Consider the following 72089-nt stretch of genomic DNA (forward strand, 5'->3'; position numbering starts at 1 on the left):
TGAGTGGCTCTAAAAGTGTGGATTTATGTGTGCAGCGGGTACACTGTGTGACTCTGACACCACCATATGCCAAAACGTTGGTTGTGCTGAAGTGGAACATTTGGAAATGTGGGTTATTATTAATTTAGGTTCATTATTTGTCAGGAAAGAAATATATATATACACACACATCTTTTTGCAAGTCACGCTCTTTTTATTCATAGTCTATGGTCATGCTGTGTAAAGAGAAAGCCAGCCCACTGAGAGCTGTTACTGACAAAGTTCAGTCCATAACTTAGCCAAGAACACAAAGATGAATGAAGTGCATTTAAAAAAACAGATTTACCGCATTAAATTAACTTTCTAACTTGAACGGTACTTGAACATTAACAATATAACTTTAATGTTTATATGAAAACATTAAGGAACCAGTGTGTAGGATTTAGTGGCATCTAGTGGTGCAGTCGCAGTCCCTTGTTTCACTCTTTCCTTCCTAACCTTAAGGAGAAACTATGGTGGCTGTGAAATGCTCAAGAAACACAAAAGGCCCTACCAGTGTTTGTCTGTTCTGGTCTACTGTAAAAACACAACACTTCAACATGAAAGATATACAGAGGACCATAAATATTGGGACATCGACACAATTCTAATCTTTTTGGCTCTATACACCACCACAATAGATTTGAAATAAAACGTACAAGATGCTTTAACTGCAGACTTTCATTTGAGGGTATTTACATCCAAATCAGGTGAACGGTGTAGGAATTACAACAGTTTGTATATGAGCCTCCCACTTTTTAAGGGACCAAAAGTAATGGGACAATAGGCTGCTCAGCTGTTTCATGGCCAGGTGTGTGTTATTCTCTCATTATCCTATCTACAAAAAGCAGATAAAAGGTCTAGAGTTCATTTCGAGTGTGCTACTTGCATTTGGAATCTGTTGCTGTCAACTCTCAATATGAGATCTAAAGAGCTGTCACTATCAGTTAAGCAAGCCATCATTAGGCTAAAAAATCAAAACAAACCCATCAGAGAGATAGCAAAAACATTAAGGTGTAGCCAAATCAACTGTTTGGAACATTCTTCAAAAGAGAGAATGCACCGGTGAGCTCAGCAACACCAAAAGACCAGGAAGACCACAGGAAACAACTGTGGTGGATGGCCGAAGAATTCTTTCCCTGGTGAAGAAAACACCCTTCACAACTGTTGGCCAGATCAAGAACACTCTCCAGGAGGTAGGTGTATGTGTGTTAAAGCCAACAATCAAGAGAAGACTTCACCAGTGAATAGAGGGTTCTCCACAAGATGTAAACCGTTGGTGAGCCTCAAAAACAGGAAGGCCAGATAAGAGTTTGCCAAACAATATCTAAAAAAGCCTTCACAGTTCTGGAACAACATCCTATGGACAGATGAGACAAAGATCAACTTGTACTAGAGTAATGAGAAGAGAAGAGTATAGAGAAGGAAAGGCCGCTCATGATCCAAAGCATACCACCTCATCAATGAAGCATGGTGGTGGTAGTGTCATGGCGTGGGCATGTATGGCTGCCAATGGAACTGGTTCTCTTGTATTTATTGATGATGTGACTGCTGACAAAAGCAGCAGGATGAATTCTGAAGTGTTTCAGGCGATATTATCTGCTCATATTCAGCCAAATGCTTCAGAACTCATTGGACGGCACTTCACAGTGCAGATGGACAATGACCCGAAGCATACTACAAAAGCAACCAAAGAGTTTTTTGAGGCAAAGAAGTGGAATGTTATGCAATGGCCAAGTCAATCACCTGACCTGAATCCGATTGAGCATGCATTTCACTTGCTAAAGACAAAACTGAAGGGAAAATGCCCCAAGAACAAGCAGGAACTGAAGACAGTTGTAGTAGAGGCCTGGCAGAGCATCACCAGGGATGAAACCCGGTGTCTGGTGATGTCTATGCGTTCCAGACTTCAGGCTGTAATTGACTGCAAAGGATTTGCAACCAAGTATTAAAAAGTAAAAGTTTGATTTATGATTGTTAATTTGTCCCATTACTTTTGGTCCCTTAAAAAGTGGGAGGCTCATACACAAACTGTTGTAATTCCTACACCCTTCACCTGATTTGAATGTAAATACCCTCAAATAAAAGCTGAAAGTCTGCAGTTAAAGCACATCTTGTTCGTTTTATTTCAAATCTATTGTGGTGGGGTATAGAGCCAAAAAGATTAGAATTGTGTCGATGTCCCAATATTTATGGACCTGACTGTATCTGTAGATATAAAAGGCTCATTCTTATGTAAGAAGAGACAGAGCAGGGCCCCGTAATATATACTGTATGTTGTATAGAACACAGTTTATATACAACATACATATTAAATTGGGGCTACAATAGCATGCAGAGTGCAGAACTAGGGTTTACAGGCAACTTACCCTCAAATTCTTCTTAACTGCTTATCCTCATCAGTGTCATGGTGGAGCTGGAGCATATCCCAGCTGACTTTGGGTGAGAGGACACCCAGGACAAGTTGCCAGTTCATCACAGGGCACATAGAGACAAACAACGATTCATACTCACACAGGGAGACATGCAAACTCCACCCAGAAAGGCCCCAGGAACCTTCTTGCTGTGAGGCAAGGCAGACACATTATTATATACTATACATATATATTTAGAATAATAATAATAATCAAACAAACAACAGTAACTGTGAGGACCTACTATGGGGTCACAGACCCCCTGTTGAAAACTCTGGTTTTAAGGTATACAAAACTTGCAAAAACATAAAAATGGATCAAGCTTTAGGTCTGCATTGTTTGCAGCCATGTTAGAATGTTTAATTTATTTAATATTACTAGCTTAGCATTTTCAGTTTTTATGTAAGGTGCAAAACTGTCATATGCAGTACATAAAGCATCTTATCTTCGTAGGATGATGTTCAGATCGGAAAAGTTTCACGAGTTAGCAGTCATTCTTTCCAGCTACTCAACAGAGGACACATTGTTGACAATGTTGACAACATGCCACACAAAATTTCTTCAAGCTACTAACCAATCAGGTATAATTGTTAAAAGATCACTTTGACATTTTGAGAAATACTCTTGTTAGAGTAATTACCTTTCTTGCCAACAGTTGAATGAGAAGATTGATACCACTTTTGTGTTTGTAAGTGCTGAGCTCGAGCCAGGTGGCGAATAGCCTAGCATAGCATAAAGGTCTACTACTAACTATTAGCTCTACAGATGATGGAAGCATTGTCTCATATTTTTGAGACTCTTTATGCTAAGCTAAGCTAATTACTCCCTACTTAAGGCACAGGCATGAGTATAGTATCCATCTTCTGTGGCTTTAAAAGAAGACAATAAAAGGGTGGGCAGATTCATGGAGAGGTGTAAAACCCTAAAGTCGTGTCCATAAAATCTTTCTAAGGGCAGCTTAGCATCCTCACTTACTGTAAACAAGACACATAGCTTAGCATAGCATAGCATCATGTAAGATTTGCTCGCTTAAGTTGACTAGTACACATTAAGTAATCATATTGTGAAAGAGAAAGAGCCATAGGTCGGATTCGAACCCTGGGCCGCCGTGGCAAGGATTGAGCCCCCTTGACAACCCCCTTCTTTAGTCTTTTAACTGAAATCGCTGTGTGTGTATAGGCCCTGTTTTCCACTTAGTCTGTAAACATTTATAAAGGATGGAAAGTTGTTTGCTCACAGAGTCACTGTCAGATTAGATTTGAACCAGGTGTCCCACCTCTGCCAACCAAGTCAGATTAGGCTACTGTAACACCTTCCTTATGTTGTTTACCCTGGAAGTCCTCCCTCCCCACAGCTCTCATTCACATCGTGTGCGCAACGCTTAACTGTGCTGCCCACATCCGTTACAAATAATTTAAACCTCAGCCTTGATCTGAAAGCCCTTTATTTGTGCCATCTTCTTTTATGTGCACGTTTGAGGATTGCTGTTAAAGACAAGCTGGTTCTGGCCTGATGGCTGATATCATTGCCTCCCAAGATGATAATACAATCCTGATGCTCTCTCACCACAGACCCTGGTTAGTGATCACCCTTGTTAGATATCTTCCATTTTATTAGTCAGTAAATACGACTTGGAAGACTCGTTCAAGGGGTGATGTCACCAAGTCTGCCCGCATGAAAGGAGAGTGATAGCTGTGGCAGAGGAGAGAGTATGCATGAGAGCTAGAGGGGGTCTGTACTTTTCCACTTGGTGTATGTCATCTCAAAGGCATGATCGGCCTGCTGGTCAAGTTTCAGTGCAGATAAGATTGAGTTTTTCACTCTGGATCATGATCAAAAAAGAAAAGATTTGAAGTTTTTTAAAATGGTTGATATGAAAGGAATAGAAAAATGAAAATACTTACCTGGCATGTTTTATGTCAGGCATGCTTGGCCTGAGCTTCTTAGTAACTAGACAGCATCACCACCAATAGTCAGCATCAAAGAGATCTAACCCCAACACTGGACACTTCTCCTGTTTAAGATTACACACAAGCCAATCAAGTGAGTATAACTAAAACCCATTAGAAACAAGTCTTTTTTATATAGTTCTATTGTTATTGCTAAAACCGTATTGTTCAGTTTTGGATGTCAAGCCATAAACACTACCAAAACGTAATCATTTGTCCCATGGCCCAAACGCCTATTTTTAAGTTTTTACAACTAGGACAAGCGAAGCATAAACACGCAATCTCAAAACAAGTCTTTGGCAAAGTTTTAAAGCAACATGAGCATATTTCTTCCAGTTCAGCTATGTGTTTTGGGTTTTGTGCAAATAGAAACAAACAAATAAACTAAAGATAAAATTAAAGTTGTGAATGACAGTGAAACAAACTACAAAGCAGCGGGAGCGTAGTGCCAATGAAGTCATACATTTGTATTAATGCTTATCTGTTGATCTAAATAGCTTTAAATTCCTTTGTTCTTAGCTCACGAGTCTGAACCCACATCTTGACAATGACCTAGTCTCTCTCAGATGGCTTGCCTGTGGGCTTTTGTACTCCAGCCACTGAGACTAATACACCGCATTAACAATGAAATGATTTGTGTTCAAAAAGAACAACATGACAGCTGCAGTTTATGGACAAATGGAAATATAAACACATTACGAAAGCCACATTTTCAGCCTTTACTGCATGATGTCCACATGCGTTTCTTGAAGTTTCACCCACCACAAATCTGTTCAGCCGGAGTATTGAACGATTTGCAGCACAGTTTATGACATAACTTCAATCCAACCCTCTTAAAAACATAAAAGCTGGAGCCTTGAATCTTGTCAGCTGAAGCACCGATGCCTTTAATTACTAATTCAATCATGAAATAGTAGTGACATCTAGGTTTGACGGTCACCTGAGGCTATATTTGACCTAATGAGACTGCATGCTTATCAGCTGACGTTCCCACACACCTGTGGTGCTTCATTCTGGGAGTCTTATTTCACACGTTTCTCCTGAACATGTCCACTCTTATCACAGCCGTTAAGAGCCCAAGCAAGCTTGAGTGCTGGATGACATCACATGCAATAAAATGCCAACTTAGTCAGTCAGTACTCATTGTTTAGAGAGAGTGAGTGCCAAGTTAGTCATAGCACAGAAAGACACAAACAACGGCAATGAAACTCAAGAGTCAGCCATGATGCATTTAATCTGTTAAACTGTAGCGTCAATGTTTCAAGAAAAACAAACACACCAAAAAAATCTGTTAAATATGTTCCCCATTTCCAAATATCTTGGAATGCTATAGATCAGATTGGTTGTCATGCAGAGTGTGTTACTGAAAGGTAACTGCTGTACTGACATCAATAATACAATGATCTCTGGCATCCTCATGCAGCATTCCTCCATGAAAACATGCAACCCGTAATATTTGTTCTATTCAGCGTCCAACTTTGGCAGGAAAGTGGTATCATGAGTAGAAACAGTGTCTAGCACCCTGTGTCAGTAAGTATGTTAAAATGTAAAGACAGCAGTCAGACCTGCCTTTAAGACAAGTGGGCCTTTGTTTTGACTCTGACTTCCTAAATGGGTTTCCTGACCTACCAAAACAATTGGCCATGACATTAGAAAAATACATCAGGCAGTGTAGTTAGGAAACAGTGATTACGATGTTATGAATGTTAAAGATCAAAAGCGGCTTGGTTCTGGCTCTTGAAAAGGCTGATAATTTAAAGTCAATGTTCAGGTTTGGAGTCAGTGAACAGTTTGGCAATGAATGAAATTTGTAGATGATTAAATGTATCCACTTCATAGTTAGTTTGTGTTTCTACTTCTGGACTGGAGGTCAGTTGATGACAGGTTGGCATTCATGGGATCATTTGTTCTCAACAAGCATAAGGATCTTGGGGAATGGACTGTTTTTTCTTGGCTGTACTAAAAACGTTTAGGACTTTAAAAAATACACTTAACTTTTAGCCATGCTAATGGCACACTTACAGAGATGGCAATGTTGTTCTATCTCTCTCTATCTGTCACTCGGCCCACCATTTTGGTCCAGGCTGAAAAATTTCAAGAACTGCTGGATTGATTGTCATTTTTTACCTTTAGATGAGTCTATTATATCTACAAATGCCCAGAATGCACAAACACTGGCACTCTCCACATCTTTTTCAGAATCATAGTATTTTCCTTTTCCTTTTCTTTTTCGTAGTAGGAGTGGATTAAACAACAGGAGTACTTACTTCAATACTTGCAAACATAATTACTTTTCCATCAGCTTTAACTGTGCTTTGTCTTTGGTGTAATGTTAGCATTGTTATATGCTAAACTAAGTTATTTAAATCTGTAATTAAAAAGCATTATAGAAAGCAGTTTACCATCTCGATGTTGCAGGTTAATATTCCAGTTAACAGGCACACACTATGTCATACAGGCATTTATTGGACTCATCTATGACTGCAGTTCGAAGCCACCCTCAGGTGGCAGTCCAGCTCGCTTGAATGGTCGGGATGAGGTCATTCCATCATGTGACATCATAGGTTCACGCGGCAGCTATGCTCCGGCAGCAGGAAGCAATTTTCCCCATATCAAAGGTTGAATAACAGAAAAAAGCTGTACCTTATTTTTGCCCTCTCCAAAAGTATCAATCACTGTGAGAGGGAGGCTTAACATTTGACCTCTGATGTCATTCCAGCGGCAGGTTGGGTGCCTTTAAGCCTTTATTTGGAAGCTTTGTTGACCTTGCGGTGTGATTAATTAATCACATACAGGAACTTTAATCATGTTATGCAATTTGCCTGGAGTATATTGCTTGCCTGTGTGCTTGACATCTGAATCCTAAATTGTTGCCAAGCGGAGAGGCTTGTTAAACACTCTGAATGCAGACATACAGGGTAGAGAAAGAGAGAACCTACGTATTTACATTCAAACATTTACATGTCAGGACATTTGATGGATCTGCTCTGTAATCATGATGTACTATAAAACAGCAGAGGAGAAAGAGCAGAAGAAAAAGAAAACTGTTTCATCTGAACGCTTCAGGCAAGTGGAAAATATAGTCAAGCCAAAGTACATCTTAAGTCATTTTTGAACACCACTACTGCGTTACAGATTAGTTTAATGTTTTGGTTGAGGTAATCCTTCTCTGTCATTTTTTAATCGGAGGTAAATAAGAAAATACCAGTGAATACACAGACAACTTGGAAAAACTTTCACAGATGTTTTTAACCTTAAAACGTAGAGGGTTCAACACTTGTTTTATCTCACCATAACGACATCATACGCGTCAACCTCAAAGAGTCTGGATTCAATACAGGACAGGCGAATGTGGGTTTTCTTCTGCTATGACACACAAGGTGGCCTCGAGGGCTTTACATAACAAGCTTGGACCTACCTGAAAGTTGTGCGTTATTGTTTGCCTCGCTCATGTCACCTCCTGTTAGTGGAATGGATGAGCTCATTGCTGACACGACTCTGAACTATGCATGGCTTGGTGATGCTTGGTGAGGTTGACACTATAACAAACATCCTAAAACCAGTGGTATACTTTTACAAATAAAACTGATTGACTGAAACATTATTTGTCTCCAGAGTAGAGTGATAATTTGCGACACATAAAAAAGACAAATTGAATCTTAATCAGGCATTACATAATTTTGGAAAGCACCATCAGTACTGGTGACCATGAACATGTGTGGTGCCATCAAAAGACAGAACTTGGAGGCTCATTTTGTGGTCTCATAAAATACTCATTTACATTTTACTTTCAAATAACCTTTACCTCACTGCAGACCTACTAGTGACAAAGCAGAAATTGTTCCCATTTCTGGGTAATGATCCTTACAAAGTCCCATTCACCAACAGAATAACCCAGACAGCTGTCCCTTATGACACAGGCTGTTCTAAATGTCTGTGAAAAGCACATTATTTTTTAGATTTCAAAGAGACGGCATGTAACTAAACAATGCTTTGCACATTCCAGGTTAGAGAGATATTCATGGATGACAAGAAAGACACACAGAGCATCAAACGTTATTCAAGCATTAGGGTACATGCAAGTGACTTCAGATAGGGCGTGGGATAACAATTGGGTTTAGAACAGGTGCTGTGAAATCTACGAAACAACTGTCCCAACTGTGTGGGTGAAGGAGGGGTGGGGTGGGGCTCTCTTGGGGCAAAAATAGAAAGTGAGCCACATAATTAAAGTGGTTCAGATGAAAATACTTCTTGCTGCTAGTTGTGTCTTCTGTTGCAGTCAATCTGAAAGACCCTCTGGAATGGTAATGATTATATCCCACTGTAGATGGTGGTAATAAAGATCAGTAAAACTATAATGCAAACAAAAAGAAGATGTGTCAAGATCACAAAATTCTAAGTAAAACTACGATAATACTCACTCATCTGTTTAAGATTTTAAGCTTTATCCAATAACTGGCCTGTCTGTTTGGCCACATGATTTAGCTTATAAAGTATGGCTTGTTGGTTAATTGGTAATTGGAAACATAGCCTAACCAATAAAAAGCTGCTACAAAGTACTAATTTTACTCCTAATTCAGAACAATTCAAATGAAGCATAAGCGAGAAAATGACCTCAGGCAAATACCAATCGTCTTCTTTAGAAACTCACAGAGAGGAGCTCTGTTCATTTAATAACCCCCAAATTAAAGGAAAATGTATGATTCAATCATCTGGCCACAGAGTTAGATCATGCTCTATGACATCATTCTGGACTGCTTAACACTGTTGACTTAATCCAGCTATAGCGGAAGTCAAATCAGTACATTAACCATCCGGGGAATATTGCTGCATGATGTAGAAATCCACTGACCTTAACTGGAAAATGCTCTTTTCCGTAATAGTATTTGATATTATGACTATTACCATATTTTGAGGCAATTGCCACAACGACACCATGACTCTGCTCTACAGCAACACAGTTTTAACTTACTTTGGGCCTATGAAATCAGAATACCGAGTGTAAACTATGGAAAAACCTCAGGAGGATGTCCATTATATTGTAAAACATGAGCAGGCGGAAATAATCCTGCAAAATTATACTAAACTAAAGTTGTACTTGTTTTTCACGTCAACATCAACAAACATTTCTTTCCCCTTCCTTTCATTTATTGCTTTATTTTGCATGGAGTTGTTTTTACTGTTCTTAATAACAGCCCACTTATGACTTTTATGAACCATGGTAAAGAAAAAGGTTAACCAAATGAGCCATTTCTAAGTAGAGGCTGTGTTTTTCTCTGCCACAAAGCATTGCAAAGCTCTTCCATCATTGGGCCTGCCCAAGAATACCGAACAACAGTTGGTTTTAGCAGTTGTTGTTGACTTGCAAAGCTATGCTGCAGTTGGTCAACTCCTGTTCTCTATGTCAAGGCATAACAACGGACAGGCACCACATGTGATGGCTATAAAGTTTGTGAAACACACCACTAAGCAAATGTGTCAGAGTAAGCTCAGCAGGGTCAGATGGGTGACGCAATCTGTGCAAATGCTGACAGGTGGGATGGCAGGCCTGACTTTTCAGGCTGAACAGACTGGGCGTAGCTGCTGAGAGATTACAGAGACTTTCACTTGGCTGTCCTCAACTCTGTATTGTCTGTGTGATGAGAAATTTACTTTTTAAGCACCTACTTATAAATATCCCCTTTGTAAAGAGAGGTGAGGCAAGAGAAAAATCTTGAAATGTTTATGAGATTATCAACTACTGAAATTACTAGATAATGGCAGTCGTGAGTATACTTTTTCAAGAAAAAGCTGTATGCTCTGCTTCTTTTCTCTCTGTTAGAGAATAGGCAGAATATTTGCAGTAACATAGACTGAGGCCTGGCACAAAGGTGTATGCGTGCTTCAGTATAATATCATGTGTATTATATTGCATATCATTATGCAATATGAGGTCTGCATGTTGTAGTTCAAAAACAAAACAATTACCCCAAATAACATCCTGTGTCCCAGACATGTGATCATTTAAATAAGCGTATCAAAGCCATTACCAAAAATTCCTTGGTCCACTTCCAGACAATAGCATCATCTAACTGCAGTTGTGTAATAGAGTAATAGAGAATAAGACAGGAGTGCTGAGTATGCAGCCACAGTTCAGACTGTCAGAAAAGATTTTTCATCTGCATCAAACAGGTCGACATAAAGAACACAAGACTTCTAAAAAATAGATTTTTATTGAACACTGCAGCTATAGCAATTCTACAAAAGCAACAAATTACAAAGCTCTAGCTTAGCTCACTCTTTGGGCGATGATATTTTTAGAATCTACTGCAACTACAATGTGCTTTAACCTATTTTTCAATGTGTGTCCAACTGTGGTCTGTAATCACCTATCTTAACTCCAAGGGGCAGCCATGGGCAGCTGTCGTTTGGGCAGCCCTAGGCACAATCTCAGCATTGTGCATGACATGCAGCTGGCATGGTGTTGGAATGCCTGCGCACAATGAATCAATCAAAGCCCCTCCTAAGTGGACCAGACCTGGGCAGTGATATGGGCAGATCTATGGCAGCTGTAACATGGCTCCTCAGTGCCATAATCCTTTTACAAGGCTCTACTTTCACTTTAGTCTGGCCATTTGGAACCAAGCTGATCACAATAAACCCAATCCTTTGTAATTTAACGCTTTTAAAAATTAAGTAGCAAAATCAAGCTGCGCCATGTGTCATATTTACAGTCTAGACGTGTGAAATGGGCTGTTTAAGAGGTTCCAGTAAATTTTACTATATGGGACAGGCTTCACATACTACAAATACTACAACACAAAAGTTACACCAGAGTTGTTCACAATCATCCTTGCCCCCCGTCACCTGGACCTTGGTTACAGTAGGATTAGGTCAGTCATGCTCATATGAGCCTCAGATGAAGACTATTTTGTTCTCCAAGCCAGGCAAGCTGCCCAAGAGCACATTCTTATTTATTGACAGCATTGAGCTGGAAGTAGTTCTTGCAAGATGAAGGACTTTTCTTTATATCACACACAAATTCATACCTAGAAACTTCTCAATTCGACCACAATCTTACACTGGAATAAGTTGAGGTTGTGAGGCTTATTTAGTGGTTAAATACATTGGCCTTGCACCAGACACATTGGTTTCCAGTCTGTGTGGGTATACTTCTACCATGCTGAAGTGTTTTTATACAATCCGACACTAAAACACTGAGATTTATACTTGGTAAATGACTGTGCTCTTCATGAATGGCTATCAAGAAGCAAGCAGCCAAGGCAAGCCAAGAGTATCAGTGCCCAAGTGCACCTCAGCCAGACAAACTGGATCATCTGGCCACATTATCTTACCAGTAATACTAGGGTAGGGATCATATTCTTGGAAACGTGTCTTAATGTGTTTGGGTCTGTGATAGCCTGCTGATCTCGTGAGCAATTCAAAATATGTGTAACAGCGCCATCTACTGCTGCAACTGTGTTATTATGTGTGTGATAGTAATAGTCACATGGGCTACTACTGCAACTGTAAACAATGGGGATAGACATTTCATTAACTTGCTCTATCATCTTCCTTTACTGAGTCTGTTAAAACAGTGAAGTATCTATACAGTGGGGTCTCAACGTCTGAGACCACTAATCAAGATACTTTCATTTTACAATAATAATTGCAGATGTAATGCTATTTTCATATAAATATAATCTATTTAAGTGAAAAATTTAATCTTAAATAAAAATATACATGAACTTCAGAATATGTTAGGATTGGTATTCCCCTTTTGCTTCAATGGACTTCATGGCATTGACCCCACAAGTTTGTGTAAAATCTGATGACCCAACAGACTTGACAATACTCCAAAGAGCTTCTTGTGATGTCACAAAACACTTGGCTTTCTCAGTCTTTAAGTGCCCCCATAAATGTTCAGTGGAGTTGATATCAGGTGACTCCTGACTCCTTTGTCGTCTGTGATCTTCAAGTAGTTCTCGCAAAGCTTTGAGGTGTGTTTGTGGTCATTATCCTGCGTAGCATGTCTCTGACAAATGATGACGCTACTTCCACTTGGTCAGCGTTGAGTCAGTTCAGTGCAGGTGTCTAACTCCATAGTTGGAAAAACTCCCCCAGACTTTACTATTCCCACCACTGTGGGTTTGATACACTGTGGTATCATCCCCTCCTGTTTGTCTCCTTACATACAGCCTTCTGTTACTGCAATAAATCTCAAACTTGGATTCATCAGTAAGCAGGACTTTTCCAGTAATCCACTGTGAAGCGCTGGTATTTCCATTAGTCCACCCCAAGCGCTTGGCCCTGTTTCCCCTCCTGAGAAGTGGTTTATGAAACTGCTACTTGTCCTCTGAGACAACTACAAGACAGCCGTCCTTTGACAGGACTTTTTCTGATTGGAGTTGTGTGTTTTTTATTTAGTAAAATCTGTATCTGTGATGAAACTGCTTTTCTATCCCTCAGGGAACAAAGACTGATTTATTGATCTTCTTATGATGTGGTTCATTGTGGTCTGACTGATTGTTCTTTGGATACAACTCATCCAATTCATGCAAAAGGGTTTGAGAGTTTGATGCACCTTCCCCCTATAGTCAAACCATGAATTGACAATGAGATATCCTCTCTTTGCTTAGAAAAACAATGTGGCACTTTCACAAACTTTGTGAATCCTCAAATTGTCTGATTGTTTCCAGGTTTATGTGAAAACCCCTCATCACAGATTAGAGTCTTAATGTGCAGTTTAACCAAACAAGAATTTGTCCAAGAAGACTACTTCATGTGTTAGGGAGGTAAAAAAGTACCTTAACCAAGTTTTTGGTGAGGCCATTTTCTCAGCAGACAAATGCATACAGTAAGAATTGTAGGAAAAAGTACAGGTATTACTAACAATATAAAAATTATTTATTCAAGTGTATAAGTCATGTGTGGGACAGTGAGCCAGCATGAAGGGCCCTGTGCTTTTCTGTTGTCTGGGAAAATGACCTGTAAATTTGTTCAGGAATATGTATCACTAAAACACAATATGCTGCGCTGTGCTGACATGGTGCATATAAAGATGCACAGACTAACAAACAACAAACCAGTTCCTGCTATTTCATCACAGGCTGGTGTGCTGCAACAGGTATACATACCTACACACACACACACACACACAAAGGGAGAGTTGGACGTCAGTAACCAGTCAGTCCGGAAGAATTCATGGAAAGAAATTGTGTACAAACCTGTATCTCAGCTGAGAGTACTGCCAGTGAAGGTGTGACAAACTCACAGGCTTGTGTCAGGGCATGAATAAGGCTTTTCTCCGGCCGGCAGGGGGTGCTGGCGGACGCTTCTCCACCCAACACGTCACGAGGGAGTCGGTAGAGGCTCCCAGTGGACACACTGTCTGTCTGAACACCAGTTAACCACAACCGACTGGACCTGCAGGTAGCTACGCCTTATTTCTGTGCTAATACACCAGTTTGCTAACTAAATAGTTCGCAACTTTGCCAATGCCGGGCATGAACGCCACTGTTTTGTCCCGCTTTGGTTTTTATTCAACCCACGTTAGCTAGCTAACAGCTAAATGAGATAGCTGCCACAGATTAGCTTTAGCCTAGCTGCAGCAGCTCCTGCTGGACAGTTGATATTCAAACCGCTGCAAACGGCTGGTGCCGTTACCGTCACGCGGGGTGTTGTTAAAGTTGATGTGGTGAGACAGGCGACCCCGGTGGTTAGTGTCTGTCCCTCACAGGCGTGTGCTATTCCTGTCTGATAGCTAACACAGGTTAGCCTGTGTGTGTGTGTGTGTGTGTGTGTGTGTGTGTGTGTGTGTGGCGTTGACTGGACTGTAGTTACGGCGTTAAAGCTCAATGTCACCGGCTCCAGATCAGTAGATATGGCCAACAGAGACATGTGCATTAGCGCACATAGTTTTTTCCCCTATATGCTAAACGAGTGCCATTACACCGACTCGTCAGATGTCAGTGCCAGTCATCTGATATCAACAATATCCTGTTCAGTGGGTCAGCAGGGTGTAGAAACTGCTTTCTGCTCTCACAAAGGCGAGCCTGTTCTCCAAATTTACGTGAGAAAGCAAATAGTTTGTTTACTTTATGCGCGGAAAGCCATCGGAATCCAGCACGGATAAGACAACACTTCCTTAACGATGTTTTTGCATTGTAAGAAAGTCACTCTAGCCCAGGTGCGGTCCTGAGTTTGCATGTCAGGTCTTACAGCATGCTCCAAAAACAAAGACTCTGTTCCAAGCTGAAACTCACGTTTAAAACCTGTTGCATGGATGCGGCCTGAGTTGTGTTCTTGAATTAGAAAGTTTACGGTAAATGCTCTTCTGGGAGGTGGGGGTTATTTTTAATGGCAAACAAAGGTTGGAGGTCAGTGAGAAAGTGAGTCATTGAGACAGAAAAAGCAAAGGGGACGCAGGGTTTAGCAAGAGGCAGGGTCACTTGTTTTTTTAGAAGTTGTAGAGAGAGTAACCTGTTAATCTGGACTTCTTTGCAAGTGAGTTTTTTTTATTTAGGGATGGAAGTATTGAATTACAAGCTGCAGATTTTTTAGATACTTTGGCGTGCTTAGTTTTCTTCAGACATTTGGAGATTTGGATCCAAACCCAAACAGCCAAATGACTTTCTTTGTTGCTTTCTTTTACATAGATCAGAAACTCACTCACTTTATAACACCTCTGTAACCTAATAGGAGTTTTAGTACTGTGAAATGATCGCTGAAGTAGTTTGTGGGTAATGATATTGATATAGCACTTGTTGCGCTATAGTAATGGCACGAAGGGGTGCATATTTATTTGTATGAGGCTATATTTATCATAGTTTTGGAGTGCAGTTGGAGGGCACAGAGATGAGAGTGAACAGAAAGAGAGAGGAGTGGTAGGTGTAGGTCTAATCACTTCTTAAAATACTCTCCCAGCTTAGATAATACAGGGGCTTGTGAGCCTGTCAGCAACAGCAAAGCTGAGCAACTCTCAGCCCGAGAGGACAAACAGTTCCCCTTTGTGTTCTCCCTTCATTGCCACTCCTTGTTTGCCCCACTGCGCTTATAAAGCAGAGTGCACCTCTCATTGTTCTTGATCACAGGTTTCATTGGTGTTGGCTTGATGGGATCCAAACAGGCAACAAAGTGATGGTCTAAGGACTCGCAGTCACAGAGGTGCTTGCGCGTGGAATGTTGCGCTGGTCGGTGCACCTAGAAGGAGGGCCGCGGAGAGTCAACCATGCTGCTGTGGCGGTGGGGCACAAGGTGTACTCCTTTGGAGGCTACTGCTCTGGGGAGGACTACGAGACACTCCGTCAGATTGATGTGCATGTCTTCAACACAGGTAGGTGGTGAATATACATTTTATATTGAGGAATCCCATTGCTTATAGACTTCGTGGGACATGTTAGAAGTTAGGCATATGAATTGTTTTACTAACTCTTTATCTTGACAGTGACTGCAGCTGTTCTTTCTTGTTTTTATCTAATTTTATGAAGTGAAAAAAAAGATCATTAAATCAGAAAAGAGCACTCTGACCTGTCAGATCGAAAAGTATTTGAATTTTAAATCAAACTCACTCACAAATACACTTTTTAAATTCATGCATATCTACAGTATTGTTCTGTTTGCAGCCTCAGTAGGTGAAAAGACATTTCACTCTTTTGATGTCCTTTGTTTTATCTGTAGCGAAGCAGGTAAATATTTGTTTATTCAAATTATGGAGTAAGGCTAAGCGAGTGTCTGAGAGTTTGTTGAACCTTCACCATTTTAACGGTAACACATTACAGCTGGAAATGGAAAACCCAAGCTTTCCCGTGCGGTCTGTGTGTTTTCTGTTAGGTGTTTTTCCGTTGCTATCTCACAAACACAGGTGTTTTCTTTTAATGCGCTGCCCTAACTTTTAGAAAACTGCTTGCTTTTCTTCCAAGTAACCCACTTTATATATTTTTTTTCTCTGTGTGGTCAGCCACCTGCTTTCGGCTTTTACAACTTCTTTAAAGTAACTTGAACGTACCTGCTGATGCTGTACCATGAAAAGATCTGTGAAACCAAGCCTTGAAAGGCTGATTGAAATGGAAACGGGACCACCTTAGCCATTGTTTCACTATTTTATCTTGTCACTTGTTTTGTGCTCTTTCTCTTTGATGTCGGTTTTACAGCAGAGCCTGTTGTCTTTTACAGTTCTTTCTTTCTTTGCTTCTGTCTGTCTTTACTTTTCACCTTCTGTTTTCTCTCTTTCCTTTCTTTAGAAAGTCAACTTGCAAATAAGTAGTTTGGTTTTCATCCAGATGTTTCACATCTTTTTTTATTCTAGTAGGTTTAAAGAAATGCAGGCATGTCAGACAGCATGGTTCCTGGTGAAATATCACTACTGACATTTATTTTGAGTTTCATATTTAAATCTCTTGCATATGTATCACCAAATTGTTTCACTAATTGTTATTGCTGCTTTTAATTTAAAATCTTTCTTTAAACTTGAACTCCACCACTGTCTCTAGTATGTTATTGTAGTCTGGTTTACTTTGGCACTGAGTCATGCCTTAAATAGATCTTGTCAATATATTTTCTTATAAATAGCAAAATGTTCCTGTGTCATGTCAAGTTATTTTCCAACTATGTCATAAATGAATCCCTTTCTCATCTGTTTTGTACTTCAGTGTCTTTGCGCTGGATGAAGTTGCCTCCAGTTAGGACGGGAGGACATGAACGTGCCCGTGAAGTGCCATATATGCGTTATGGCCACACAGCTGTGCTGCTGGATGACATTATCTACCTCTGGGGTGGGCGTAACGACACAGAGGGGGCCTGCAATGTGCTTTATGCCTTTGATATCAGTAAGTAGACCTACAAGTACCATGCACCTGTTTGATGTTGAGGTCGTGATAGCAAAAGGCAAAAAAAAGAGAAGAGTTCTTTTTTTTTTTTTTTTTTTACACCAGGGAGCTGTAACACCTGCTTTTCTGTGTGATGATGTTCCATTGCTTGTGACTCAAGTGTTAGAGTGTTGTAAAATGAGAGGATAGGTCCCTCACAAGAGTACTTAGCGTTAACATAAACTGTTCGTGCTTCATAGACACCCACAGATGGTTTACACCCAAGATTTCGGGGACTGTTCCAGGGGCAAGGGATGGCCACTCTGCCTGCGTTCTGGTGAAGGCAATGTATATATTTGGAGGATATGAGCAGCTGGTGAGTCTTCGTCAGTCTTCACTGTGGGAATTACCCTCTGAACATTAAAACATGATTTAATTTGTCTTCACTACTGTTTTTTAGGCCGACTGCTTCTCCAATGACATCCACAAGCTGGACACCACTACCATGGTTTGGTCATTAATTAATGCCAGGGTGAGTTAAAGCCACCAGTTGTTTCACTTTAAGTCTTCCTGTATCGAGAATGGCGTGTGTTGAGTATTCAGGTTCAGTTAAAAGTGGACACAAAGATAGAATGGACTGGCAGCATGCACAGTTACATTCAAAGCGCTGTTTGAAATCCACAAACCACTGGTTATTACCGGGGTTGGCAGTGTTGCGATACAAGCGCTCAGATTGGCTGGATACAAAGGCACTGTAATGTAATGCAGCTCTCTGGTAGGTGGCCAAGTACAAAAAGCCTCACAGAGGATTATATACACTCCCCTTTTGGAAACTGCCATTTGTGTTTGTACACAGTCAACACTCTCGTGTCTCTCACGATAAACTCTTGTAAAGTCAATTTTACACATAGGCACATTCCCAGTGGCTGTTAGAGGAGGTCTTACTCTGACAGCCACTAGTTTTTCTTCCTAACTGCAAGCATTTTGTCATCAGGGAGATTACAGTGGAGTTCTTACAGATTCAGTTGTGCATGTGACTGATTGTTCTCAGACTTGCACTCCTTTTGGAAAACAAAAGTACCGGCTTTGCCATGCCTCAAAACACGTTAGCTCTGAAGTTAAACCGTGATTTTTTTTTTCTAGATTCAACACATGATGAATTTATTTAATAAATTATTTTCATTCCACTGTTTTTAATTGAAGTCTTTTTAATTGAACATGTAATTTTTTAAGATTTGATTTTGCTCTTGTTTACAGTGCAAGTCAAAAGGCCTGCTTGCCTGCATGCATGAGATTTGTAAAACAGCTGGCATTGTGAAAACAATGGCAGCACATTGTGGCTTTACCATGGCTATAGGCTAGTTAAAGAGGGTAGGGGCTTTGTTAGGCACCACTTCATTCAGTAGAAACGGGTCACGTTTCACAATTTGTTTTGTAGTCCTTGTTCTTGAGTAACCACAGACAGCATCAGCCCATCTCATTATTCTGAGATGGGTTCCCACTTAATTTTATGCAATGTCCGACATTATTTTTGAAAGGCTGGTGGTGCCTCAAAAGTGGTTTTGACTTGGTGTGCCTTTGTAGTTGATGAGTTGGTTCACTAGATGGCGCTATTTACCCAAAGGTGCTGGTTATGAAGCATCAGTTTGGTAAGTTTGAAGATGACGCTTTGCACCCCGGGTTATAATAAGCACAGAAAGTTTGGGATTGTAGAGGAGTTCTGGACTAAAACTAGTTTATGAGGTGTAGTTCAGCTTATGCAAGAATGCAGTAAGTATGTAGGCTACATTCAACGACCTTGCTTTATGTCCTGAGTAGACCGCTCTACACTGAAACTTTATGGAGTGTAAAAGTTTATTTTGCCGGTCTTGTCTTCACAGGGCACTCCGGCACGCTGGAGGGACTTCCACTCAGCCACCATCATCGGGACAAAGATGTTTGTGTTTGGAGGGCGGGCAGACCGCTTTGGCCCCTTCCACTCCAACAACGAGATCTACTGCAACAAGATCAAAGTGTTCGACACAGAGACCAACTGCTGGCTGACTACACCTTCAACACAGCCATCGCCAGAAGGACGCAGGAGTCATTCGGCCTGTAAGACATCAGCATCAATATGATGAACAAGTTTGTCATCATCGCTTCATTTAAATCATTGCATTTTAGTAGAGCGGTATCCTAAACATCTTTTATTCTAAAGTATTTCTAAATTAGGATTAAACTATAAGTGTGAGCAGATTTCTGAATAAACTCTGCAAGTTATGAAACCCGTAGTTCTAAATAATGTGTATTTAAAAGGAAGAGCTCACACTCATGAAATCATTTTCAAATCTTCTTACTATGATGATTCATTAGTGTATAAACTGCAGTGTCATTTTCCACTGTGACCTTTCTCCGTCTCATTCTCAAGCATGGTTTGTTTTTTAGTGTTGTTTGTTGTGGGAGTATAAACAGTGTTTTTCATTCTGCACATAAGATTGAGTTTCTTTGTGCACATTGTCTGATTAAACAAAATCCAGCTAATTTAACTGGTTCACATGGTCCATTTACAGTGCTGCATGACGGACCATAAATATTGGTTCATTTTTTAATTTTCCCCTCTGTGCTTAGTTTCCTACAATGGAGAGCTGTATATATTTGGAGGATACAATGCCCGCCTAGACCAGCACTTCAACGACCTCTGGAAATTCAATCCAGGTGATCATTATTTATATGTTGTATATCAGACTGCAAAACATGTCAGCACTGATGCTAACTTCGTCATTCCTGATTGGTGCATAATAATTCTGTTTGTTCTACCTGCACTGATGATTGTTTACTCTATGAGAGGAAATGCAGCACTGGCAGTGCTATTTCACGGTGACCCACTTTCCTCCTTCTTGTTCTGTAGGGAGCCATAGACAACCCTCTCCTTCAATGCATTGTTGTCTGTCTCATGATAGTAGCTGGTTGCTCGTCCTGTCTTTGTTCGAAAAACACACATAATAATGCAGTCTCTGGAAGCTTCGTCTGTTCCTACAAATGTTGCCAGATTAATTCTCAAGTCAGTTTCTGCTCTTTTTCCAAACAAGGATTTGTTGTCATAACAGAAGCAGCACACCTGAGATATATTCATCCTAAATATAGTAGTTAGTAGTTAACACTAGTCCACTGAATTGGTTATTAAAACTCATCATACATACAGTTAGTAGATTATCACAAGTTCTCATCATAGGATGAAGTATTAGGTATTAGTCTTGTCCTGGGTTATCCTTAGATCTGCTGTTAAGCATTTAAACCTTTTGCATTTCTGTCCACTAGATGGCAGCACCTCAATTGTAGTCCTAATTATCCAACAAAGTCTGAATGGCCTGTTGCCATAGAGATGCAATGATGCTGCTGGCTCTGAGAGTGAGAGACTGCACAGTTTATCCTTATATGGAGCAGCTGAGACAGCTTCGACGTCGTCACTCATATAGCACTTAAGCGGCGCAGAAGAGAGCATTTGTGTCGCTAAAATGTAACGTTTTGTGTTCAGATGAAGGTTTTCGCTCCCTTTATTCCATTTTCTTTGAGCTTGTTAAATACAGCAGAGATGAATGATGACATGGCATAATGGAAAGCACTAGTAGGTTTATGTAACTGTATGTGACTGGGAGTTTGAATAGGTGCTATGATGTAGTCAACAGGTCAAAATATGCTGTGCTAAGGATCCCTCTGTTGAGCTATATAAAGCAAGAATGTAATTATTTATGTGTAATGTATAATTTGCTTCCAGTCAGCCAGTCATATGTGTGCCTCTTTTTTTCCTTCTTCTTTTACCAAGATTATGTCTAAATATTAAATGGTATTCTTGTCTTGTGTGTGCACAACAGAAGCCTTTTCCTGGGTAAAGGTAGAACCAAAGGGGAAAGGCCCGTGTCCGCGGAGACGGCAGTGCTGTTGTATGGTTGGAGATCGAATCATCCTCTTTGGAGGAACCAGGTGAGGCACAAAATATTACTGCTCAAACTGTATTTTTTTATTTATTTTTATATACTAAATTGTTAACATGTACACTAATAAGGATGGTCCAATTTGTTCTCTCTGTTGGGTTTCCTCTTGATTATTCTAGTGGGTCTTTCTAGATTATCTCTCTAAATTAATTCCTTAATTAGCTCTTTATGAATACACCATTAATTATATATTTTCTTCAACTACAAAACATGAATATGATTAAAGCTTAAGCTGACAGCACATGATAAAACCCCTGTGTTGCCAGCTGAGCCATTGTTTTCTCATAGGGAGAGCAATGGGGCCGGCAGTATTCATGTGTTGTCTCCTCATGTGTTGTTTAGTTCTTGTTTAAAAAAATAAAAAAAGTTACTTGTGTCGCACGTGTGATTTCCCACAGTTCAAATAGTGGTCATGGCTTTGAAAAACTCTAGTGAATTACTATAGGAGCAATACATTATGTATTAAACCACTTGTTAAGGTTACACAGCATTTCCATTGAAGCTCTAGCTTGGTAATCTGAAGCTACTTCTGTTAACCCTTGTAAGAGTTATACCTGCTAACTTGTTTGACTGCATTGGTGACGGTGTACAACTCTGGCTCTGAAAGTATTTTTTACAAGATGTGTTTGCATGGATTCACACTCTTTTGGTAAAATGCAGCCAAACTTTGGAGCATTTAAACCGAGTGGGTGCCATTGTTTACTACTGATTGCACTGCACGTGCGAAACTTGCGTAAGTTACGTGCCGTAATTTGTCGTGCTTGCTGGAATTGAGCGTGCGTAACTTCTTGCGGAAGTTGCGCAACGTAATTCGTGCTTTCTGGAATCAATAAGAGAATCGTTAGAAAAACTGCCAAACGATTCCATGGCATTGAAAAAACGATTCCATGGCATTGAAACACACGGAACCGGTTCTCATCCCTAGAAGTGAGTGGACAAAGGAGTGTGTGTAGCTAACAGTTGTTCAGAGAAAAACTATTTCCAAAGGATCAGATATTAAAGTAAGGTAAAGTGGTCACTGGTTATTGAACAGTTCCTTTTATCTGAGAGATGGCTCCTCTTAACAGACATTTTATTCCAAAGAATGGCAGGGCAAAACCTGAATTCAAAGTGCAGCATTCAGTCCACATATTTCTTGTTTTGTACACTCGTGGTATGTCTCAAACCTTCCTAACATATTCTTCCCTTTCCATTCTCACCAACCAGCACATTTTCTTTGAGAACTGATCTTTTTTTTCTCTTTTGATACATAATTACTTTATTGAATAGTTAATGTACTGATACTAATGTCTTTTTGTTAAAGGAGGAATGTTTGGTTGATGATGTAGTTCCTGAATTATCTAATTATTTAAACAGTTCTATCGACATAAAGAACTAAATACTAAATTATGAATTAACTTTGTCCTTAAAGATGGCCACCTACATGCATTTAAATGTGTTAACATCAAAACTCTTGGATGAAATATTGGTTTGCAATAAAGTAAGCCTTCTCAGAGATGGGAAGCTCCTTTCTTTACAAACCCCTTAAATTCTTATACTTATTGTTTGTTGTGATAAACTTTATGAAGCACAGGCTGTGGAGAGAAACTCCATCCATTTCACTCCAACTGTCCTCTCTTTTCAATCTGCCAAATGGAGGGTCTGGCTCCTGTAGACATCAGTCTGTGATGATTCCCTTGTTGGCAGTAAGACAGTAGTGATTACAGGGGGTTTGTAGCTGGTAAGGTGCCACTGGGCTGGTGACGAGCTTATGATAGGCCAGTAGCCGGTAGAGTAATGAAGTAGCTAACAGTGCTAGCATGGTCCAGAGTAGTCCGGGACCTGGGCTACTGTTATCAGCAAGGCTGTGTTATCAGACCACCCCCACTGGGATTACCTGATAGTGGGAATCGGGAGGCAGTGGATAGTAGTCCTCTCAGCCCCACTACGTCTACAGTCCTAGAGGCTTCTGGCTGCTTCTGGATTCATTTACTACTGCTCCAGTGACCACCACATCACCCTAATACACAAGTTTCATCATAATCCATCCATTATGTGGCAGCATTATAGTCATTATTAAAATAATTAATTTTCAACTATTAGCACATATAAAGAATTATATTTCAGCAAAAATATGATGTAATAGAACGTCCTAAAATTAGTCATTATAATTCAGAGAAGTCAAATCTGCTGCTATAAACGGTAGCAGTTAAAAGTCAGTAAAGTCAGTTATTGATATGCAGCTGAGGAAGAAGAAAATAATCGATGAGACCAATAGCTGGAGAAGATGCTTATTTTTTTTTAAAGATTGTTATGCGTTGTTTTGTTTCTCGCCAGGATTAGTCCAGGATGGGTTTTAAGGAGTCATGATTTCCTGTTGTGAGCAGATAGGGCTGGGGCTGGAAAGGGAGTGTCATCGGGGGCCACTGGAATGATGGAGGGTGCTGGCTGAGCAGAGGAAGAAATCAAACACCACATTATATCTCCAACATCCTGTTTAAAAGGTTCAAGGCAGTTTTTTTTTTTTTTTTTTACTGCCTTAACTGTTGTTAACACGTGGTCATGAATGCTCAGGTATCTTTTTAAGAGGAGAACTTTGGTTTGTTTGTGTTCTTTTTTTCAGTGGAGGATTTTGTAGTTCTGCTGAGTCGTTGTAAGATGTTGTTTCCTGTTACTGTACACATTAGAGCATGATCCTCACAGGCTCTAAGCAAGTTGGCCACACAAGCTCTCTTGACCGGCGTTGCACGTTTGTTGTTTACATGAGCACATTTAAGCCTCTTACACACAGGAACTCCCATAAGCGCGTGCACACACACACTAAGACATACAAACAGACTCCAAGCAGCTTCTTAACACAGTCATTGGTTTGCTTACTTTTCTTTATGAAGGAAGTTTTATCATGAAGGTTCACTTGGTGTTTTCATTTCTTGCACTGATGAAAATTAGTGTTTTCATTTTTATGTCTGAACATAACATTTAGAACTAGCCATTGCTGTGTCTCTGTGCTGTGTGTTTATTTTTGCATGACCTAAATACATGAGGGTGGTTAACAGGGCAAAAAAAGTTATTGGTGTGTCTCAATGCAATTGACAAACGCCTGCACAGCACCACCATCAATTACTTGCTGGACACCTTGCTTGTGTTTTTTCTGGGGCTCTTCATTTTGGTAGGTCTGCCAAGGAAATTGTGTTCAGATTTATGGTCTACATCTTGTTTTCCCGGGTCAGTTGTCCCTTCATATTGATCCAAAACAGAACCCCTCTGTTGATATTTTCTCCCAGTTTATGATATTTATTTTACCAGCAGGAATTTGTTCAGGAATAATTTATTACTTTAGTGAAGGACAATAAAACTATTAAGTCCAAGAGCTCTTTGCTTTCAAAGCGGTTACACTGGACATAACATCGAGGTGTGTTGGCACTGAACACGATTATAAAACAAACATCCACAGTGTGATATTAGCTCCACTAAATAAAGACTAAAGATAGAGACTGGTGTAGAGTATGTTTGGATTTGTAGTGAATGAGCCTTGATGTTTGCATTGGATATTTTGGAATTTTGATTATATTGACTAACATTTTAACAGGATTTAGTGCATGATATCCTTTATTTCATGAGTATGTATTTAGGTACATACTTGCGCTTCTTTGAAGGTAAATGAGCAGAGGGTGTGTGTGTGTGTGTGAATGACAGGCTGGGCATTAGGGGCACTCTATTGAGTGCCACTTACGTCAGTGTAAACAGGCCTGCTGAGCTGCAGAGAGGCGCGAAATTCTGCCCCATCTCTGATTTATGACCTTAGGGAGCATTCTTTCTCACAGAGTGCAATCTGATATGCCCTCAGCACCTCTGCTACACTCATTTACTGAGACCTGCTCACTGCCCCACGAAGGACGACCCGTGCATGACTAACTCCACCTGCACTGACCTTCACCTACACGAACAGGCAATGAGCAGCATCCTTTTATAAACCCTATGTGTTAAACCCCACGCGTCTGTAACTTTTCTCTCACTTTCCGAGGAATTGAACACAGCTAAAGTTGAGCCGCACATAAAGACAGTGCCACATAGATTATGGATCTCCTACTGAGGTTATGTTGTCATTGTTGGCATTCACCACACTCTGTGTATAATTGCTTACGACAAGTCCAGGTTGGGCTAAATCGGGAAGCATTTTAAGCTTGGGAACAGGGCATCCTATGAGGGGCAGGATGTGAACAAGGACATGACAGATTGGCATGCTGGGAGCAGACAGCTTGGAATCTGTGAAGGGGAATCTAGCACTGGCCCTTGCGACATGACGACATGTACTTTGTTCCATCATTGAATTTAGAGTATATTTTTACCATGACAGGTATTCATCTCCCTGACGACCGTTTGACTGATTGAAATAAACTCTTTGTGGTAAATATTTACTCTGTGATCGAAGGCTTGCTTTTTAGTCGTTTGGTAAATGTTTAGATCAAAAACATCTCAGACGTCTGTAGAATTGAGATTTTATGCCTTTTTAGACCCTCTGCAGCTTTATGTGGACTGCTGATGGTGAGTCTTCAAAGGGGATTTAATTGCCTTTCACTGTGAGATGCAGGGACCAGTGCCTGTCACTTTAGGTCTAACAATGCCAAAGTGGCCTTGAGCGCTGGATGAGTCTCTTTGATGTCATCACAGGTCTGTGACCCATATGTTACCATCTACATTCATATAAGCTCAGACAAAGGATGATGATGTTAGTGGTAGTAGAAGTATGACATGCATAATTGCAGATTCTCCACGGACGGACAGATTGTTCGGTTAAATTAAATTATTTGTAGGCAGACTATTCAAATAAAAGGTTATCAAAACTCAAATTCACTGGGCATTAAATGTTTAAAAACAAATGCAATTTAGCTTGTGACACCAAATATTACTTTTAATTTTGTAAATTAATCATTTAATAAGCTTTCTTCATTTAACTAGATGATATTGACTGGTCCTAGTTTTGGTCCTTTTTAAATGACTGCTTTGCGTAATGTGTGTTCCAATGTATTGTGTTTTGGCATCATCAAACAAACACAATGCCCATTACTCATTTCCCCTGGTTCAGACTTTCAGTCAAATTGAATAAGCCACTCCAGGTCACTGCTGAGACTTCCTACTAGCTTCTGCTCAGCACACAGGCCAGAAGGATACTGAGTCCCATTCCATCATTCCCTCTTTTCCTGTGTAGTGTGCCATTTTTGTGCGTTTGCATGTGTCTGGATGTATTGCCATGACTTAGTGACTCACTGCTCCTCTTGTTCAGCTGACGTCAGAGTGGTGCACATGCTTTGTTCGCTCTGCCAGCCTTAACGCATGTGTTCCATCTGGCAATATGCACTGTCACTTGGTACATTTGAGTAAAGATGGAAAGCATGCTGACGCCAGTCCTAACATTAGATGCAGAAACCTCAGTTATTGGGTGCCTTTTTAAGGTTTCTCTCTCTCTTACTGACTCATTACCCTGGTTTAGTATACGTGTAAAATGCTAAATAAAAAAGTCGATAAAGTCATCCTGCCATTGAATTTTCAGATAGGGAGACTGTGGCTGCTACACACTGGGCAAGAGGGAGACTACATAGCTGATGATCTCACTGGTAGCCAAAACATCCCAGCCTAAAACCTCTTGTTTAATCCAGCAGAATCTCACCATGATATTTAATCTGCTAGGAATTTAGCTGGTCATTTCAAAACAGCAAGTTGTTGAGCCGCAGAGCTTCTGCAGAGTCGACTGATTTTTGTTAAGCAGATCAAGAAGGTCAAAAGCCTGGTGCCTCGATATCACCTACAAGGATATTTGGCACCTTATCAATGGCTGAAAGGGCTGCTGTTATGATAATCCAGCTGGTTAGAGTTGGCTTGTTATCACTGTTGAAACTGGCAGTTCAAATGTTAGACTAAACACAACATGGGACTGAGGCACAATAAATTGTATATCCTTTAGTTTCTTGCCAGGTATTGCACAAAAACACTGCACTCCGTTTTGATTGACCTTTTTTCTTGAATCTAAATATCATCATGACTGCACTTACTGCAAACTATAAAAAGATCTGCCACAGTGGAACTTGGCTCCATGGAAACGTGCCTATCAACACTCCATAGATTATGATGCCACACACACAGGGCCGTTTGGCCTTCAGTGTCAAAGGCTAGGCTGCAGAAGTTTCCTTTTATTAATTGTCTGCGTGCGTGTGTGTGTGTGCGTTTAGTACGCCCAAGATAAAACCTGTCAAACAGTGGAGGTGACCCCAACAGGATATAGGGCATCCCGCGCGTGGCAGGACAGGACCTTGGGGCAGCACAGCAACACTGTGATTTACTCTTCAAAGACAAGCTCCTGATAGTATTTCATCTGCATCTTAACCCTCTTTAACCCACTAACAGGCTGTATACATGAAGGTGTCATAAGGTTGAGTGTTACACAGCAGCTCAAATAAACAGCCTGTATAGGTGAAGCTTTGTGATGCCGTTGTGCACATAAATTCAAATGTCTAAATAGTAGTTATTTTAACTTGATTTGCTACTGTCATCACAAACTCTCTGTAGAACAATGCCATGCTATGTAGACAAACTTCAATAAAAAAATAATGAGCTAAGGACACCAGCCCACCATTTTAACAGACTAACGTCTTTAAACAACAAAAACTAATAGGCTTTTCTGAAATGGGCTGCAACTAATGATTATTTCCTTTTAATGATTAATCTGTCATTAACATTTTCTCAATTAAACGATTAGTTGTTTGTTCCAGAAAATGTCAGAAAATGGTGAAAAATGTCCATCAGGTTTCCCAAAGCCTTCTTTAAACGTCTTGTTTTGTCCACAACCCAAAAATATTCTGTTAAGTGCCATAGAGGCCTAAACAGAAGATTTATTTAACAGAATATAATATTTGAGGATTCTTTAAAAAATATGCAAAACGATCGATCAATAATCAAATTGGTTGCCGATTAATTTTTATAGTTGACAACAAATCGATTAAACAACTAATCATTGGAGCTGTATTCTTAAACTCTTTATAGGAAATACTTGCAGCAATAGTAAAATAACAGGATATGAAGGCATGCTTAATTGCAAAAGTAGTCAGTTTTTTAATAAGCTATTCTGATAGAAGACATGAGCCAAACAGTGTTTTCTGTTGGGAGTGTCTCTTGTACGTTGACTGACCTTGACTCCAGTCTTCAGTTTGTGGCTTTAGAGGAAGTCTAAAATGAATCCAGCCAGCTATAGAGGAACATTTGACAAGCCCTTTGACTTTCCCTGTACATTAACCAGCTGTGTTCAAGGACCTGAAAACACTATTTAATATCCTCTTCCTCATTTTTATAGGGAAGTTAGGTTGATAACAACTGGTCCTGATAAAAGGAATTAAATTTGTGTTTGCTTGAGGTTTGTAGAGAGTTTTTCTCCCCAGTAAGACTACCAAGTCCAACTACATTTTGTCCACAGGGGTTGCAATTTGAGATGCATGCTTCACTAGCGGCTGGCATCTCTTCTGTCTAATCTGAAACCAGGCGTCTCTTTCTCTGGGAGCCAGCTGTAGTTTGTGTCTCACCCTCTGCATGGGGCTTAGGTTTGGGCAACTACAGGTTTTAATCCACTGTCCAGCCACTGCCCAGGAGGGGGCACAGATAGCTCGGTAAGACGAGGTGAGACAGTTGAGATTAAGGCAAAAGAAATGGACGGGAATCTATCGATCTGTGATAACCAAGTCTGTTGGATTTCTTTAAGGAAAGTTTAACTCCAAAACTGTTGCCAACTCTTGCTGGATTCTTGACAGTCCATTAAACACCTTTCTATCAGGTCCTAGCTGCAGATAAACATGTTTTTGCTACAGTACTGATATAAGGCAAAATAATTCATGTTAATACCAAATAATTGTGGATACTTTTTGGTATATGACTGAATATTCTTTAAGTACTTTCTGTCATGTATAGAGCTCTGTAGTAGAATGAATGCTAATCTTAATAACCACTACCATGACCAGGACGATTAGAGCAATCTTTCCACAGTCCAACCACAATCTATATAATTATTTAAGTAGTTATTTTTAAAATAATGCTGCTTTGTTTCTGATATGCTTGTATCCATCTAATCATGCAGTAGTGTTGCCTACTAATGAAAAAGACCATTACAAATTGCTGCCTGTTTTTCTCTTAGTCGTACTATCACTACCTGTCCCTAACATTTTCATGTTTTCACTCAAAAGCTGTACTGAAATCATTTAATGCGTGTCTGGCCATCCTGATAAGGTGCTTGGCAGGAAGTTATAGTGTGTGATGAGTTCCTGTGTGCTAGATGGTTCTGAAGGAGCAAAGTTCAATAGGAAGTGGAGAAAGGAAAAGGATGCAGATTATATCACTTCAAGAATGAGGATACGGCCAATGAAGGCTTAGAAAACATCTCTATGACTGTATCGTTAACACCAGTGTGTGTGTAAAGAAAGATGAGGTGTTACTGATGGATTTTCTCCAATACGCAATCTTTTTCTCATCCTTTCATTTTCTTTGCTCTTGTTTTTGTTATTTGCTAAGGCAATTGCATTCCTGGACAATTGAGACAAATTGAAGTGTTCCCAGGCTCTGTGTGGTTCTCATTAGTTTTAGGACTCCAGTTCAGCTCTTTCTTCTACCGCTTTTAGACCTGGGCTTGAAAGATAATGAGGTGGAGCAGGCAGTGCATTGCTAGAAAAGACTGGCAATTGGGTGATTAGACACCCTCAGTGAGTGTTGTTTGAAATAGCAATCAGTGTTTTCTTTAGTGGGGGGTGCAGCATCACTCAGGCCTCATTCAGACTTGGGGGGGAGCACTTTCACACATAGTGATACTTTGCTGATCAAGTAACAAAGTGACCCATCAAACACCAGGATGCCACATAAAGTCACACAATGTGACTTTCCCGCTTCCAGCCACTACCAGTCAATCTTGCCACACCTCTCACCGCCCCTGTTTTCCCTTCCCTGTGCCTCTACGATCCCCTTCGGCTTCATTTTTTTTTTGCGATGACCAATAAAGCATTACCATTCCTTAATGTTCTGCCAAATTTCACACCCGGGCTAAGATTATCAATGAACATGCGAGAATGCCTTGTTCAGGGGATACAATCTTCATCTCTTTTGGTTCTCCTGTTAAAGCCTCTTCTTATCTGCACCCTTTCACGCGTCATCATCCAAGACCTATACCTTCCCTCCATGTGAGCCCGCACAGTAGTTGACAGCTACTGCAGTGTGCTCTTTAGATAGAGATGCTACTTTTCATTACTTCTGTTATGGAGACAGACTGCTACTGTTAGTGTCATTTCCCACATTCAGTATCTAATGCACCCATTAAACATTTTTTCTTTTCATAATGTGGCAACAGTTTTTGTCTTTCCTTGACGAGCATAGGTCGTGAATAATCCTACAAGATGAAAAGCCAAATAAAAGATAATAAAGATCATAATATTCAACTAGCTGAATTTGTGACAAAGCAATCGATCATTTTCAGCACTAGTTTTATAGCTGCATATTTTTAATACATAGTATAAAGTTCATATTCAGTCAGACTTGAAAACTACCATTTTGATCACCACAGTAACGTCAAAGCCAGGAATGAATGGCAGGTCTAGCAGTAGACAGTCTAATGATGATTGGAGGGGGTGGCTTGTGTAGTTGAGGGTATTCTGATAAAGGTCCACGCTGTAAGCCCGGGTGGATCACCTCCTGGGGGGCAGGGGGCGTAATGACTTCCCCAGCTGGCCCCCTGGGACGGCCGCGCTCGTGCTCTGCACCTCTCCTGGCTGCTTTAAGCCACTACTATGTTTGTTTAGGGAAGATTAGCAACGTAAAACCCTTACAACATCCTGAACACGCAGCAAAAGGGGGACGCGATGGAGAGGACAGCGGGAAAGAGGAATAGAGATTGATGGGTGAAGAGACAGTGGAGGAGAGAGTATACTGAGGCAAGAATGACAAATGGAAAGAGATTGAAGGAAAAGGGAAATGTAATAAATGTAATTCCAAGCCAGTGGTTTCTGCTAGATTGCTTCAACAGTCCTGTAGTGGTGTCTTTGTTTGGACTCTTGCCATTCACTGGCTAGTTCATGCGTAGCAGAAAGCATCTTGCAAAGCTATTCTTAAGGACTAAACCTGGCTACAAAGTCCCGCAGTTATTCACCATGATGGATATCTACAGACAGTAAACTGCTTGTAAATGCACCTGTTTGGCGGAAGCTGTCCTCAGGGTAGTGTAAAACTGCAAAGTGCATTTTTTTTCCCACTAATCTGGACAGGTCTCTAGATGCACTGTTGTTATGGATGTACAGCAATGATGTGCAGCGAGTACGTTTAAAGTAATTTACTTCCCTGCCCGGTGGGACTAAGTGATCATTCAACTCCCACAGGCCTCTAGCTGTTCATTTCAGTTGCGTTGTTACACAGTATCCCCCCGAGTAGTGCATGTTTTGCATTTTAACTAATTGATATGTAGATAGTGACTGACAAGGGTTGCAACACAATTAGGCTTTCTAAGCTGCAGTGCACCAGGTGTGTTACAGGTGTCTGTCTGTGTTGAGCTGTGGCAGGAAACAGATGTGCAGATGTGATATCAACTGCTGCACAGGTCTGTGAGGCTATCAGCACGGGCCAGCCTGCCGTCTCACTGCGGTGCTATACTTCCTGTGGGCTTAAATCATGCCAAGCCATGATAAGGAGAGCAGAGCACTGTGTTAGCAGCACTGCTCTTTTGGGGAATAAGCTGTGGCTCCCTGATTATGAACCTTAGTGACTCGAGGAGCATGGTAAGAGAGGGTAGATGGCAAGGTTCAAGCAAATACGACCTTGTCCAAACGGACAAGGAGGTTTAAGTTGTCCTCTTGGATTGGTTTGAAGATTTGTCCACATCTACAAAATCTTATAAAAGCTGTTTTTTGTTCTCTTTACAGCCCCTGTCCAGAGCAAGGGATGGGTGATGAATTTAACCTCATGGATCATTCAGACCTGTATATCTTAGATTTCAGTAAGTATCCTTGTCATTATGTGTTTTGTTTGTTTAAGAAAGTGTCTAATCTTGCAGGTATTCAATCAGATACCCTCCTTACACCACTGCTTCATTTTTCACCTGGTCTAGCATGCCTGGCCTTGGCCCTGCTTTGTGTTATCACATGGGGCACTTCCGTCTCATCGACTACCAAATATAGCCATTTCCTGCCGGCACTGGGGTAGCCTGTTATGCGGTCAGGTCACAGTTAGGGTTTGTGTAGGTGGGCTTACACAGGGACGCAGGGACCGTATGGGACTGGCAGTACCCAGTGGCATCCCCTGTGGCACACGCCTCCACGTGCCAGTCGCGTGTGCCTTCACACTGTTTTATCAGCGAACATATGGTGGAACAGCCATGACGGCGATAGTAATTGAGCGGAAGTTTGTAATTGGTATTAGAAAGGAACACTGGCATCATAAGGTTGTGCACATCCTTGTACTTGAACACTGTTTGTTTCAGCTTTTTTTGGAGTATGTTGTCAACAGAACATGATGATTTTTAAACCATAGAGAGAGAATCAACCCCTTTCATCTACAGATCCTTAGATCCGACCTGCCTGGCTCCATTTTGAATTCCCACAGCTGAAATGGATATTCTTAGCCTAGTATGATTAGTGTCTATGATCAATCTGTGACTCATTACACTTTCTCTTCTTTTCAGGCCCTAATTTGAAGACGTTATGCAAAATAGCTGTTATTCAGTACAGTCTGGAGCAGTCAGGACTCCCACACGATATCAGGTCAGACGAGCATCCTCTCCTCAAACATTAGTGCTATTTAGTCAAAGAACTGACACATTGTTGTTCATTCTGTTTGTGTTATGCTTGTCATTGTTGCCACCATTCTGTCTCTCTCAATGGTGAGGATGTTTTTCAAAGGGACAAATTATGACTCATTATCCTTCATTTAATGAGTGGTAAGTTTGACTCAGGCTTTTGTCCGAATTTACTGAAAATTTCATCCACGATAGCGCGAAGGTATATGTATAGAAAAATCATAATGAAACATTAGTACTGTCTGTGTGATTCTTTCAGTCTGTTCATTGTCTGTGTACCCATGTACAATTTGCACTGAGATAGAGAATACAAGAGACCAAAATAGGAAGAAGAGGACTTTTCCTTTGTGCTTATTTCTAGGGAGTTTTATATGTGAATACATAAAGAGAGACTTCAAATGGTGTACATCGGGATGGTATCTAGGGAGTAACAGTCTGGAAAGAATGAAGAAAATAATTTTCCCAAAACGATGCACACACAAACATCCTTGTCATCTTTGAATGAATTATCCTGTTTGATAAAACAAAACAACTTCCCCTCTCTGAAGTCAGAGAAAGAACTACTGCCTTGGTTTTGTAAGCAGGTAGGAAATAAACATGCAGCACTTTTTTGGGATTTTTAAAGTGTAAGGGAAACATTGCCCAAAGAAACGAGCGTGATGAATCATATTAATAATGCACAATTTTCCCCTCTCACTGACAGGTTTGAAAATGAATTTGACACGTAACTTCCTGCAAAGTTCGGGAGAATCACTTTGATTTGTTGTGATGTTGTAATCACGGGGTAGGGAAAGTCGTAATAACTGTGTTTAAAGCTCAGTTTTTAAACATGTAAAGGCAAAATATGTGTCAAAAAAGTGTTTTCAGATGGTACTGTCAGCCTCTTTTAATTAGCTGCATATGAAAGTGAAATAGTCAAACTGCTATTTTCAAATTGACAGGCTCACATTCACAGTAATCTGGAACATAATATGTTGTTTCATGTGGAAAGGTATTCACACAGTCTTAATGAATAGACTTCAAGCTGATGTAGCTCATTAGACAAGTGCATCTGCAATGAAGGGTTGCACTAAAGTGTTTTTTGTTTTGTTACACGTGGACCCCATGAAACTTGATACTAATTACTCCTCTTGGACGCTCATTTCTCTCACACCGTCACTGCCACCTTGCACTCTCCCCACTTCAGAGTGTGCAGTTGTGTCTCTAACCCTTAGAAGGGTTTTTCAGTGGAGGTCACAAGACTCTGGTTAACTCCCTTTGCCCCTCACTGGCATCTCCAGCTCCAATGCCAATCTCCCCTCTTAAACACACACGTGCACTACAAAAAAACGAACAAAGCAATTGAGAGGGGAGTGAGTGTGAAACCAGAGCCAGTGATAACAATCTGGAGCTCAACCTCTGACCTGTCAGCAGGTCAGCACTAGACCCTGTTGTCAGCCCCTGCTCCTGGTTCTCGTGTTACAGCGGGGCCTAGTCCAACTCGTAGTCGGGGGGTTCAGAATAATCTGAATAAGATGTATTGTCCATATTTATGCAATTTGGTAACCATGGTAACTATTTAAATGGCTTTTTAATTAAAAGTGAGTAAAATGATGAAATGTAAAAACCACACAGTTACTATCCTGTAATATTACAGTAGAAAATGTCCATATCATTAATAATTTATCGTAGCTAGGACACCAGAGATTGAAACAACACTTACCAAAGTGCTGCTTGACTTAGTGTCATCCTGAAGATGATACAGGCTGACCATTGCTAAAACAGTATATTACTTCATGCTTACAGCTCTGTCTGAACCCAGACCAGACCAGAACTAAAAGGCAACAGTGCCTCATTTGTGAATGTGAAACATACCCTGAGATTTTTGCCTCTGACTTTCCTGATGTTCCCTCTAGGTGGGAACTGGCCGCCATGACCACCAACAGCAACATCAGCAGGCCCATCTTCTCCTCCCATGGCTGACGACGCTGAATGTGAAGCAGAACCAGAACTCTGTTTCAGGACACCAGGCTTTTACCTTTCTAATCAACTAAGCTCCGGAGGACTGTTTTTTGTAGAGTTTGGATCTGTATCGGATTTATTTCCCGCATTCTTCAAGCGAAAACTCATTACTGACCAAATTACCATGCTTGTGACTTCCTAGGACACCGTGAGCTTACTCTTGTTAAAGGATATTTTAACCCTTGAGGTGATGCGAGACAGAAATTGTCACCTTTTTCTCTTCTTTCTAGCCTCTCTAGAAATCCAATCAGCCTATGATAATCATAGACTTCTAATCTTAAGCACAGGAAGAGACAAGAACTTCAGCCAAAGGTCTTGAGAGCCTCTTTGTTGAGGATGTCATGCTGATGTCACACTCAACAGATCTCCCCTAAGAGACAAATGTGAACCTTCTGTTGCAGATACAAAGAGACTGAAATGGTCGTGAGTTTGTATATCTTGCAGCTTGAACTCGGTCATAAAACTATGTAAAACTACCATGTCCATTTTTGGGGAATTAAGTTATATACACAGTATATGGAGTTGACGAGGCTAACTTATTATTTTGGTGTTAAATGCAAGGAGACCTAGTATTGGGTACATGATTTTTAAGGGTGTTATGCTTGTGAAAGGTTCTGTTTGACTGGCTTTCAATGCTTACCTTTTCTCCCACCTTATCATAAGTTGGCTAGGACTCCCTAAAGTGTCTCAAAGGTGATCTGCAAGGCCATTGGAGCAAGCTGCCTGTCTGCCTTGGAAAATAATCAATTCCATCTACCTCCCTCAATAGTGCGTCTCATTGAGTCTTTACTAGGGGCCGAAATACATGAGACACAGACGTGGGCAATGTGGAAGGTTTTTTTTCTTTTGTTGCTATACAGACTCCTTTGTTGTAGACTATTTTAACTGGATCTGAATTAACTTGTTTCAACTACAAGTACTTGGAAACGCATTGATTTATTTTAATGTGAAAAGCACCCACAAGGTTGCTATCCTGCATCCTGCAATCCTGTGTTGCCTCTGGTTCAATGAGGTACTTATTTTAATCATTTTTACACAGAAACTCGACATATTTTACATGTTGGAGGGCCACGTAGCCAGCCACATGAAAATATGATGATAGATGAGTGGTCTTCCATGGTCAGTTGATATAATGGTCCTGCTCTGCTGTGGGCACGCTGAAGCTGCTGTACCACGCTGCGTCTGCGCCACATGTATTTCGGCCTTAAGACTTCCGTACATTAGGCATCTACTAACCCTGACAAGCCTTCTCACAGGGAAACATGTATTTGTGGTTGTCTCTTGTATTCTTCTAGGAAATGTTGTAGTGTCACAGGAAGAATGCAGCTCACACACCAACCCATCTCGCCCTCAGCCTACCCTTTGTGTTTCAGTGCCAAACGTAGAAGGGAATCATGATGCAAATATATACTGTGTATGTGTGTAAGCACGTGGTCCCGTTTACACGTAATCCAGTTTACACGTAATCCTAGCCCACCTGCTCCAGTTTGCCTGTAGTTGTGTGCTAATGTAGTTGTTCCTCTTTATAGACAATCCTGCAGAGACTCTTCCTCCTGACCTGCTCATTCACACCGTAGTGAAAAACCAGGAAAGTGTGGACGTGAGTTTGTGTACAAGCAAAGCTACACCTGAGCAGATAAACACACAAGGGCTGCAATTTGATGACACACTCGCTACACAGCTTGAAGATTACACGGAGTAGCTTAAACTGGTTTATTCAGGTTGTGTGTTTTTATTTTATTAATACTAATTACAAATTTTAGAACAAAACTTTGAAAAGACGAGAGTGGTGGTGGTCTTTTTTTTTTTTTTAAACATTTTATCTCCACTCACACCAATCAGTTGAGGGATAAGGTTGGTGATTTTCTATAGCCTCTCAACAGTTCCTTACTCTGTCTGTGACTCTGAGTCCATTTGTTCCTACTGAACAGTTCCAATATAAGGTTCATTAACTTCCTGAAACAGCTGGACTCTGTTTTGAAACTCTTAACAGGAGCAAATAGAGCATTTGTTGGGGACTTGTATTAAGTTGTGGATTTGGTGCACGTGCGAGTCCTCCAAGCAGGGATCGATTCAAAATAAGTGGCCATGTTCTTGTTATGAAGGAACATGTTACTAAGTGCAGTGCGGTGGCTCAATGTTGTTGTTTTTTAAGCTTTTGGACAACAATTAAAATCTAAGATATATCAGGCTTACAGACAATACTTGTTAGATCAAATGAATTGGGTCTTTTTATGGAAAAAATCCAGAATATCACTGTACCATGTTTTGAATCTTATGACTACGAATAATAAGTAATACAGCATGACATTGGAATTAATGACTCGCTGAGGATGAATATACGGGCAGAAGAGTTTTATTTATACTGCCTATTTATTTTGATGTGAATAGGAACTGTGTTACCACACACTTGTGAGCTGCATCGATGCTTTTTTCAGTCCTGGTCTTTGGGACCAAGTGTGCTGTTGTTTTCTGTCCTGCCAGATAGTTAACTTTTAATCTGTATCTCACTAGCCCTGCAGGCCTCTGGGTCCCAAACATCAGGATTGGATAACTCTGACCTACATCATAAATGTTTACAAATCTGTGTATTTCATGTGAAGCAGTGTAAAACAATCTTAAATGCAGGTTGAAGTCACCAGATAACTGCACTAAGCCAATCACGGCATGTCAGGCCTTACAGGGAGGAGACATGTCGATGCTGCTTTTGCCTAAGTAGAGTTCCAGAGTTTGCCTGCCCAAACCAATTGTGAATTTTATTTACAGACCAGTGGTGCCAATGTGACGCAGTCTTTATGCCCTCTAGCCTGCACACACATGGACATATCACACTAGATATTCCTCAGTACCCCAGTTACTTGGACTATACAACAGCTAATGCAGTGAAACCACAGGGAAGCTAATCGTGTGTCAGACACACACACAAAAAAACATACTGGTGAACAAATCAAACTGTTTATGTGACACCAAATGGCCGTCAGCAAACTGATGTTAATTTTCTCTTTTTTTTTTCTAATGTGTGGTGTGAAAGTCATTTTTATTTCAGGATTTTGGTCCTTTTCTTGTTGCGTGTGAAGATTCTGGGTGACGGTATTTTCAGTGGAGAACTCTTCAGGAATATTATGTGAAGTAAATATTGAGTAAATGACAATGTAGACACTATGGTCAAAAATAAAATACCTGCACAACAAAAGTTCTCAGTGATGGTCACTCACTTACCTCCAGCTAATAACAGTTTAGTTAAAAAACGATTCAGCCCAAAAATATTGGCATTACATGTTCAGTGGCAGCGATGTTCAACTGCACTTTGTCATACTCCTCTGTTATTTCTCATTTCACTTTGTGAGCAGTCGATCAAACTTCACAGGGTGACTCTTGCTTTACCAGAACAGCATTTGCGAACCTAGGAAAAACTTCTCTGTCAGGAAAATAGGATCGAAGCGCACACTCGCGTCACGAAGTGTATTCTATCTTTAGACGGATTAATAAATAGAAAAACAATGCGTGAACAAAGTACAGAGTGTATTTGCAATCATTTTACAACTGTGCAAACTGGCTATACTCACTGTTTTTCTTTTCTTTTATATTGTTACACATTTTCAGAGGGGACTCTGTATCCATCAAGGTTGGTCAGGACTTCCTGTGCAATATGCTTTATAACTGTATCAATAATAAATCTGAAACAATTTGAGTTGTTAATATTTGTATCCACTTTAAATATGTTATACATTCAGTTTCTTTACACACTGCTTCTGTTTAAAGCTTAATGAATCTAAAGCTGTACAGATTTGGTTACGACTGGACAGTCAGTGTCAGTCAGTGCTGCTGTCATGTGCATTTTGATGCTTCATAGTCAAGGTTGGAAAGAAGACATCCATGCAATGCCATTGCAAGCAGATATCAAACTGCCAGCTGAGGGACTAGTATTTCACTGTTGTGGATAAAATAATGTCCCCTACATGTTGTGAAATCACTTAAATTATTTAGTGGCTTTTCCCAGTCGTATAGCAAGTGTGAAAGTTGCCTCACAACATAAACACTAGGACCAACAGCACTCAACCTGACACACAAATGTTCCTTCATAAACCTAAAAGAAAGCTTGTTTGGAGGACTAGTTCAGTGTAATTTTTTTCTGGACTTACCTGCTAAGAATAACATTTCATGAATAGGGTATGAAGGAGAGGAGATAAAGAGATGAGTTTCTCGGCCTATTGTGACGAATAAAGCTCAAATTTATTGTTGAAGACCAAATTAATACTTGTTTGTCACCCGCTCAACATCTTGCCAAATGAAAAATGCTCCTAGATAATAAGCCTGTGAGTGAATGAAAGTTGTGATCATGAAAGAACTAAACACCATGGAGACTTAATTGCACACAGTTGTACTCGTGGAAGTCAAAATAAAATGGCTCAGTAAAATCACAAATGATAATCATGAGGAAACGTGCAATCATTTCTTAACAAGTTTTTAACAGCTACAGTTATTGCAATGAGTTTGTTGATGAAACAAGCCCATTGTGTCTGATTTCCGTCTCCTCTTGGTTCTACTGTATATGGCACTTAATAGTCAGCAAGTCTTTGAACTCTGCAGCAGTCCCTCAATTTCTGCTTCCTGCTGAAATCCAGAGAACTGAATCTTCTCCAGCCAGCCTGTCTGATTGCCCTAACCGTCTACTTCAGTGGGTACTCTGAAGCCATGGTGCCACCCAACCCCCCCATCTTTGCTGTCAGACTACCTAATGGGACGCGTGCGGCTGCTTCAGGGGGGTGTCCCATCATTAGAAAGTGTCTCACCATGAACCCCAGCTCCAATCTTTGCCTCTGCTACCAGTAGCGGCCTGGCAGTTTGTTCCTGTCTGTCACCAGCCCCCTGCTATAAAGCCAGTGTTATCTGTAGTGTTAAGTGCAGGCCACAGACAGAGGGTCAGCTTAAAATGAGGCAGCTGAGGCAGCAGAGACACCCTGTCCCGCCTGGCCCCGCCACACACAGGAAGCAGGGCCGTGCTGGGTCCCTCTGTCTGGCCCCGGAGCCTGCTTCGGCCAGCAAACGCAGGCGCTAATGCGAGGAGACACTCGGCCAAATGACTCTCTAATTTCCCTTCAGGACTCAGAAGATCCCACTGGTCCTTGAAAATCAGACTAGGGATTTGTTCGGAGTGATTTGTTTTGTCTTGTCCCCCCTATTCCGGTGCAGTTCTCTCACTCAAGTTCTAGGTCTCTGCTCCCAGTGCTGTTGAGGCCACTAAATATGGGATTTGAAGAGGCGTTAAAGGAGCATGAGCCCTCAGAGGATAGAAGAAATAGAGTAAAAAATAAAGTCATGCAAAAATGATGGGAAAGAAAGCAGAAAGTCATTTTACACTAAGAAACAAGCAAACCTTTCCATGCAACTCACAAAAGTGTCTCCTCTAAGATGAGCGGCAGCCTTTTTGTTCATTTAAAGGTTTCTGGTGTGCATTGGTCGTGTGATTCTGTGTGAGTGACCGAGCATCTCAGCCTCAGTGCGTCATGTTTGCAGACCTGTAGCTTAATTCCCTTCCAACTGGGGTTTAATTGAGTGACTAATACACACGCAGTTAAAGCCCTTTGAAGATAAACTGCCATAGCTGACTGCCTCAGAAATCTGTTCAGAAATTAAACAATGCTGCATCAAGCTGATTTTCTGCTGAGACTTGTATGATAATAATGACATCACAGTTTACTGACTATTTTGTTAAAAAAATAACAGTTCTGTTCTTTTCCTATCCTTACAATGTTTTACCATCTACGTCATTATAGTGTAGTATTCTTACTGACCTAACTTTTCTATGTGTAGGAGAGACTGGGGCTGGTTTTCTCTGGTGCTTTTTATGGATTTGGTCATGGCTGCATCATGTTACATGTTGTTTCACTGTGAAAGTAACTCAGTTATGTAAAAAAAGAAAAGAAAAGAGAGTTAATTGTAATTCAGTGACAATGTATATAAAAGCGTAGATTTTTTAAAAAGTAGATTTTATTTGAATTTATTTTGTAACATATTTTCAGCTATTCTGCAGTAGAATAAAGGAGATGAATTTAAACAGAGGAAACAGAGGAAACAGAGTACACGTCACTTTATCTGTATGAATCAAAAGACATGTTTGACATTGTTTTATCACCTTGAGAACAAAAGGACACATTACATGTGTTTGGGGTCTCAGAAGCTCCAGCTGTAAAACTGACAATGCTATTCTTTCACAGTACAACCCTCAAAAATGCCAAATAAGTGTATCTGGACATCTGTTGTTAGAGTTTTATAAGTTTGTTTTTAAGTGGGAGTAATAAATGACTCTAAAGTCACTGTTTAATACTCTGTGAATGACTTTTGGCGACATCTCTACATATTTGTATAAGGTCAGAAGAACACATTCACACAGCAGCAGTGATGTAATGTAACTTAGTACATTTATTTGAGTATTATGCACAATTTTAAAGTACCCACAATTTCAGAATATAATATTGTCCACTCCATCAATATTTTTTTTACTTTCCAATACTAGAGAAAGGTGAAAAAAAAAAAAAAACTTTTGTTTGTTTCATTTGTTTATGAGAACTTCTCATTAATCATCTCATGACCTCTCGAGATTATCTTGCGACCCTTCTAGAGCTTCCCGACCCCCAGGTTGGACACCCCTTAAGTAAACTACACAAAAACTGTACATAAAGTAGATCAAACTTTCTCCAGCTGAGCAGCTGGAAAATGCTGGTTGCACAAACTCGTGCATCAGTATTAATAACGTGATTAGTCACTATATGTAAAACAAGTTTTTAGCTTTTACTTGACTTGTAATACTATGGGTATTGATAGTGTACATTTAGATCATAAAACATGCATGCATGTTTACTTAAACGGCAGAACTTCTTACATTAGCATTTTTAAAGCCTTTTATTTGTATTTGTACTTAAATAAATATCTGGATACTTCATCCATCACCGGACAGCAGTGGTGCATGTGAAGACTCCAAAGCCAATGTTAACAAAAGTGTTAAAAGTGGTTTGGTTTTCAATTCAAAATAAAAATATATATATATAGTTGAAAAAGTGAAAAATCCATTTTCAGATTGGAGATTGGCAAACAGTCCCTCTGTGTCAGGGTGAGTTTGTTGGCTCATAACCATTAAATCAAAGACAGAGACGATTTGAAGCTTCTCTTCATATGGATCTAACTCCATGTGGTGCTGATATGATAGTTATCTCAATAAAGAGCACTGCAAATATTGTAAGACATCAGATCATTAATATTCTCTTGTTAGGACAACATTTGGACACATTGCGCGCTTTTTACGCATGTGAAACATCACATTTCTTTCCACATTAATGACATGACGACCCGAACCGAGTTATTTTTAGGGCTCACTTTACTAAATATAACCCGCCTCGATCGTTTGTGACCGCGTCACAACAAGTAACATTATCCCATTTAGTTTTTTTTCTTTCTTTCCCCAACGGCTGAGTTTGGATGAGAGGTGTCGGGTTTTTAGGCTATAAAAGGAGGGACCCACGCGAGGGCTTGACACTCATCATCAGGACTGGAGCCTGCAAAGGTAAGAGGTGGAGGCGGGTGTAGTTTCTCCTCACAGACAAAACGCACTTTTAAAAAATCAGAACCTGAACACTGGATTGCGTTTTTAGACTTATGCCTCATCCTAAACATTAAACCTGTCTATGTTTCAGCGTCAAAATGACTATTTGGTGCAACTCCTGCAAATGTCATGTAAGTGCCCCGTGCACCTCTCATCATCTGCCCGCGGATCACCGCAGCTCCTTCTGCAGGAGGCTCAGGTTAGTGTCAATCACTCTTCCTCTATTCTCCACGTCCTCTAGTGGCTGATTCAACACATGGCTGTGATGAGGATTTAGCCCCATCTCTGCTGCCTGTAGTGAACGCACCACAGGGAGCACTTAATCCAGTTTTCTCCAGTCTGCAGCCTAGTCCTGCATGTCATACATACTAATCCAGCTACAATGGTGCTGTTACTGCATTTAAAAAAGTCAAGCTGGGACAGAGTAGCCTCTATCAGGGCTTACTTTGTTGGAGAATCAGCCTGCAAGAACATAACCAGTCTTGATAAAAATTATACTGAATATTACCAGGGGGAATCATAATGTGTGTGAATTTATAGTGCTATAATATTCCTGAAATCAGACAGACCTGAAATCATGGTAGAGTATCCTAAAGAAATCGCAAGCATGGACAATTACAAATAACAACTATACCAAACAACAATAATAATAATTTGAATGGATCTTTATTGTTAAGGTGCTGGGGTATAATCTGATATAATTCTCCTTTTGTGGCACTTTCTGTGTCCTTGTGACGTGGGGCGCCCCATTCTGAGGACACCCACTTTATAAGGCAATGATAGGGATCAGCAGAAGCCCAGCCTCCCCTTTGTGTGCGACGCCCACACTGAAGCCCTGGCAGCTATAAAAACCCCAGGCTCTCTGTGGATGGGCCCAGACAGATACTGATCGCACAGGCGAAGTCTATTGAGAGCCCTGCAGACACACAGCCTCTTATATCAGCAGTTACCATAGGAACCATTGATATTTAAAGTCCACTTCAGGTCGTGGGGAAGAGACAACAGCCTGAACTGTGAGGCTAGACCAGTTGAAGCCAATTGCTTTCTTGGCAAAATATTTTTTTGGACTTGCAGCTTGGAAGATGATCATTTCAGACAGTTTTTTTGAAGTGTGGCAGTAGACCAAACTTTAGCTCCATAGCTTTAGTTTAGCCAGTTTTCTTCCAAGCACTGACATCAGTGACCATGGTCTCTCACAGATCTACCAAAGGAGCGTCTAAAGCCCGGCGGGACCACATCAATCATGAGATCAGGAATATGCGCGCCCTGTTGCCCATCACCCAGGAGGACCAGGAGCGACTCTCCTACCTGCACTCCATGGCCGCCATCTGCACCTACGTCAGGAAGTCTGTTCTCTTCCAGGGTAAGTCTTCAAACTCCAGTTACCTTCTGTTCTTTAATGTCTTTAAAAACGTAATTTACATTCAGCCAACATCATTGTCAAACAAAACTGGAATAAGTTTGCAGTACCACAGGGATTAAATCAAAGCGCTGTGACAACCTGCTGAGGTGCACACAAGTGTAACAAAAGCTGAACTCACTTTTCCTCTCCAAGGACTCCCAGCTGAGGAGAGATCACACTGCTCACTGCCATACGAGGCCTTTCTTCAAGCCCTGCACGGCTTCATTCTGATAACAACTGCCCAGGGGAGGCTGGTCTATGTGTCAGAAAATGTAGCTGAATATCTTGGTCTTTCCATGGTGAGTCGGTCCATTTAATACATTCATTGCAGTCAATGTGCTTTGATCTTTTGGTTCCTTACTATTTACTGTAGTTTACTGCACATTCAGCTTTATGGTGTTGTATCTAACAGTAAAATCTTTCATTTTTCCAGATAGATGTGCTCCAAGGGGACACTTTCTATGACATGGTGGAAAGCTCTGACATTGCTATTGTTAAATCAAACCTGGACATTGAAAACAACTCATCATCAGGTAACTTTAAAGAATATTTTTCTTTCAAATTGTTATGTGAACTGTGATTATGGTGTGTAATCACAAGTACTGAAAGTTCTTACTACTGAAAGACTAACCTGACATCTTATCTTTCTTCAGAGAGGAGCTTTATATGTTGCATGCAAACCTCCAAGGCCTTCAAGCTGCAACACGGCAGCTGCTGTTCCATGATGGTCACAGGGAGCTTCCAGTCTTTTCCTCAGCCTTTGTCCACCTCTTCAGTCTGTCCCACCAACCAGCCTCTGTTTGTGGCCCTCTGTACCCCCACAGTCAACCGCCTGCGGAGCTCTGACTCCGACTTCTGTCACAGCTTCAACAGTGTCCACAGACTGGATATGACTTATACTCACCTGTCGGACAGGTACATTCATAGATCTCCACTTTAAACAGATACAATCACTGTGTTCTTGTATTGGTTACTGACAAACACCTTTACCTCTTTCTTTTTCAGTGCTTTATATTTTTTGGGGTATTCGGCAGAAGAGATGACCGGACGGTCGTGGTACAGTCTCGTCCACACTGAAGATCTTTCTCTGAGCGCAGATTCTCATAGAAGTTTATGTAAGTTTACAATCCATTGAAGGAAACTTGTTTTACACTGGTTGAATAATGACTGTACATGATAATAACCATGAATGTTTCTTCCCTGTCCTATCCAGTGCAGGCAGATGATGGCTTCCAGGTAGAGATAGTGCTAAGACTCCAGTGCAAGGATCTGTCATGGACCTGGATCTACATTCAAGCTAACAAAGACTCTGAGTGTCAGGGCATAAGCTGCACAAACTTCATCATCAGGTATGACAAATTAAATTTTCCCAGCAGACCTGAGTTGACTGTGTAAGAAACATTTTTTGGTTACACTAATGTTACATATTTGTTTTGCTCTTGTAGTGAAACAGAAGCCAGGTTTCTGCAGAAGAAAATCAGCAGTGATGCTTTCAGACCATCATCTCTGGCAAATTCCTGCAATTTTGCAGCTCAACAGGCTCCCAGTACTCAGAGCTACAACAACACTAAATGCTTGAAAAGGCAGAGGACATCTAGCAGCCAAAGTGAGGAGCTTCCAAGTGCCAGACTTAGGAGGGAGTCTGAACAAGACTTATACAATGTGGCGTGCACATCCTCTCAAGGCAATAGCTCACCTGTTCCCTTAGGTGACAGCCCTGCTTTCTTCACCCCTCCCTACAGCCCAGCCTCTTCCAGTTCCACTCTGCAGCAGGATGAGCTCAGCCATGACCTCCTGATGGATGTGCATGGATACACAGATCAGCTGCTGTCCTCTCCCAAGGGCTCTCCCTCCTATTATTCTTACCCAGAGGCAGGGCTCACCTGTCACCAATCTCCCTCCGATTCCCTCCCAATCTCCCTCCCTGCGGCCGCCGAACAAACCTTTGACCAGACAGCCTTCGGCGCGCTCAGTGCTCACTCTCCACTCTCCTCCTCATCTCCGACCTATGATTTCCAAGCTTGTACATCCGATGCTCGATTAGTTCCAGACTGCCTGTCTGTGTCCAACATGTGCGAGAGCCCAGTGGACTGTGCTCTGCATCAAGACGACTTCAGCCTTCTTGAGCAGCCACAAGAGGGCAGCCTTGTCCAAGCGCAACATGTTCCCCACCATATGTTGTCCCTACACTCCAGTCTTCTTACCCCCAATCAATCTCCCACACCCACAGATTCTAACACTTACAGTGAGACGGAACAGGCAGAGATCAGTATTCTGGCTCAGCAGATCTCCTCCTTGGCCAGCAGCTTCGCCATGTATCACACCCTGAACCCACTTCAAAATGCAATCCAACCTGCAACAATTAACACCCTGCCCACAGCCTGTGACTGGCCCCATCACCCTCCTCTTTCCTCAGTCCTTCCTCTGAAGCGTGAACTGCCCCTTGACGACAACGTGTTTGACAGCATCCTGAAAGACTTGGACATGGCCACATGGAAAAGAAACTTGTCCACCCCTGGTGTTGTACCATACAGCTACCAGCAGGGCTTGTTGCACAGCAGGAATGGGTCCCACCAGTTAGACCAGGATGCTCTTGGTCTCACCCCAAGCATCCCAGAGGGGCCGCTGCCTACGGAGCAGTTCACTGTCATGGATGCTTTCAATTTGCAGTTGGAACGCCATGGCCAAAACACTGGGTTGCATCAACTCAACCACTACATGCAGAGTGGCCTTCAGCAAGGTAATTTCTACTAAAACAACACCGCCACTGATCTATCTAATCCATCGATAAAATCACTGTAGGTAGCAGAGACTGAAGTTATATATCATAAATTTTGTTTTCTATCTCTTTTCAGATGGACTTGCTGAAGAAAACCTGTACTGAAATAAGTCTGTGACTTACTGTACTACCACTTGTATGACATATTGTCAGGACAATCTTCCTTCGCTGGATTCAAAGAAGAGTGTGAGCAAAGACATTTAAAGGACGTCTTTGCTAAGACGTTGTTTCCCCAGATGACTTACTGTATTTCTGAATGTAGAAAATAATCTAAAGTAGATTAAGACTACAGCTCTGTCTTCATTTCCCAACACTGCTGTCAACTATGTTTTGCTGATGTCTTATATTTTATGAAAAGGTACTTTTTTAAAAATGTGTCAGAGTGCCAATGGAGGTATATTTTTCTTCTAACGCTGAGTGACCACAGTTTACTATTGAGCACTTTATCAATGTCATTGCCACAAGAATTTTATAAACAAGGTGTGCTGATTCAAAGGAACATTAGTTTTCAGAGATACCTGGGTGAGCTTTAATACAAAAATCATTTGGTTTTAGGTGCCTTGAAAAAATGTAATGAAGACTGAAAGATCAGAAAAAATTATATTTCCATTCCTTATTTGTTCTTAGTGTTTATTTTTTTCCCAGTGTGCCATTATTGCTTTCATGCTGTTATGAATAAAGACGCAAAGCTGAGAAATTGCTCAGTGAAAAAATGATGATTGTTACTTAAACACCTACCTCAATGGTACATATAAATACATTCCAAGGCCTATTAAGTAATTATATTTATTTTGAATGTACTCACTTCTTACTCACACTTAATAGTGTTCAAAATGTTTTTTGTTCATGGTACCGGTACTGTATGTATCTGAATGCTCAATGTTATTCCAATTTGATTCGAATGTTTGAAATGTAAATAAAACTCGTGAAAAATGCATTGGATTTTATTGATATGATTTCAAAGTATCTATCTTAAAACTCATCACAGGTATATAACGTTTACTTTTACAGGAAATGCAGTGATGCAATGATGCTATGTTAGACTCATAATACATTTAAACACGGTCAGTACCACATCTAATTTGCTACACCATTGGTGCAGCAAGTTATAACTCATCACTAACATGTAGTATTATTAATATAGTTATCTTTATGAGATCCAGAGCAACATTAACATTCATTCTCAATCATATTTCTGTTTCTTTAGCAGCTGAATGCTCCACTAGCTAGTTGATAACTTGCGCTGTATGTTGGTGGCTTGGTGCTGTCCTGTCTGGAAACATGGCTAATGAGAGTTGTGACAGTGAATCAAAGCAGTTTTAATAGTGGGCTGTAAAGCCACAACAATGAACTGAAAGACGCCTGCACAGAGCTGAGGAGAACCACACAGTTGGGCGATAATTCTCTTCGGTGTGTGTCACTAGGACAGACACCTTTCGCATAACATTTAATAACCTGAGACATTTTTAATCTAACAATATTGATTTGTGCAGCTTTAAAATACATTTTTTTTGTAGGAACGGTTATTTATAATAAATGGGTCTGCTGTGTATTTTTTAATGTCTTTTTTATGTGCACTTTCTTTGTATCTGATGAAATTGCGTCCAGATAAACAGCCCCAGCACAACGTCTACTGAGTTTTTGAGTGCTCCATTGATTTTTACATATTGTGGCTGGTCAGACTAGTGAGAGCATATATACTGTATGCAGAGGAATCAATGACATGTTTGGACAGATGCACAAAGTCAATGATTCTAGTTAGACAAAGAAGTGAATTGACTGGGCACTGAGGAGACTGATGGATCACCCTGGTTAAACAGAGACGTGGCTCTAGAGAAGCACCCGGACCATATGCATGACTGTGGAACAAAAAGCTCACGAGGGGCACTATAGTAATGCTGCTGGTGCAGTGCGAGCATTGCAGAGCCCCTGTGTTTTTTACATGTGAGTTAAAACAGCCACTAGATGGAGTGATAGCTCCAACAGCCTCCCAGTAACACAGATATCTGCATGCCACTGGTGTAATGTAACTCAAACAAGCTTGAAATAAAATGAAGGAGTGTGTGCATGTGTATTCGTGTGGTGATGGCAGCTCAAAAGGACACCATTCAGTCCGTTCATGAGCAAACAGCCCAGATGCCTAGTCTTATCCATGGAGACCTAATTAAGAGTGATGTCTGTCGGAGGGTACAGTGGCAAATAAAGTTCCTAACAAGTCCCCACATCTGCTGCGCTCCTGTCTTCCTGCTTCACTCAGCTTTACCTGAAACAATAATTATTTCCCAGAGGTCCGTTGACACCAGGTCCGTGGTATCGACAAGTTTGTCCGCACCAAGGAGACAGCAAGAATTTGCCTTTTCACTTCACAGACACACACATTGAATACACCAAACAATGCCACGTCTACAGATTATATAACACAGCAGTAAGGAGAGCACTTTTCACACATGATTTATTAGATGAGGTATGACTGTGTGTTTTCATGATTTTTCACTTAACATAACTAACACCTCTCATGATAATGACATTATCGTGAGAGGTGGTAGCTGGAGTGATAGTGGTAGATCAGCTGTTTGTGTGTGACAATGGTGTTAAATACTGAAAACAGAGCATATGCTCTCGATTTAAGTCAACAACAAACATACATATATATATATATATATGTGTGTGTGTATGTGTGTTTGTGTGTGTGTGTGTGTGTGTGTGTGTGTGTGTGTGTAAAAGCAGGAACACAAACACACTCAATTTATCTCTAGAGGTGCGTTAATGTATCATTTAATTACACAGGCGCCTCCCCCCCCTTTGTCAATCTGATATTAAATTAATATGATATAAAATTAAATGAACTAAATGTATGCCTCACATGAGTGGTGAAGTACTGAAGAAGTCTGCCAGTGAAAGTGAATGATGAATTGCAGTCGGCTGATTTTGTGATTCATATCTGAGATCTGACAGCGCATTGGGGCTGAAGATTACTGTACAGGAGAAGTGACAAAAGGGAAACATAGCCAAAACTGTCATCTGACCCACTTCAGTAGCTTCTAAAACGCTTTCTCAGGTGGATGACTGGAGGGCGGATGCTGAGGGAAAAGCGCAGCAGTGCAGTTAAACAGAGCACCTCATGGATGGGATTCTTTTCAGAGTTGTGCCTCCCTCAAGCAGCCAGGTTTTCATATCCTGCCTCTCCGGTGGCTTCTCACAAATGATTACCTCATTACCTTGCAAAAAAAAAAAAAACTCTCCAAATTGAAACTCTCACTGATTTCAGACAACAGGGCCTTGGGTGGCGATGCCGTGTTTTCGTTTATTTACCGGCTTTATGCTTCTATTGTCACTGCAACCAGGCTTGAGGGCTCCGTTGAAAGCTTATCTTGTGGTCTACATTTGAAATAGATGAAGACGTGGAAAGCCATCGAGCTAAGAATGTGATTTGTCTATTTTGCTCCAGGATTGTTTGGCAGATAGAAGCAGTGACATAGAAGATAGCAGCCAAGGTCACAGAAAGGTGGTACATACTGTCATGAGGGAGGCCTGAGCTGTTATTGCACGTTAACCTGAACCTGTCTTTTCATTCTCCACACTCCACAAGGAGACCCTCACTGTGTAATTCATTTTCTCCTTGTCTCAGCGTATAAAACAGCCCACTATTGTTTTGGCTGCATCACATTTCCATGTCTATAAGGTTGCTGTCCCACTTTTCAAAGGAGGCACATCACCTGACTGGTTCTGGTTCAGTCAGCACACACTGACACTGTAATTGGGTTAAACAAAAAGACCCAAAATAGACTGCAGCCTGTTCCCTTCAGGAACCCTCGTGTTATTCCCGTTGCCATGCCTGAAACCACAGATCTGTTTCAACGCTGGATTCCAGTCATGCAGAGTCAACACATCCTGTTCATATTCACAAGAGAAAGGCCAGCCAACCAGGGAGAAGAATGCAAACGGCAGCCTAACAGCAGAGCCTACTTGCGTATGAACGTTTGATTTATTTTCTTCTGTTCTCTCTCAGGGAGGAGTTAAGCAAAGCACCTGCCCACAGAAGAGACATAAGCACCCAATTATGGCAAGATTTGATTTACATGTTAGCCGTTGTGTATTGAGAAAAGCATTTTCCCCGATAAGAGTTTCCATTGGGGACTCGAGAATATGTGCCTGGTTGAGGATTGTGCTTTACAGCAATCCCAAACAGATTTTCACGGGTTTACATGAAGCTCTTTTTTTTCTGCAGAAGCATACCACTAGTTTTAGGGAGTTAAAGCCACTCAATATGTTGTGTATTTACCCTCCATACACGCAATCCCCAGCATTCAGATAATCAATGCTCTGTGCTGTAATTCCAATACAAAACAGCACATATGTGGATTTCTGTGAGATATAGTTTGATTTTCCAAGCACTGATGTTGTTTGTATAGTAATGTGGGTGCTTAGAGTCATTGTTAGTAATAACCAGCATGTGGATTTCCAGCCATCAGCACATCACGTGTATTCTACATACAAGGACTAACGTCATAAACATGTTTATCTTTGCACTTCTGCAGAATCCCAGGGGCTGTAACACGAACATGAACTGCTGTACGTGAAGGACTTATTGAGGGCAGAGATGATTAGAAAGCAATTAATTAAGTGAAATGAAATTAGGATTTCACAAGAAGTAAAAATTAATCAAATAGAATCAAATAAAACGTTTTTTTTTTTAATAAATGACAAAATAATTGATGCATTGCTAAATCATAAATGAGTGTTAAGACCTCATTAAATGTTGGCATGTGTAAATCAATTTGATGACCCAATTTCTAATGGGGGAAATAAAAATAAATTTACATATGCATTTTACAAAACAGGAAAATTAATAATTTTTTCAAATGATCAAATCACTTAGATTCATTCCCTTTAACCAGTCACTATATCTTGCTTTCTTTACTTACTGTTGCGTGTCAAGCTTTCCGTTGTCGTGCATATGCAGTTTACAATAATAATGGGCAGGTTTACCACTCGAGACAGTCATTTTTGACAAATGGATTCTTGAATTCAGACGAATGTAGAGAAAAGCAGCTCCTCTTCATCAATTTCTGATGGCTGAAATGTCGACTGATGCAGATTTTATCAGTTGCTGTAGCTGAAGCTAAGCCTGCATTAGTTCCTGATTGAGAACACTGTCTCTGGTTGACTCTAATGTTTCCAGATGATTTATTGAAACATGAATCCTGTTCCAGGCAACAACAAAAAAAAGGTAGCGTCACCACTTGAAGAAGACACGAATAAAGAAACAGCCTTATTGTCGTATTACAGGTCCTTCAAACATGGAAATGAAAAAATGGAAAAACAGACTATTATTTAGTTCCAAAGAAACCTGTTTGGTAAAAAAAGTTACAAAATGGTGCTTTCATCTGACTTGATTGGGAGAGGAGTAAAATGATATTGCCTTTTTGACTTCTTCTGTGTGATTGTGTGTGGGCGAGTGCTTGGTTCTTTAAAATTCATCAGACCCTTTCAGCGCTCAGTTAGCTTGGGTTTAGCCCTCATTTATAATTCTGACGGTGCAACTCACTCAAAGGGCACACGGTCTCAGCTCATGCATAACATAGACACTATTCTAGTCAAATGGTTTCACTCCATTCTTCTTATTTTAAAATGATTATTTATTTGATTACTTATTTTATTTTATTTTAAGCCCTATTGTTCAAGACTCAATCTTTTCTCTTGACTCACAGGATTTTTCATGTTGCTGTATTGGCAATTTTTTCATCCAAAGCAGAGTTTTGATGAAGTTATGGCCAAGTTAAGAAGACTTCAGCTGCATTTCTGAATTTCTGAATATGGCACATTCTCCGTAAGACACATGGAAGTTCTTGGAATTAACATGTGTCATATAGATATTAATATTTCTGAGTACTGTCACGCTGTGCTGATGGAGTGGAATGATGGAGTTAACGCAGCAGGAGAAGAAGTCTTTACACTACAGAGGAAACTTCTCCCTTTACGGTACATCAAACCAACCACGAGAAGAACTTTGGGTAATGCTGGGCACAAGACAAAACTCTTGTGGTTTCACACCTCCACAAAGAAATATCCTCAGCCTGGCGGGGGTCAGTGTGTGGGTGGTCTGTGACGCTGTTTGAAGGATGAAGAAATAAAAGGAAAGACTTGGAGAAGATAAGAGAGGGAGAGCGTCCCTGCACACCTCAGTGAAATCCTTTCATTTTTTTATAACTCGACCTTTGCATAAAAGCAACTATAAACAACAGAGGATCAGGTAAAACTACTCCCCACCACCACTAGGCAACACATCATGCACTGATTTGTTATCTTGAGGGATTTTAACTTTATTTGTTTGCTCAGAAAATGCATGCTTAGTAGTGGATGACAGACTCTGCTGTAGGTGCTGCTGTTGTAAATGTACAAAATGTTCCAGATAAAAAGATCTTTGTACAACAAGATTTATTCATGCTGAGGTATTTCATCTTCATATTGCAGTCACAAGTGGTCCTGCTTTCAAGCACATTACCATGGAAACGGTACAGTGCACAGACCAATATAGGTAATGGTAAATAGCCTGAATCTCAGCATCTTGGATAATATTGTTACATTACACATTGTCAGATTATTTGTGCCGTTCTAAACAGAATATGTTTTTATTAGGCAAACAACCTAATACATCATATACTTAAGTAGAAATGTGCATATAGGCGTGCTCATTGTACTCCACAAAGTACAATACAGAAACAGACTACCTTGCTAAGAATAAAAGAGAAAGAAACCTCCCCGCTTGTTCTTGCTTCAGCAGAATCAAGGTCATCTCTTGACTTTTCATTATCATAGAATTGGTATGAATTATAGGAAACAATCTTAATAAAAATGCTCAGTGCTGAGAGGTTTCTGCCAAGAAAATATATTTACTAAGATTTGTGAAATCTGTATTGCTTTGCTTTTATTGGCAGCTTTCATTCATCTTCTATTTTAGACCGCAACCCAATCGTGTTACACGCAGAACCCAATTACAAGACAAGAGGAGACAAGATCTATCCATGTTGCTGATCACTATTTAGCTCATACCAGCACCCGCTAATGATGATAATTGAAGACAGTGCTGCCCGTGTGACAATTTGGCATTACCCAGTCATTAATATATTCATCTTACACTCAGATTAATGTGCTGACGGTGATCCCGGTGACCTCTAGTCTGCAGGGACCTCCGTCACGTGCTCAGGTCACGCACACCTTTTCCTACAGAGACTGTAGTGCTGGAACAAGTGTACAAGAATCTAGGCTATGTGGGAAAAAAATATAATGACTGATAATGGAGCTTAGGCCGACTGCCAGATGGAGAAGAAAGATGTAATTAGAAAGTAAAATGAACACAGATTTGTTAGTGTACACATATTTTATTGTGCATTACCCAGAGCACACACAGCCACACTACTCACACACACAAACAAACAAAGAGAAATGGCTTTGTGCTCCAACAAATAAAAATCAATAATGATTTCACACAGCTAATCAAACATGATCTCTTTGGATTTTGGACAGGAAAGTGGTTGATTTAAATTGAATATACCCTATTCAGCGTTAAAGCAGTCACTTTGCCCTCTCAGCAAGCCCAGTTTTATTGAATAGATCTGTGCTCCTCAAGGGTACCTTAAAATACTCATAGAGCTAGAGCCTACAAAACATTTTCTTTCTACTGCTCTCACCCCTTTACTTCTCTGTGAGTCACTGTGTATTGTGTGCCGCATGACGCTCTCCTGTGTTCTTTTTCTAATCTGAAGTTTATGACTCGGGCTGCACAGGTTCGGGTGTCTAATGGGACTTCTGATGATGAACGCTGAGGCATTGACACTGGGATGATTTATAGTACAGTAGTCACTGGAGGTGCGTACAGGCTGTGCCACCCGGGGAGACGCCTTCCATCACGTCTCATTTGCATTCACTCGATTTCTGTGCCGACGATGACTCACACCACTAATGAGGCACCCACAGGACAGGAGAGTGTTCAGCTCACGGTTACACCGCTGTTTTATCATTCTCTGCAAACGTGTGCGCAGCTCCTCACTGCAGCCTACACATGAATGGAAGCTGTGTTTGATCTGTCAGGGTACATAATAGTTATAATACATCTTTGTTGTCATGCGGGTCATGTCACAGGTCAAAACACCCCACAACAGTTTTGACTAATTTCAGGTACTCTGTACTCAGGTACTCTCTGACTGTGACTTGACTTTTATATGACATAACACAGTTGCCCTAAACATGCATACATTTGACCTTGACACCTTTTAGTAATTAAAATACATTTTAATATTTTAACTTTAGACTTAGTTAGTTAAATTTATTATATTTGAATGAAACCTTCAAAATTAACAACAGAAAACTGCTGCACGTAAATATTTACATTTCATGTATTAATTTAACAAACATTTTTGTTCAAAGTGTTGTGCACACGATGTGTAATGAGTAGATTGAGCAAGTGCACAAAGCACACTCAATTTTACTATGACTACTTTGATTTCTGCCTCCCATGGATGTTCAGTTCTGTAGAGATAAAGTTTCCATTGTGTTGCGTCAGAAAACGTCTATTCTGAGTCTGTGTGAACATTTTTTTTCTTTGTTTTTTCTTTTGCATTTATTTTCAAGTATCCTAAATCTGCATGCCGGAGCCTTCTGACACGAATGCATTTGGTTGCATTTTTGAGTAGAATCTGGAGATTTTTTTTTAATGTTGTCCGGTCCATAAAAATATTTTATGCTTATGTGCTGTGCAGTCAAGCATTTGGTTCAGTTAGAGGTGGTTGTTTTACTGTGGGAAAGTAGTTTATTTGATACATGCGGTAGAAAATCAAAACACGCTTCTGTCTGAGGTAAATTCAGTGGAGTCAGCGGGCTGTGGACATGACAGACTGGGAGATAAAGACATGAAATGCAATATTTGTTCCCACACTAGTGGTGGAGAAATCTCTATGGTGTACTGTTTTGCAGTAAAAGAAGCCTGCAGGTTTTTCTTTAAAAAGAATATTACAGTAGCTTTACTGTTGGCATTTCCTACACATGAGACATATATTACTGATGCACTCTTCAATTTTATCATTATGCTTTTATACTACTTACTACAGTATAAGGTCATGCAAACTGTTGCTGCAATGATGTAACAGCAAAATAAAGACATATAAATGCATTCTGTCTGTCTATAAAAGGCCATTCTATGACTTTAATGCACTCATATTTGAATCAAAAACCCTTGCTTTTAGTTGTGCATCATGATACACACATGTGTCAACAGCTTGAGAGATAGAGAAGCAGCTTGAGGTTTAATCATTCAGACCTCTGCCATGGACCTTTTCTCCCTTTGCTCCTACCTCATAAATTCCGCTCTGAATCCGCACCCCTATGAAAAAAAACACTGTGAAGTCAAAATGAGTGTGTAAATTGAAATTTATGAGTCTAATAACAATGCACGGTGTCATTTGAATAATTTCCTTCTCATACGCTCTTTAGTCATCCTTCATAGGGGTAATAATTGTTTTGTGTGTTTCTCTTTGAGCAATGAACACCAAAGGCAAGAACTTATTTAAACTTTTTCTTAACTTACCAAATTATATATTTTAGTTAATAAAGTAATGAATCAAAAAGTGTTTAGAAGTATTAAATAAGCCTTCCTCAATGCCTCCATGTTAAATCAAAAGCAGCATTGTTGTTTGTATGTTTAGCAAGGTCATCGCATCATTTTATGTTTGCGGTCCTCTGTGCTGTACATGTCATTTTAGGTGGACTGGGATCCTAATTTAGACATCACATACTGTATCTAAACTGGGCTCTGCTCTCCTGTGGTGTGTGGCCTTTCAGTCACAGTGCCATTACCGGAGGAGAGCAGGCTGTGACTGACAGCTTTAGTGGGTGGTAAAGATGTGTGTGTTCCCCTGAGCTAGAAGTGCAGCAGTCCAGTCTGTGCCTTTTCCTCTACTATTGATCAGAAGCAGTTAGACCGTGTCTGTCCATATGAAAGGTCACAGGCTCTTTTTATGTCTCCAGTGACACCACAGAAGGACACCAGTAGCTGCTTACATACATAAAAGCCTGTGGGGAGACGTGTGATGCTCTGGATGTTCAACTGCAGCACTTTATAGGCCACCTTACTCAGTAGAAGGACGTTGAATTGCCTCACATATCCCCACCAACAGTAATTTATTAAATGTGAATGGCTCTATTGAAGAAGGAAATACAGAGTTCATCTTATCCCTGCCCTGTGCTAAAGTTGATGAAATTACTCTGTCCCCTTCACTTGGCAGCAAGAATCAAGTATTAATTACAGTTAATCAAACTTTGCAGATTATAGAGGAATGTGGAAAGGGTCTGACATTGGACGAGTGCACTCCAACTGCCTTTTGGCTTTATTCAATGCATGTTGAGGGTGCGTTTAAAGTGCTGAGCGCCTTTTCGCTGAGGTTGAAATTTCAGAGTATTAGCAAGTTATTAACTTCCCCTAATAGGAAAATCCTGCTCTTGGAATGCAAACGAGGTGAGAGAGCAGTTAGGTGACAACGAGAGCACCGCTCAGCCGCTCATGGGATAATAATGATTTGTTCATTCATGCACAGGGTGAAACAGCCTTTGAGTCCTTAAGTGCTGGTCTAACACGTACATGTCAAAAGTCCATGAGGAGTTTTCTTTAAGTGTCTAGTCATGAAAATTGAATGCCACGGGTCATAAAGAATTGTTATTTATTGGAAAACCACATGGGGATTCCCAAGTGTAGCTGTAACGTGACGTTCCCTTGATGAGAATGGCCATTTAATGATCAGTGCTGGCTCATCAGGGTCGAGTCATCTTTATTCATGTCTTTATTGATTTTGTTGGGATGATTTTGTAATTGTAAAAACATGTAGCTTCAGGCACATAAATCACTTTCCTCTGCACAAAAAGATGGCAACTATTAGAAGGCATATTTGTGAATATCCTCATGGGAAATATTTTATACAAAAATAAACCATATTTAATTCCCTACATGCTACAGTACAGAGCAGAGCAGAAATAGATCTTATACTTTATGAGCTCTGTTGGAGCCATATTGAGTTTAGGAAAATCTGATGATTGATTATGGTATTTTGATTTATGAAGTAATTTAATATGAAAGAACAAAGTAATATGAAAAGACATGTTTTATTCAACGTAAAGGGGAGTTAAAATTGTTTAAATTTCATTTGGATTGTGTGATATGTGACACGACTCCTCAAATAAATGAATGAATGTTTGTACGTGGATTACATTTAATCTTGTTTTAATGAAAAGTCAACCAGAGTTTATTGCTTGATATATTACATCATATTCACATTTTTTTAAATTATATTATTAATCTGATGAGCCAGGCTCCCATAGTGTGCCCGCCCCCACCTAACCTCAGCTGGTTAGCTGGACATTGTTTGATAAGGATTAGCCACTTCAGGCTCCCTTTTCTCTTTTGTGATTTTCATGTGATTACTTAATGTTAATGTTAATGCTGGCTGAAAGATTGTGAATTAATTCATGACATTTATGTAACATGTATGACCTTGAAAAACTCATTTCCATCCGCCTGAGCTGCACTTTGATAAATAGCATGCCGACAGTCTACGATGGTGAACATTAGACCTCGTTAGCATCAGCATGTTAGCATTGTCACTGTGGGCATGTTAGCATACTGACATTAGCATAATTTATATGATTGATAGATGCATAATTAGTCTGGATGAATTCTCCTGAAAGAAACTCAAAGGATGAAGTGTATTAAGTCAGGCTTGCTATCTACTACATGTCTGGTGTCTATGACAAAAAGGATTGTGATTATGTAAACAGCATGTGTGCAAATAAAACTTGTTCTGACCACAAATGTGCCAGTACACTAAAAACTATGACCTTGTTATATTGAAAGCGATCAGAAGATCCATGACTATACTAAATCAATTAAGCAATTAAAGCTGCAACTCACCAAATTTGGCTGCACAGCAGAGGAAAGCAATGTCAGTAATTAACTGGAGTGAAACACATTGTTCAGACCTGATGATGTGTCAATAAGTGTTTCTTTTGCATTCTGTATTAAATGTTTGGGAAATGAGGTGTGAGACAAGAACAGAGAAGAGAGTGAGGTGCAGAACAAACGCACGCGCACACACACACACACACACACACACACACACACACACACAAACATGCAGACATACCCTACAGATGGAAAGAGGCCTAACATCAATTAGCAGGCATGTTCCACGCTGCGTGTGGCCGTGTTTTTGCAGTGTGTGGTGGAGTGCTCGCTATGCATCGGTTGGCTTCATTACAAAACCTCTCAGAAATGTCATTAGAATCAGTGACCTTTTAAACAACAAGCAGCATGTTCAAACTCAACACTTTAAAAGCTATGAAAACTACATTCATAATACATCAGCTTTATGTATTCACCTTTTTTGTTGTTGCCAGTTGGACTGTTTCTTTCATGATTTACGGGCAGCAATGAGACCCATTCCAACTGGTCATCACTTCAGAGGCATGCTAGGACACACTGATCTGTGTCCGATCTCTTGGGCCAAGTTATGGAAAACATCACATATGTTGTATGCTCTGTACTGTACATGTTGTGCTATGTTCCAGTTAGATATTAGACTGAAACAAATATGAATCCTGTTTACAGCATTTTACCTATAACATCAAATGGAGAAATCCATGAGTCTTGGTTTATTATTTCATTTACATTTTTCTGTGATTCAGCTGAAAATTATGTGATACCTTCAGAAACTGTAGGTCTGCAATAGAATTTCTGCAACACAGTGACTGAAACTTCATTCAGTCCACTTACTTGACAGTTTTCAGAGGTTTTCACTATATCACATGGCCTTCATTTAGCGAATGGAACGCACTCAGGTGTCATCACATGACCAACGTTCATGGCCTCAGTCACGCGAGAGCAGGGAGGTGATTATAGATTGTTTTGGGCCACAGTTAACAGTGTATGGATGACAATATTGGCCTGTTTGTCAGTCCATCACTTTGGCCCAGACTGAAATATCTCAGTAACTATTGAATGGATTACCATATTTATTCACATCCCCCTAAGGATGAATTGTAATAACTTTGATCCTCTGACTTTTCATCTAGCACCATCATCAGGCCAAAATTTCAATTTCACCTCCAAAACTAATAATATTCTCAGCAGCCTCTAGCATGGCTGTCAACTCTTGTAGTCTTATTCCAATATTATCCACTCTTCCAGCACAACTAAAGCATATGCTCACTTTGTACATCAACCGCCACCCCACAAAACCTCCCAGTGCCTTCCTCGTGGTACGAAAACACAGAATGTTCTTCCCCAAAGAAATGTTGGCACTGATCATAATACAGACAGGATGTTTTCTTCAAAACTAATTTGGAAAAGCAAACTTTTTGCATATAAAGATGAAGTCTGGTAAATAGTTTTGCACATACTGAGACGCATCAGTGCTGGTGTTAATGTTGACATTTCTTACTAAGTTTATAAAAATCTGAACTTCCTGGATTGAAAATCCATCCTTCATACCACAAAGCAATTTTGACATTAAGCGTGTTTGTGACCAATTTACATCATCACATTTATATAAAGAAGAGCCCATGCCCTTGAGTGGGAGTCTTATTTTCAAAAATATAGTTATTGACGATTTTTTGGTTGTTGTTGCAAACCCTCTACTTCATATTTTTTTCTCTTTTGGTGCAATGATTTAGACTTGTGGTTTTGACAGCTGTAGAAACATCAGACTGGATTCTCTCTCTTGATGATGATCCTGTGACAATCAACAGGTTTATGGCTACATACTAACACTCCCCCACAGATAAAGACATGCTAGACAGCCTTTGTCAGCACAACATAGGCACCACACAGAAACTTTTACAAAGGACCATGAATTGTGACTCTAGTGACTGTCAAAGCTCCAATGGATTCTCTGTTTTTCCAATCTGGACATTGAGAGCCTGACATCTAAGGATGGGCATATCTATCCACAAAGTGTCCACGTACCAATACAAAGTCTTGTTTTGAATATCGATAACTACCATCAGTGGGATTGATACAAGAAAGATGGGAACATGAGAGTACATAACAACAAAAAGTATCACTATCAGTATCGATATCATTGATCCTGGCCCTGGTATTATTTGGTATCAGATTGAAACCAAATTCTGGGGTATCACTACTGAAAGGTTAACTCTGACTACCAGCTCTGCTAAACTGTTCTACACAGTCAGTCATACTGACAGTCGCTCTGGGCAGTGTAACATACATAACCACGTCCCCTACAGAGGTTGCAGTCCTCTGCTACATCTTTTAAACATGCTGGGATGGAGAATAATGGAGGCAGAATTTGGGTGTGTAGCTATACATTAAATAAGCTTGAGCATAAGCTTCTCCAGGGATGGGGTTAAGGTTTGAGGTAAGGATGAACAAAGAACATTTCCCCCAAAGAATATTTTACAGCCACAAGCCTTGGAATTAAAAGAGAAGAGAAACTTCTTTTATGACACTGGTTATTACAGGTAATCCCGTTTTATGACTTCTTGTGTCCACATCAATCACTTCTTTCCAAATTTTCTCAGCCACTAATCTCTTCAGGGGTTTCATCCCACAGTAAACATGACTCTCAACATAGCACCATGAGATGTCCAGAATTACTTTCAATTGGGTTGGCCACAGCTGCACGAGTAAGTAAACCGTAGCTCAGTGTCTCATTCTCTTCAATACGGCACTCCTACCGCACTGAATTTGCCAAAAGTAGATAAAGAGATAATGATGATCTGTCCTGGTGTAATCAGCACATTTCAGCCATTGATCAATTGATAGATTGGCTCCTAATTTCCCTTCTTTGCATGAGAAAGAAAGTGTGAAACAGAAGAGAGAGCATTCTAATTTGCTCTGACTGGCTCCCTCCGGTGGCTCAGACAGCGCTGATGTGTCTCTAATTGATTTCCATGGCGTCCACAAATGAGCTGCGAGAGAAGAGCAGGAAAAAGTACGCCGGGTGTTGCTCTTTTGCGGGTTCCCACCAATAATAGGTACGATGATTACGGTCTGCACTTAAATTGTCCTCTATTCCTCTTCACATCAAATCAATCATACCAAACGTAAAGTAAAACTCAGTAGAAATGTTAGCATATATAAAACCATCGTTCTTCACATCAGCTTTGGTACAAGAGTGTGAAAATTGAGCTCCAATGGATTCTCAACTAAATAATGAGAGAGAATATAACCTTATAATTTGCATGTCTTCAGATTTTAAAACACGTTGAGGCTGACTGATTGCACTTAGCAGCTGAATCATCCCACTATCATCTTCACCAATAGCAGATGAGCTAAAGCAAGTCATACCTGATTAATAGGAAAGTTTGTTTAAGGACAGGTTTAAAGATGCTGCCTGTATTAGAGTCTTCCTCTATTAAAGTGTGTCGCATTTTTCAGCCTTATTTGACAGGCCACTTAACCACACAACTCTTTTCTCCAGCCAGGGGACTGAAATGCAAACTCCTGGGTGGATCCGAGTTGTCTTTTCCCCTTTAACTCTCAACAGTGTCATGCATACAGCATTTATCTTCATGTAGTGAACTGGACAGTAAAGGATTTAGGAGGGCTACTCTCAATCCGTCATAGTGCCAGAAGCTCTTTTTGAATATTAAAAAGGCTATCTCCTTGATCAAATAGCTTTGGCTTTGAAGCCTTGCCAATGTGGAAGCACAGGATGAACATTGTGATATACATCATATATTGGGTTGACGGAAATGGGCGGATGTTTTACAAATATAAATATACAGTATGGGTATGTACTCTATAAGCTTGTAACCTTTCAGCTTTGTAGGAGCAGGAAAAGGAGTGGCACCTTCATCTTTGTAATCAAAAGGAAGCCAGGAATAATCACTGACAGCTATTTTATCATCTGGTTATATCTAATCTTTATACCTGCTTTGGCACATCAATAAACACATTAGTATGTTGTTGCCAATCAATGAGCGCAGACAGACGAACCTTTTGGCCACAGCTGCCGGGAGCCCGCAGAGTCTTGCTGCAAATTAAACCTCTGAACTCTTCACCCGGCATTCAGCACTGACCCAACATTTATCAAACATTCATAGCAGCACGGCTATTTGCATCAGCACAAGACCTACAATCAATTCTGCGCTGTGATAGAGGTTTACCAACTGGAGGGCTGTCAATAACTATTTAAGATTCACTGTAGATTTCCCACGCGTGAATCGACCTCCTGCACCCCGAGTCGGAGGATGAACGATAGGAAGTGATGCTGGCTATGATGTATCCCTCTGTTGTTTGCTCCATTTAACTCAAGAGTGTCTGTGGTAGCAGGTTTGTCTCAGTCTCAGACACAGCCAGCCGTTTATTTATTTAATATTTACCACCTACATTATACACACTCTCATGCAAATGACGACAATAGTCTCTTAATCTTCTCGCTCTACTCATTCAGTGTTGTAGCATATGTGTAATTAGCCGTAATTGTGGTGCCTCTTAGTGAAAAAGCAACAGATTTATATTCTCATTCTGTTTCCAGAGCCCCTGTGCCATATTCATTTAGATCAGCTATTAATATATAGTATGACACACTGAGATGCTGATTGTTTCTTTACCTTTCAATGGCTATTACAGATAAATGTAGCAATTGGAAACTGGACACAAACCACATCAGCACAAATGTGCTCATTGTTTGCGTCCCCCAGCTTTTTATTACCAGCGATCATTATGGCCTTTTATTACGAGTTGGCCAGGGCCATTTTTTGGTAACCCTGACGAGTAACTGTATACCACAAAGAGACCTGCTCAGTCAAAAGTAACATTCCTGTTGATACACATTGCTCTGAGTGGTGCTCCTGATGTAAGACACTCTCTGTTTTCAGCTGCAGAACGACAAGAATCGCTGAATTGATACACAAGTGTTTCCTGCTGGATATGCAAAGCTGTGCTGGACAAGACACTGAGATCCTAATTTCGAGGAACACACACACTTTGTCACACACACTCCAACTAGCACACAAGACAACATGTTTTTATTCAAACTAATACGAATGCCTCAAGACTTCTGTTAAACGTCTCTGAAACTGTCCACTAATGGAGTCAGAGGTAATTATATTTCCCTTGCAGTTATTGTTCATGCAGTGTAACCAGAACATGTACGGGGATTTACTGCAGGAGTTGACAATTCAAATTAAGTCAGTTCATTAAAGATGCACAATTTTCTGCAAAATGAATAATAGAATAGAATAAAAGTGAGCTGTATCATGCAGTGGAAACACAACATCAGAATCAGAATCACTTTTTTATTGGCCAGGTATGTGTACACAAACAAGGTTTGAGTTTTCTCAATGTACATACATAGATAGAGATATAAATACATTTAAAAACATGGACAACAAGCTCAACATTAACAACACAAACTGCTATGTACAGATATAAATATGTAAATAAATACATATGTATAAATATATAATTTATAATAATGATAATAATTTATGAACGTGGTGGAGTAAACATTGGAAACACCTCTCAATATATTGCAATTAATCCAGTTCATCATCACAGCAGACAAAGCTGACATGATACTGCATGCTGTTTCATATCTGCTAACTGCCCTGGTCAAAAATTTCTTCTTCCAGCGTCAGACAAAAATAACACCAGGAGACTTTATGACCCAGATAATGAACAGTTACACTGTAATATCTGCAGAACGTGGAAGATGATAGATGTTAAAATATGAGTATCAAGAAGAATCATGTACACTGGAGTCATCCATTTTAACACTAAAGTATAATAAGTATACTCTACAGCCTCGCTTGTTCCCTCAGTGGAGGGTGGAAGCTTAGAGCCAATTATATGCAAATTAGCTCCATCTGGTGAACTTTTAAAGAACTTTTTAAGAAAATAATGAATGCTGATTCAAAAGCGGTTAACAGTGCACAGGGTTGCCAGCTTGATGATTGCTAGTTGTATCTCAGACCGGTGATCATGTTAAATTACTGTAGTTCTTGTCAGATGTTGTCATCCAGTTCTAATGGAGGTCTTTGGAAAGAGTAGTCACATAGTACCGAATCACAACTGTCTACCTACTGACTAGTTGGAAACATTTTCTTATGGGCTGATTTATTGTGATTAGTTGCCAGTTAAACGCACCATGAAACATGTTTTTGTTCTTGCAGAGTGGGTCACATTTCCATACGGCAAATCTCAAAAGGGATTGTTTCCTTCCTTCTTTCCTTGTAGATCAAGCTTAAATCAAATATAACAAGGCACATTCTTTTGAGCCCAACTTTTAATTAGTTGAGGGGGTCAGTCTGGCTGTCAAGAGTAACTCCCCATGATAAGCCCTCAACCAAGGCTGTATCATTAGCCTGTGTGAAGTTCCTACCTTCCTCTGCTGGAGTGCTGCCAACAGAAATGGAGCCGCTGCAGGGTTTTTGTTCTGGATCTGCACGCTTCAGAGTTGTGCTGTTTAGGTACAGAGCGAGTCTCTGGGGACATGCGGTGTGTGTCAACAATGCAGATTCCATTCGTTACGTTTCCATAGGGTTTTAAATGGACACACTGCGCAAGAGTTTGTATGAATGTGTTGAAGATAGGTGGCTGAGGCTTGGAGAGCAGAGAGGGATTTACATGAAAGAGACAGAGTGAGGTGTCCTAGTCATCAACTTTGCAGCACAGAGCATATTTCCAGCTCGTGCTCTTTTATTAATTTTAAGCCACCTGTATTTGAGAAGCTCTATAAATATGCAAAACATCCGGATGATGAAATTCCTATCTCAGAAAATGCAAGGTAAGATGAACTATTGAATGGACCTGAGATGAAGACAAACCCTGATGGCTTTCCTAATTGACCACAGGAGAACAGCTGGGAATCACCTCTAGCATTTTAGCTTTCAGCCAGAGGGAGAGAACCGGGGCTCTTAGTTTAACTGTGTTAGCGTTATACCAGATTACAAGGACTACCTTAATACCAGCATGACATAGTCATCCATCCTATTACACTGTCTGCAGTGTTTAAGACAGACAGGCCATGTTTCATACAAATGTTCCCTCTTTTGCCTCTTTCAATATTCAGTGTATAACACCCACAGTAATGTCACTTGGCTGTTTGGCTGTTCAAGTACTATAGTTTAACTAATACCAATACATGACATGTTTTTTCCTGTCAGAAAAGAAGAATATTTTAGAACATTGCAGATCCTCCTCCTGCTTCACCTGTGGAAATATTTTGTAAAATTCTGTGCCGATATGACCAAAAATCTTTATGAATGAACTCACTGAACTTTGATTTCACCTCTTTTTTTTTTCTCCTTCCATAAAACGATGTTTTATTCATGAGCTTTTCCAAAATAAAGAGGCAAACCACTTTTTCTTGTGCAAGCAAAGATTATTCTTAAGGCTGTGTATTAAGTTGCTTTGGTCGTTTTATGCATAAATTAATTAATGCCAACGTTAATTCCAGCAGCATTGCAATGAATCCTCCTAAGGCAGGGACCTCTCTTTCCATCTAGTCAGCGGAAAAGCACATCAGAGTTGCTTCCCAGGCTCGACATCACAGCACAGAAGCTACAAATGCGCAACTAAATATGAAAAAATAAAGCCTACATGTTTGAATCATTTGGGATTTGTGTAAAAATGAATCTCTGAATGTATCCAGCCCTCAGCAGTCACTTCTCATGTCGTCCACGCTCCATCCTTGACACCCTCTGAGGGGAGCCTGCGAATATGCCACGAATCCGTGTTTCCTACAGGCATTAATATGGAAGCTAATATGATGATTGCAGCAGGGAATTAATTCTAAGACTGCTCCATAAGCTTCCTAATACAAAGTGCAGGTATATTAATGTTCTGGCATATGCTGTGCCATGAAGCATCTTTGCTTTGAATTGGCCGGCGTGAGTCACCATGTGGATTACACTCAAGACGGTTGTGTAACATCCCTCACTGTATGAAGACATATGGGACGCAGTGCTGTCTCAGTGCATATGGATATTTATTATGTAGCAGATGATTTTAATAAGAAGTTACTTTTATATGACATTCTGTAAGTAATTAATTATCTTCTAATTCAAATTTAATTTGCACAGAACATTTGATTTGAACTTTACAACTCACCGATGAGTTCCACAGCACGCTTTTGTTGAAATAACAAAGTGCATGCACCCATCTGAATCTTAATTATTTCTTCAATCCTCAACTTTGTTCTACGGTCACATTTTTAATGAAACAGCATAATGCATGGATTTCCAGTTAATAAAGTACAATGGCACGGTTCAGAAGTCCCTGTTTTAGTTTGCTGAAAACACAGAGGGCACAGTGTAACTTAAAAAACTGCTTAGTCTTTTTGTGCCTATTAAGAATGTGCTGCATTTTTGTTTTTGAACTGTACTCAGTCTCACGCAGAAGATATGCATAACAGAGCCTGTCACAAAAAAAAGGGGTCTATTAAAGTTTAAATTCACAGACTTTTAGTTTGCTGATTATCTCAAATGCAAATCAAATGTCTCCTTTGTAGCACGGATATAAAAGTTGTTAGACAGCTACAGTTCTATAGATTTGCACTTCTGACAATCAAAGCACTGAGCGTTCTGAGGTCAGAAAGCCCTGTAGCAACAAGGAAATTTCCTCATAAAGAAAAGTGGTGCTCATTACACATACTTGCACTCTCTCAGTACAACAGTGGCACATTTTTTCTCCCAGAGCTTTTTAATGTGGCTGAGTGTCTTCATTCACTAGTTCTCTGCTGATAAATAATGTTGATTTGAAAATGGAGGTCTCCTGATCATACACCATTCAGCTTACAGTGTCTCTGCTCTAATTGCTCATCCCTACATGCTGTGGTCAAGGTTGTATGCTAAAAGAAGAAGGAGATGTGGGAATTCAGCTCTACTCGCCTTTTATGGCAAAAAAGAAAAACAGTCTATCGCCGTGCAGAGCCAGAAGTGACAGCTTCATGGATTTTAATAGCAAACTATGACTGCTCTGGCATATTAAGCCAATGCAGTGAACGTTGAGATTGCATCTCAATTGAATTATTGCCAGCAATTTTTGCTGTCATTTTACATTCCCTCAGTGTTACAGCGCCGATGATAAAGGCAAGAGTGACGACTGTGTGCATAAAACTACTTTTCACACTCATCTATTTTTTTTTCTAACATTGGTCGTGTGTTTGTTTGATATGACAGGCCATTTATTATAAAATATGGCTCTGCAAACTGTCACCGTTCTGGTAAGTATCAAAAGACAAGCAAATCTTAAGTTAAAAAAAAAAAAAAAACCTTTATCACAATGCCTTGTTCTTACACGTCTTTGACAAAAGTGAACAGGTGTCACACTTAAAGATGATTTGCGGGGGAGTCGATCTTGTCATCAATTTCAGCCTGATAATCATTTTTTCTTTTACAGAAAAATAAATTCTACAGCAGCTCCCTAAAAGCTGTGAGGAGGATGAAAAATCCTCAAGATCAGATGTCACTGAAATGAGGATAAATTAAGAATTCCGTTTTTTTATTTTCCCTTTCTCCCTTTCTCTGATTAAAAGACTGCCAGAACAGCTAGGACTATTCATGTATAGAATAGGCTCACATACATACTGATGCATAACGATAGCCATCATGATTTATTGGACTAACTAATTAACCCACAACCAGAAACGAAAAAGATCCTCACACTCTTTCACCTGCCGCTTATCACATCCTGGATCTTCATTTAAAGAGGGCTAATAATGATTATTAGATCACTAATCATATGATCATATTATTAATAATTCATTACAGACTCTTACTGTCTTGTCATATTGGAATACTGTCCTATAATATGAGAAATTAAGTGGAATACATTAGTTGGAGAACAGTGGGTAAATCTCCCTTGGATAGCTGGGCCATCATCAGAAACAAACACGTTTTTATGTTTTTAAAAGCAAGTGACAAAGCTGCCAAGACTGTGCGATATATATCATATGTCCAATAAACTGGGTGGTGAGAGAGAAAATAATCTTCTGAATCACATTAGTTCCATGTTGATCATTACAGAAAATGTACTTGTAAATCTGAATTCCCTCTACAGTCTCCACATGTCAGATACACCTGGGAATTTGCATTTACTCCTTGAACAGGACTACAGTACACATTTTAAATTTGACATGATTTTATCCCCTTCATACCAAATATGCATGAAGAAAGACTAATCCTTATCCTCTCAGATGGTAATGAAGGAGAGACGAGACAGACAGCCTGGAAACCATTAACCAATGCAATGTAGTAGTTTAAGCTCCAATGGTGGCCCCAACGTACCCTAAAACATTTTGTTTTGACAGGTCACACATGGCCAAAGAAGCAAATCCTGCAGACCATCAACCAGGCAAGTTGTTGTGTATGACACAGCAGTTAATTGGGGAGGTTTGCATGGTTAGAAACTGAGGATTTAGAGTGTTTTCGGTTGAAGATAACATGACCATGAATGTTGGAAAACACAGAAGTGAGAAATTCTAATAATTTAATAGATTCCCACAAGATATCATTTGTACAGGTATGCCCTGTTTTCAGCACTGATACTTCTTTTCACGCTACATATAGTGTCACTAACTGCTAGAAAATATGCAAGACTTGCATATAATGTGCAAGGACTCATTTTCCTAACAGATAAATATGACAGCGGCGATGAAGTGCGCCTTGCTCTTTTGCGACCAGCCTGAGATATATGCCCTTATGCTCTGAAAAACATTAATATTATCAACTAATAATAGCAGCACCACAGGCAGGAACGCACCTTCTCTGTTTAGTGAGCAGATGAGTGAAAGAGAGCAGATGTTTCATTCATACTCAAGGGACATCAACTCAGATTAGTCTGAACAGATGAGAAAATCGGCAACAGGTCACTCGTACTGACGTACTGATGGATCAATGTAATTAATTCGCCAGAGAAGAGGATCAATTTGCATCATCAGTACCCTTTGCCATTTAATTAATATTCTAAGCCTCTTTGTCTGTCTGAGAAGTGAAGAAACACATACAAAGATATTTTTAAAAGAGCAGATCTCAGATCTCCATCTCTCAAAAGTTATAGTAACAATACAGTAAGTTAACACTTAGTAAATATCTATTGCGGAGTGGCTGAGAGCTATATGGTTTTCTTCTGAGCAAGTTTCAGTTGAGGTACCCGTTGTACACACTGCAGATAGAAATGAATCACTGAACGACGATGCAGCATGTGAATGATGTAACACTGAATAAAGTTGGACAGTAAAATGGTCTGCATACAAACAGGTAGGATTGTTACATTTTTTAACAACAAGCCATTGTCTCTCAATGCCCTGATGAAACTGGGTTTGTTGATTGTAGCCAGGCAGCAGAGCAGTTATATCTGCAGCCTGTCTCGGTTTGGCTCATTAACAGAAGACACAAGCTGATTTCTAGCCTGAGCAGAAATCTTTATTTTGGCTCTCTGGTTTGTTTGTTTGTTTACTTGTATTCTTTGATTTAATCCTATGACTAGATAGCAGAGAGCCTGCGTGAATGTTTGTGGCCTGGATTATTTTCCTGATTTGAACTCTCTAACATATTCATTTTTGCCATTTTCAGTGCTGCAGAGAAAAGTCTAAATTCTCTGAGGAAAAGCAAAATAAAAGACCCTTCACTCTTCTTTTCAGATGAATGTCAGTTTTAATCTTGGATGTGTCTATTATGAATTTTGCATACATGCTTTCTTTGTTGAAGTGAAGAGATTGATGCTGAACTATCACATCAAATTCAGAATAACATCTGCATCCTGAAACTTGGGAACTGGTTTATTTCCTGCATATCTACAGGTAGTTGTGTTATTAAAGACTGCACATAGATAAACAAAAAAAAATACTGCAATAAAACATCACATCTGATAATCTGATGATAAAAGCTCTCTAGGAGCACACCCACCAGAATATGAAACATAGGATATTGAATGCTTCCATTTTCTGTCGTGTCACAACATTCAGATTATTAAGACATTATTAACATTCTTGCTGAGAATTAGATGATGAGATGATGAAGACCACTCTCATCTGTGTGTCAAGTATGAAGCCAGCAGGTGATCAGCTTGCTTGGCATAACTTGTCATCTTTAAATTCTGTGTACAGATTAAACAAATTAAACACAATTTATTCTGATGCTGGTGCTGGTGTGCAAACCTTTAAATGTGCAGCCCTCTTCCTTCCTATACTTTATTTGAAGGAGTGTGCATAAGACGGACACAACACTGTCATGAACTTAACAAGACACCTGTCATAAACATGACAGAGTCTTTATAAATGATACCGAAAGATAATTCTACACACTGGATCCTTTAATGACATCTTAATAAGAAGTGATAATGGTCTCATGACAGCTAATGACAAGACATTTCAAACAATTTTGTATTGAACGTAACAATACTGATGGAATGGCATTTAATGACAACAGTCAGAAACATTCATAAAGACTCTGTCATAACTATGACATGATCATATCATGGGCATGATGGAGTCATGTCAGTCTTATGAACAGCCCTTCAAATATGGTATTATTGAATATTGATACCACTCTCATGTTTGTACAATTGATTTGAAGCTACAGCTAACAGATGATTATCTTATTTGTTGTCCTAGTTACCTATTAGATGAACAAGGTAAACCTATACTTTCATAAGTTAAGGACATTTGTCATGAACAGGGAAATCAGCTATAGAGATGAAAACCGTTTGGTCCCAGGCTGTAAAGATGTTTTTATTTATGTATGTTTTTTTTTTTATTTCTGCTGTGAACATGTACATAATATGCAGGTTTGAATAACTCGACTATTTACTGCAGCCAGCCTCAAGTGGCTGTTCGGGGAACTGCAGTTTTCATTGGCTTAATTTAACAGCCACAAAGGTTGCTCAGCATAAACTAGCCTAATATTTGGCATGAAGTCTTGGCCAAAATGTATTTCTTGAAGCAGATGTTGAGTGTACTTGTAATGTCAAGTAATGACAAGTAATGTTTTGGGGACCTCACTAAGGACAATCTCAAGATACAGCAAGAAAGTAAATGCACACATTTACAGGTCCAATTTATTCCTGTGCTTTTATTCAGACATTACATAAGTGTGTAGGACACTCATCTGATTGGATTTGTGTTTCAGTGTGCACAGATTTACCCATACTTGTGGCATACAACAAGTATGGTTCACTTGTCTTATATAAAAAATTATACAAAACATGCACAGTCTGATATGTAGAACCATTTAAAAATAAATACCACCCTGGGCTCCTGGTGGAAATAATTTAGTTGAGGTCAGAATTTACAAGCAAATCTGAGAGCAGCTGATTCATGATTACTCAAGGACAGAGTGGAGAATCGACATGAGAAACAACAGTGAGTAAA

General features: G+C 40.1%; 2 protein-coding genes across 3 annotated transcripts; both read left to right on the forward strand.

The window, feature by feature from the left end:
• The first annotated feature begins 13680 nt into the window (after positions 1-13680).
• Positions 13681-38614, forward strand: klhdc3 (kelch domain containing 3). 2 transcript variants are annotated; one of them, XM_010737797.3, is made up of 11 exons: positions 13681-13792; positions 15454-15695; positions 17011-17187; positions 17427-17542; positions 17627-17698; positions 19047-19260; positions 19774-19860; positions 21018-21126; positions 32054-32127; positions 32812-32890; positions 34821-38614. In XM_010737797.3, exons 2-11 carry the CDS (start codon positions 15542-15544, stop codon positions 34885-34887), a joined length of 1149 nt encoding a protein of 382 aa, XP_010736099.1. In that variant the 5' UTR covers positions 13681-13792; positions 15454-15541; the 3' UTR covers positions 34888-38614. The 2 variants fall into 2 exon arrangements, with proteins under 2 accessions (XP_010736099.1, XP_019115612.1); XM_019260067.2 differs by lacking the exon at positions 13681-13792 and adding an exon at positions 14757-14866.
• Positions 38615-42219: 3605 nt separating this feature from the next.
• npas4l (neuronal PAS domain protein 4 like) lies at positions 42220-47605 on the forward strand. Its single transcript, XM_019260054.2, has 10 exons — positions 42220-42487; positions 42618-42725; positions 43726-43889; positions 44082-44227; positions 44362-44461; positions 44582-44843; positions 44934-45043; positions 45142-45277; positions 45374-46668; positions 46784-47605. The coding sequence occupies exons 2-10, from the start codon at positions 42625-42627 to the stop codon at positions 46810-46812; spliced, it is 2343 nt and encodes a 780-aa protein (XP_019115599.2). The 5' UTR covers positions 42220-42487; positions 42618-42624; the 3' UTR covers positions 46813-47605.
• The last annotated feature ends 24484 nt before the right edge of the window (positions 47606-72089 follow it).

This window comes from Larimichthys crocea, chromosome III (genome assembly GCF_000972845.2).
Source record: "Larimichthys crocea isolate SSNF chromosome III, L_crocea_2.0, whole genome shotgun sequence".
In the NCBI taxonomy this organism is placed as follows: domain Eukaryota; kingdom Metazoa; phylum Chordata; class Actinopteri; family Sciaenidae; genus Larimichthys; species Larimichthys crocea.

What these genes read in the sequence shown, in the direction of transcription:
- klhdc3 (XM_010737797.3), top strand. Translation starts at nt 15,542, where the DNA reads ATGTTGCGCTGGTCGGTGCACCTAGAAGGAGGGCCGCGGAGAGTCAAC. An exon ending in GCTTTATGCCTTTGATATCA is followed by an intron (nt 17,188 to 17,426) that starts GTAAGTAGACCT and finishes CGTGCTTCATAG; the next exon opens with ACACCCACAGATGGTTTACA. An exon ending in CCTCTGGAAATTCAATCCAG is followed by an intron (nt 19,861 to 21,017) that starts GTGATCATTATT and finishes TGTGCACAACAG; the next exon opens with AAGCCTTTTCCTGGGTAAAG.
- npas4l (XM_019260054.2), top strand. Translation starts at nt 42,625, where the DNA reads ATGACTATTTGGTGCAACTCCTGCAAATGTCATGTAAGTGCCCCGTGC. An exon ending in TGAAAACAACTCATCATCAG is followed by an intron (nt 44,462 to 44,581) that starts GTAACTTTAAAG and finishes ATCTTTCTTCAG; the next exon opens with AGAGGAGCTTTATATGTTGC. An exon ending in GCAGAGTGGCCTTCAGCAAG is followed by an intron (nt 46,669 to 46,783) that starts GTAATTTCTACT and finishes ATCTCTTTTCAG; the next exon opens with ATGGACTTGCTGAAGAAAAC.